The sequence below is a fragment of the Myxocyprinus asiaticus genome, chromosome 12 (genome assembly GCF_019703515.2).
Source record: "Myxocyprinus asiaticus isolate MX2 ecotype Aquarium Trade chromosome 12, UBuf_Myxa_2, whole genome shotgun sequence".
NCBI lineage: Eukaryota > Metazoa > Chordata > Actinopteri > Cypriniformes > Catostomidae > Myxocyprinus > Myxocyprinus asiaticus.
In genome coordinates this window covers 19,819,676-19,880,623 of record NC_059355.1, presented here as the reverse complement: position 1 = coordinate 19,880,623, position 60,948 = coordinate 19,819,676, and the positions used below count along the sequence as shown (strand labels likewise).

At 38.4% G+C, this 60,948-nt stretch overlaps 1 protein-coding gene across 1 annotated transcript; it reads right to left on the bottom strand.

Annotated features, from left to right (window-relative positions):
- Positions 1-1,427: 1,427 nt before the first annotated feature.
- On the bottom strand, positions 1,428-46,700 carry rab11fip4b (RAB11 family interacting protein 4 (class II) b). The gene is made up of 13 exons (XM_051712094.1): positions 46,372-46,700; positions 33,930-34,133; positions 33,590-33,778; positions 31,897-32,025; positions 13,354-13,389; positions 12,113-12,212; positions 10,777-10,880; positions 10,389-10,529; positions 8,766-8,847; positions 6,897-7,034; positions 6,228-6,386; positions 4,418-4,561; positions 1,428-4,258 (listed from the first exon to the last, which is right to left on the bottom strand). Exons 2-13 carry the CDS (start codon positions 34,103-34,105, stop codon positions 4,142-4,144), a joined length of 1,515 nt encoding a protein of 504 aa, XP_051568054.1. The 5' UTR covers positions 34,106-34,133; positions 46,372-46,700; the 3' UTR covers positions 1,428-4,141.
- Positions 46,701-60,948: the final 14,248 nt, after the last annotated feature.

The window sequence follows — 60,948 nt, the reverse complement described above, 5'->3', positions numbered from 1 at the left end:
TTGAAGTCCAGTGTTAAGTTTCCACAGTCTGTGATGATTTGGGGTGCAATGTCATCTGCTGGTGTTGGTCCATTGTGTTTTTTGAAAACCAAAGTCACTGCACCCATTTACCAAGAAATTTTGGAGCACTTCGTGCTTCCTTCTGCTGACCAGCTTTTTAAAGATGCTGATTTCATTTTCCAGCAGGATTTGGCACCTGCCCACACTGCCAAAAGCACCAAAAGTTGGTTAAATGACACCAGTGGTGTTGGTGTGCTTGACTGGCCAGCAAACTCACCAGACCTGAACCCCATAGAAAATCTATGGGGTATTGTCAAGAGGAAAATGAGAAACAAGAGACCAAAAAATGCAGATGAGCTGAAGGCCACTGTCAAAGAAACCTGGGCTTCCATACCACCTCAGCAGTGCCACAAACTGATCACCTCCATGCCACGCCGAATTGAGGCAGTAATTAAAGCAAAAGGAGCCCCTACCAAGTATTGAGTACATATACAGTAAATGAACATACTTTCCAGAAGGCCAACAATTCACTAAAAATGTTTTTTTTATTGGTCTTATGATGTATTCTAATTTTTTGAGATGGTGAATTGGTGGGTTTTTGTTAAATGTGAGCCAAAATCATCACAATTAAAAGAACCAAAGACTTAAACTACTTCAGTCTGTGTGCATTGAATTTATTTAATACACGAGTTTCACAATTTGAGTTGAATTACTGAAATAAATGAACTTTTCCATGACATTCTAATTTATTGAGATGCACCTGTATATATATATATAAGGTTTATTAGGCAGAGTTCTGAGCATTCACTCAGATTAAATCCTGCAGGTGCCCGTTTAGTGGAAAATTAGTGTGAACTCAAAAAAAATTGACAAGTATGAACTGCGCCTGGATACATTATAATTTCCCGTTTAGTCAGTTTTAAAGACAGGATGATTGTCATGCCCACGAGACATGAAATAATAAAAGGTCAGTTGCAAGAAACTCCATTATTTATGAAAACCTTTAGTTATAATGGTAAGTTTATAGTCATTGGGCCTGATATGCCCGCGAGGCCTCCTCATAATTGATTGCCTCTCTTCAGTCTCTCTACAAACGACAAGAAAAGTAACATTTCTTGCCGATTTTAATTTACCATACTAAATATCACACATAACCACGTTTTAGGCGATATTAAAACACCGATATCATTGGATAATCTACCAACAAACAACGAGAGGAAATTAACAATCTACCTCAGGAATAAGGCGGCAGGGAATTCAGGCCCTCAGAAAACTGACTATAGTGTTTAGTGAAGACGAGACGGCCTGATGCTGCTGTTTGAGATGGTTGTGAGATCAGGAATTGTGCTACAAAACCCCTTTGATGTGTCTTCATGCTCTTTATTTAGGCAAATTACTGGTTCGTTCGTGTGATGAAAGCAAGAAAATATCGTTAAATATGAATTTATTATTCCTTCAAAAGGAATAACCACAATTCTGTATAATTGCATTTCTCAGAGATCAATTTAATTTCTCATGTTACAGTTCAGTACACTTAACATGTGAAAGTAAATGCCTGTATGAACAGCTTGACTATAGAGACTCAATACATTTGAATAAAGATCAGAAAAATAAGTTACTTAAAACTCATTATAACCTTAAAAGGAATTGTTCACCCAAAAATGAAAATTATCATCATTTACTCACCCTCATGCCATCCCAGATGTGAATGACTTTCTTTCCTCTGCAAAACACAAACAAATATTTTTAGAAGAATATTTCAGCTCTGTAGGGTCATACAATGCAAATAAATGGTGACCAAAGCTCCAAAAAGCACATAAAGGCAGTACAAAAGAAATCCATAATACTCCAGCGGTTTAACCCATGTCTTCTAAAGCGATCCAATCGGTTTTGGGTTAGAACAGACCAAAATATAAATCATTTTTCACTATAAATCTTGACATTAGTAGTCTCCTTCGAGCTTTAAATCACAATCACCATTACACTTCCTAGCGCCATCTAGCGCTCTGCGCATGCATCAAGTACTAGGAAGTGTAATCAAGCTTAAAAATCATGATTGTGCCTAGATGTGGCAGATGCACAGTGAAAAATGGGTAACATTTTGGCCTATTCTCACAAAATCAATTGGATCGCTTCAGAAGATGGATTAAAACCCTGGAGTCATATGGATTACTTTTATCCTCCTTTTATGTGCTTTTTGGAGGTTCATAGTTTTGGTCACCATTCACTTGTGTTGTATGGACCTACAGAGCAGATATATTCTTCGTTTGTGTTCTGCAGAAGAAAGTCATTCACATCTGGAATGGCATGAGGGTGAGTAAATTATGAGAATTTTCATTTTTGGGTAAACTATCCCTTTAAGTATCAACAAGGTATTACAGACTAATCTGTTATGCATTGTTTTCACAGATCTGCTAAATGAAATGGGGATGCATTTTGTACAACAGTATGTACAAATATCCTTTTTTTTAATGTTCAACTCAGTTACCATCTAATTAAAGCATGTTATGCCATCATGAGCCATTGGCCCAATCTCATAAATAAGCAAAATTGTAATACTGTTTTTGTCTCCATCACCTCCTTTATAAAGAAAAATAAAACAGATAGTAGTCAATATGGTGTTACCTCACCTTTTGGAAGAAGAACAAGGGGAAAAAAAGTATATACAAAAACTTTAAGAGACCATGTAAAAGCAACGAGTGGAACAGAATAAAAAAGTTATTTTTACATCATTTACAATTTGTTAGAAATTGCACACAAACAGGTATAAAGTGTAACATAGCAAAGTGTAATGTACAGGTAGCTCAAGAATTAATGTGTGACCGAACAAAAATAGGTCTACTAGATTTTAACTTATAAGTGATAGACACAAATACCAGAAAGAAATGTGACATAAGAAAATATGTTAACTGATACCCAGTGTTATCACAAACAAAATTTATTGACTTTGGAATAAGAGTTTAATGTAATGTAACAGGGAGGATGCTTGTGGTGAGTAATATAGTATGCTCTAAAAAACAGGGTTGCCATTTCCAAGACTATTTTATCCTTCAAAAAATGTCTGACATTCAAAATATGAAACCCCCTGGGATGTTGCCACAGAGGTTTCTGTGTGTTTTTAGAGCTGCAATTTGTTGCATATAAAATTATTGAAAATGAAATATTGTAGTTTGGAAGAACAAGTGCCATCAAACAGAGTAGAAGTCCCTTTTCCAAAGGGCACGATAAGGCCATTTACAGTGTTTACAATAACACTGCTGATGACCAGACAGGTCTTAAACTATTATGCTAAAGTCTGTAAATAACCTGAAATACTAATTGTTTGGTACATTCACAATGACAGTTACATTCTGCCACCTGCAATTTTATTTATTCAGCCTCTTCGTAGCTCACACATACTGCACAAAATGTCAGAATAAGCATCCCAACATTCCATTGCAAACAGAGACTAGAGTGTGGCCTACTCTAAAACTGATTTCCTTTGACAGCAGGCAGTGTTTTCAAGTTCCACAATTATAACGTGCAGTTACGAAGCCATCTCTTGTATTCTTCTAATTGGTCTCTCCTTACCTCTTTCCATCCAAAACAGAGTAGGAAGATATTCAAAGGAAAACCTTACCTGACCAGAATGTACACCTACAAACACCTCTTTCCTCTGATCTACTCTGTCACAAATCATACACTGCATCTCCGAATGGGACAATTGGCGAAACAGCCAACAGGACAAGCTCCAATGGGCCTCAACTCGTTAATTCTACCTCTTTTTCATCAGTCAGCCTGTTCTTTCTCATCACATCCCAATGCAAACTTTACAAATATCAATACACCCATCCAAATAAAGCAAACAGACTGCATGTGTACCCAGTGTTAAAATATTCACACATTATTTGGTGCAATTCAGCACCCATAATGCCATTCCAGTGACTCCCTCATGTTGCACAGAGCAGCAAAAATGCCCTGTAAAAGTGCATGAAATATTTCACCTTTATATTTCAGATTCCTATAGTATGAGAAAGGTGCACAAACACCAACACACTGTGTTTACTGTCCATTCTGAGGCACAAGGTGTTTGAGCTTTATTGCTACCTCAGGGGGAGCTCTAAGTCCACTTTGACGTTTCTTAACAGCTTATGACAGGCTTTTAGTATTTGATTTCCAGAATAGATGGGTTGTGGTCCAGAATGGATAGTATGACCTTGTCCATATATTGCCTGAGACGGTAGTTTATCTCTTCTTGTTCCTTAAGAGCATCCATTAACTGTGGGAAAACAAAATACTTTTAGGATGATATTGAATGATATTTAGAATGAAATAGGCCAGGATTCTATAGTGTCAATTAATTATGAGCTGCTCTTTTATCAGTAGATCAAGGACATGCTCTCCCTGTTTTTATTCAAAAGTCCTGCACTACTCTTACCTGGTCACGGGAGGCATGATCAATCTCCATAGCCAGAGACTGCGCTTTCGTCTGTGTGGCAAACAGGCTTTTAGCCTCATAGAGGCTTAGACTGAGGAGCTGACCATTTAGGTCTTCATTCTGTTCCCTCAGTTTCTGGTTTTCCTGTAATTAGGTAAAGAAAGATGGTAGTGTTACAGGTTACCCAAAACTGATGGTCGTTACTGGAAGTTGTTACTGTTATTCAGGGTTGGGGAGTAACGGAATGCATGTAACAGGATTACGTATTTAAAATACAAAATATAAGTAACTGTTTTCCACTACAGTTACAATTTAAATCATTGGTAATTACAATACAGTTACATTCAAAAAGTATTTTGATTACTTTTGTCATTTGTTTCATTTAATATTTAGTCCTTTCAGATGGAAAACATTTATACATATAAATGATGCGATCCAAAGTGCATTTGAACAGCGGTGAAACACTTTCTTATGATGTATTACATTCATACGAGCAGACAGAAAGGTGTTTGAAGTAAGTTTGAAGCACAAGAAATAGAAATAAACCTTGTGTAATTTGTCAGCTTTATGCTAAGCTAAAATGCTATTTCTAGCCATTTTACTTGCACGTTACCAGACACGATCATATTTTTTTTTATCAAGAAAATTCATGTTGGATCATAATTTATTTTTCTCTAATAAGACCTTTGATATTAGGGCAAAAATCGTATTCTTGATAATAATTTTGGTATTGTTTTCCTGTAAAAATATCTAAAAATCCTTAAAACAAGATCAATTAGATTTTTCTTGTTTTAGAAACAACACTGCATAAGATATTTATGTTTATCAGAGAATGTATTTTTAACGTGTATTTTGTCTCAGTGTACTGGCAGAGTTTTTATAGTCAAAACAAGTGAAAAAATCTACCAGTGCTGAAGAAGTAATCCAAAGTATTTAGAACACGTTACTGACCTTGAGTAATCTAATGGAATATATTACAAATGACATTTTATAGCATGTATTCTGTAATCTGTAGTGGAATACACTTCAAAAGTAACCTTCCCATCCCTGCTGTTATTTTATTATTTTTTTTTAAATGTAGGCAACAGAAAGCATCTAAATGTAATTTTCTGGATTGAAATGATGAGAAAATGAACGCTGGTTGGAAAAAATGACATCATCTCATACCAGACATACACTAAACAATACTTAATCTTTCTCTTTACAGTAATGCAGTGGTATTAGCTATATTAGTTTATTCACTACTGATGCACCTTTTCTTTTGACACAGTAATATGATGGAACGCATCTACAACCTACACAAACAAATGTGGCTATATTAGATGTTAGGCCAGGAGACACCAGCTTGGCAGATAATCTGATAATGCAGTTGTTATATTAGTGGTTAATGAAAATATTTATTTTTATTACTGTTTACCATCAAGCTTTTACAGAATTGTGCCTGACCAGAGACAAGCTGCTTAAGGTCAGAGGGCATGTCCTTGGAAACGCTCCTCTGTACATACACAATAAGGAGAAAATAAAAAGGGGGAAGGAGTCCATCTCGGTGTTGCTGTTTTCTGGTGCTTTTTTCCTTTTTAAAATAACAGTGCAACACAAAAAAGCAATAACGAGGTCTCCGCGTGCTTGAAGGGAATAACGTTTACAGTCTCTACAAGAGTAGACACTGTTACAAATGAGTTACCGTTACATCACATCCAGGTTCAGTAGGTAAAATGTAAAATATAAAACAAATAAAGACGAATAAAATGAAAATTACATTAAATGTGTTGTAATAGGTGTGTAAACATGTACCTCTTTATCCTCTTACCTGTTTCAGCAGCTTGACTTCCTGCTCCAACTCACTCTCACGTGTTCGAGTGCTGTATTCCGATAGGCTGATGGAAGATCTACGGCCATGGCCCAATCGTTCTGTCTCCATCTTGTACAGTTGGAGCTGCTCCAGCTCACGCCGAAGGTCTTCAATCAGCTGAACAGACAAATAACTAAAAAAATTACACTTTTGAAAATAACTTCAAAGTCCTAAGCTGCTGATCTGAGAGCAATTTTGACTTGAGCTTAAAAATCAGTGGCAGGATTTCTGTACATAGTTTATAGACTAAAGACAAAGATAGTTCTGAACTATATGTAGCTATTAATTCTCCTATTCTTAGTTTTGTGTTTGTGTAACTTTATCTCTGTGGCTGACATGTATTTGCACATGTATTTAGACTATGTTCAATTGTAGACTTTGTTTTAGTATGCTAAAACAAGCATCGAGTACTACCAGACAGGTCAAGGCTGCAGAATTTTAAATGAAGGCACAGTCCAAGCAACCAGAGATTCATCCGAGACTCACAAATACATTTTAGTGCTACAGTCAGAAATCAAATCACTAAAAAAATAAAATGTGGTTACACTGTATACTTGAACCAAAACCTCAAATGGGAGACTTATGCAGATTATTTAAAATATGTTTTATGTTTTAGCACGGTCTTACCTCCTGCGTGGTCTCTCTTTCCTTCTGAAACTCGCTTCTGTTCTGTCGTAGCTTGTCCATCATCTTCTTGTAGAGATCCATCTCATCCTTCAACCGCAAGCTTGTATCCTCCAGTTTATCGGTCATCCGCTGCCTCGCCTTCACATTCATACATACACATTTTATGTAGACAAATCAGATTTGGACAGTTACTAGTCGGTTGTTAGATAAGATCACTATTGAATCATTCACTGTCCTGTAAACCTCTCAGATATTTTAAAAAGTAGTATAATTAATTATATTTTATATTCACACTGTAGTCTATGTATCCATCTGGCAAATCCTTTCTTAAACTCAAAATGGTCCAATTCTAACCAACATGCATACAGACAATATTATGTTTTGATCCTCCACAGCTTAGACCCCCTTAAAACTAAAAGCCAGCTTTCATCCTTTCACAAGATAAAATGGACAAACTCCCAGATGGCTTTGCAAGCCAGAACACGAAACAACTTTGTTGGGGAACACATGTCTGATCACAAGTATTTGTACTAGGTACTAGCATAAATTAGAATATATCTGTACTTTTATTCAGACAAAATTGTGTGCTCTAAAAACCTGCTGCCAATTACTCTGCTAATGAGCGTTATTTATTTGTTTCATCCTTATTTACACTTTAAGTCCGGGGTGGTATTCATGTGCTGAAACAATCAGGAATCAACATTACAGGGTTCCCACTCGTTTCAAGGCAAAATTTTAAGGGTCCTATTTTAAGAGCGCAACATTTTAAGCGCAGCACTATGCGAGTGAGCATGGCCATGAAGTTTTGGTATTTTTGTGCAACCTAAAAAAGTGGTGACTTAATTAAATATATAGTCTGTATATGCTGCAAGCTTCAGAGCACTCTGCTGTCTGTCATACCACACACACACACACACACACACACACACACAGCACATATGATGATCATGATGTGGTGTATTCAGTGTATGAGTGACCAGCTTCACACATTCATTTTGAAGCACGCAGCGTATGCATTTTAAATATTTATTTAATCAAATCGCAGCCTTTAGTGGTTTCATTATCACACTAGGACATATTGTGATTTCTATTTCATTAATTGTGCATTCAAACAATCATTTTTGTCCAAAATGTGTCATATTCCATGATATTCTGCGTTTTATAGCTAATGCCATTTTTATGACTGGATTCAGTGATACCCTCTGTGTTTTCTGCATACTACATGTGGTAACCATGGTATAAGTGGACTCCGATCGTTGAATTATTAAAAATGAATTCACATCCTGAGGTGTAAATTCTGCAACGCTACGCAACCACCTCAGGGTGTGAATACATTTTTATTTTTTAAATCAGCATTCCGACCGTCATCATTGTCTAAAGTTTACAACTTATTTTTGTAGTTATGTTGTAGCAATATTGGAATGGAAAAAAATATATATTTTATGCACTACATTAATACTTAAACTATTTCCTTGGAGCAAAGCAGAGATGACAGTCCTTACAAAATTCAAGAGTTCTGGCAAACTTGCTACAAATTCGGTACTTATGATTTTCACATGCAAATGAGCTTTGCGGCAAACTCATTGTCTCCAAAAGTTTACTATAGGTTCACCACTACCGGTGAAGAGTTGCAAACTTCTGGCAAACATTTGCAACTTGCAATGTGCAAGGTCATTTGCATGTGAAAATAATGAGTGGGAAATTTGTGGCAAGTTTACAGCAAATTTGCTGCAAGTTTGTCAGAACTTTAGATTTTTTGTAAGGGAGCAGATAAGCTGAGAATTTTCCAGATTTTCCAGGATGCGTGGGAACCCTGCATTTGCTCTTAATACTGAAAAATGTATTCATTTTTAAGTAAAAATGCTCCACCTCATCCAATTTCTCTGTCTGAGATTTCAGTCTGTTCAGGTTCACTTCCATCTCTCCATTTTCCTCCTCCAGCTGCTGTACTCTGGGGGGGAATGAAGAAAAGCTGTCCATCAAACTATTGCAATAAACGTCCACTGCTCAAAAGCTCTGAGGATCAAAATCTCTGGTTTCTGGATGAAATTAAATGGTCTCAACAGAGACTCGACTATGAATTAACTGTTCTACTGCCTGACAGCACAAACTAATGTGTTACGGAGATGTGTTGTGGTAAACCTTTATAGCAGTGAATGGGAGACCACAGCAAATATTATTTTTGTGTATATTTGAAACCCCAACTGCAGTAGTGAGTGCATTTACATGCACAACAATACGCTAATAACTACCACAAATCTGCTTATTCCAAAAATCTGACAACAGAAGAAAAACAAGACTTGAAATCATTGTATTATTCTTTGCTTTTGTCATCAAAACATAAACACTTGCGCCTATCACAAGTTGTTTACATGAAATGGGAAAATATCTACACGTGCCGTTCAGTTTTTGCTTAAAATGTTTGACCTTACCCCAGTAAAGGAAAGTTTAAGGTATTTACATGACCACACTTAAGCATAATCGCTGTAAGATCATGCATGTATATGTGCTTACTGATGACTAGTTTTTTCAATTAATACCAGAGTCCTGTAATATAACAGAGAATAATGTTATAAATTTATATTCAATTAAAAGAAAATCAATTATAAAAATGTTCGCTGGATTTACACTGCTAAATTAAGGCGGAACTGTTTCATCACTGGGTGCTTCTTATTTCAAAAATTGTGCATCCTCATTTCCTTTCCTTGCATCCTTGCTCCACTCTCTTAGGAAATGAGGAAATAATGTGAGTGAAGGAAACCAGGATGGAAGAATCGAAGTGAGATGTATTTGTAAAACTAAATGACCTGCTCACTCGAGCATCACTTCAGAGCTATATCTTTGCACGGCTGCATTATATGGGAGTGCTTGCCATTATGTTGTTAAAACGATTTATTAATATATTAATAATAAATCCTAATAATGCAAGATGCAGTGTTGAAATAAGTGATAATTATGGTTTATTTAAACCACAAAGGTTAAACATGAATTATAACTGTAGTGCCAGATGTGAAAGGGGAGGAGAATGTGTGTGTGTGTCAGATGCTTTTACAAAAAAGTCTTTCATAAAAAGATCCACCTGTGCATCCTCGCTCAAGCTTCCTTGGTTAGTTAGTTTCCTCTGTCCTTCGTCCTCACCTGCTTGCGGTGCATTTAGAGATCATTACATCCTTCATGATGCAGAGTTTGATTGGTTTCTGGCTCAAAAGCTGGAGGACTGAAGAGCGAGGAAACGAGGATGCACAATTTAAGAAAAGAGAAGCACCCAGCCACCCACAGTTTGTGAAAAGGGCCCAAACTGCGATAACTCTTTGAAAGATGATGTAAAAAGCTGAAAGGGTCGCACAGTGGGGTGTAAAACGTCTGCCTAGAGTGAATGTGTCAAGTCAAATTGTAGTACTACAAATATTTTTTTTTTTCTTGTATAGGTCTTGATGTCCGCCATAACATTTACATTGTGCTTAGTGCTGCAGTGTTGTTTTGGTCTCTCACCGATTAGTGAGCAGCTGTATCTGTGAGTTTTTGTCTTTCTCCAGTCGGCTGTAGGCCTCTCTGTGTCTCCTCAGCTCCTCTTCCATCATATGCTCTGCTCTTGTCTCCTGATCTTTTAGCTGCTCCTCCAACTCATGAATCCTGTGAAGCACCGATCCCATCATTATAAGTAGGCCTTATCAGCCTTGCTGAGGCCCACTTTACCTTTTTGCATTTAGCAAATACAAGTTTGGCCTATTTTATGTAAAGTTTTATTAGTGGAAAGCATCTGCAGTATCTCTGCTTATACAGAGACAAGTATGCAAATTCATTTGCATATTGCCTAGTTCCAATTAAATTTATTTTGTGTGTGGAGTACGTGGACTTTTGTGTACAAGTAGCAACTTACCTGTGCACCAACTGTGTGTTTTCCTGTTTCAGCTTGGATTTTGCATCCCCATTCATCAGAATCTCATTTTCCAGCTCAGTCACTTTCCTGTCCAATTGACTCACCTGCACAGGTAACAATAAAGAATGTAAATCTCAAAGACTCTCAGAGCAACTGTGTTAAAGGGTTAGTTCACCCAAAAATTTAAATTCTCCCATCATTTACTCACCCTCATGCCATCCCAGGTGTATTCACTTGTAAGTGAATGTTGATCAGACATTTGAAGCTCCAAAAATCATAGACAGTCAGCATAAACACCATCCATATGACTCCAGTGGTTAATATCTTCTAAAGAAACACGATCGCTTTTGATGTGAAAGATATCAATATTTAAGTAATTTTTAACTATAAATCATCACTTCTGGTCAGCAGCAATATGCGTGTGTGACGTAATAATTTTCCCACGAGAACTGACGCATGTGACACCCGAAAGAGCAGCGCTGTTTACAAAGGAGTAGGAGTAACGCTGTACAGAATCTTAGTTCATTTTGGTTTAAATCTGTATTTGTATCTGTTTGTTTCTCACAATGGAGCGTTTGTGTGCTTATCCTGGATGTCTCAAACGAGAGAAGAACGCGAGATTACATCCGTAACATGCCAACGCGAATACGCCACACGAGAGACCATGCTGCAGTTAAAAAGTACTTCAATATTGATCTTTTACGCACCAAAAGCGATCGTGTCGCTTTAGAAGACATTCATTTAATCAAATGGATGATGTTTATGCTGACTGTCTGTGATTTTTGGAGCTTCAAAAAGGTCTGATCACCATTCACTTGCATTTTAAGGACCTACTGAGCTAAAATATTTTTCTTCAAATGTGCTCTGCCGAAGAAAGTCATACACACCTGGGATATCATGAGGGTGAGTAAATGATGAGAGAATTTTCATTTTTGGGTGAAATATCCCTTTAATGAGCTGTTTTTGAATCAGCCTAATCTGAATGACTACAAATGAACACTGAAACATAACCGTTGATCTGCACATTCTGAAGTTTTGCATCAGTAGTGCAGGTTAGAAAACCTGAACCGTGTGCATGTTTGTTTTCATACAGGGGCCAATAAAACTGCAGTGATCTTGACTCAAATCAACAGTAAAGTAGATCCAGACAAAATCCAATTTAAGCCATTTGACTAACTGCATTAAGCTGCTTACACATTTGGAGATAATTTCCTGAGTGCAGGTCAGGACTAAATGTGTGTTTAAAAGGATATTCCAAAGATAGTCGGCATTGAGGATGCAGTTTTTCCAAGGTCTTTGTGCAGGAAGGAGGCGAGCCTGCTTTAGGGGATCTTACCTTCTCAGTAATATCTAGATCACAAGAGTCAATGCTGTCATGGAACAAATCCTCCGTACTGCCGTTACTACTGCTGAGGTTACTGCTGTGGAACAGCTGTCTGTTAGACCCACATGCAAAACAGGACAAGAATATTAAGACATTAAATACTGTCATGCACCACAATCAGACATTACAAGCCTGTTATATTTAGTTTCTTCACACACTGCACCTGTTCATTTTGTGCACCCTCAGTGTTCAAATCCCACGCTGACTACTACATTTTGCAGGAAGGACATCCCACTTACCTCTCTGCTCAGTCCTACTGCAGAAAAATTCTTGCTCACAGAAGGATAAAACTACACTACATTGAAGCATCAATACTTGTTTTAAACTTGGCTACCCATGCTGCATTACTGCAGCAGAACACAAATCCATACTATAAAGCGATGTTCCATGCCTGTACATGTTCAGGAGGACTGCAGTAGCGAGAGAGAGAAGTGACGGACCAGCAGAGGCATTATGAGAGCTGGCGCAGTGTCCAATCTAGTCGACCCACCCACACTGTTCCAAACATTTGTTTTAAAAGACACAATCGCATGCACACATATGCACACTGTTCTCTTGTCTCACTTGCATTAGCCATCTGCATGTACACAAATACACATTCATGCAAGGCTTCTGCAGATTCAGGTCATGGTTGCCACTTTGCTTCATTTCTGTCATTCTCATTAAAGCAATGACTTTACATATGAGAATCCTTTATACAAATGAGATGCATTGGTCTCACTCGCTAGCTCTGCTTCTCTCTCTCCCCTCTATCTCTCTCTCTCTTTTACACAAACACGTAGGTCAGTTGTGGCAGGCCATTTTCATCTTGTCACTGTGATTTAGAGTAGGAGACTGGTTGCCAAAGGGACAAGAAAGGCTACCATTCACCCACATGAATTTTGCCACTCAGCGTTTACACTCCCACACAAAATTTGCTCTGATTCGTATAGTTAAACACAAGGGAACTCTCTACTCACTATAAAGGCAGCTAGATCTGACACTCGTTCATATTCTGCTGTCCCCTCCCTAAAATCATTTTCTCCTAATCATGGTTAAAGATTTACCCTCCCAGCTCTGTATTGATGTCATGAATTCACAACTTCATATAACATTTAATAAACCACAGGAGGTGCTCCCAGTCTACAGTAATGATTAACCACAGAATAGACTAAACAAACATGCCCTGAACAAAGAGATATGGAGTGACCTACCTTCCAAATGCAGTGCTGGAGATCTTTCTGTTAGGGCTGGAAAACAAACAGGAAAAAGAGGGGAAAAGATGATCATTAAACATGGATTGAACAGAAGCGGCAACAACTCAACTTGTTAACACGAACCTATAGTGAAGCTTAAAGGGGATAGTTCACCCAAAAATTTACATTCTAAATTGCCAACCCAGATGTGTATGTCTTCTGTGAAACTCAAAGATTTTTAGAAGAATATCTCAGCTCTGTTGGTCCATACAATGCAAGTGAATGGGGATCAGAACTTTGTAGCTCCAAAAATCACATTAAGGAAACATAGAAGTAATTTATATGACTCCAGTGGTTAAATCCATATATTCAGAAGCAATATAATAGGTGTGGGTGAGAAACAGATCAAAATTAAGTCCTTTTGTTTTTACTCCAAATCTCCACTTTTACTTTCACTTTTACATCTGAAAGTCACATGTGGTGCCTGTTTAGTGCTGAAAGTGAAAATTAAAAAGTAGAGATTTAGAGCAAAAAAGGACTTAAATATTTATCTGTTTCTCACCCACCTATTATATCGCTTCTGAAACGATGGATTTAAACACTGGAGTCATATGAATTACTTCTAGGTTTCCTTTAAGTGATTTGTTGGAGCTACAAAAGGTCTGATCACCATTCACTTGCATTGTATGGACCAACAGAGCTGAGATATTCTTCTTAAAATCTTTGTTTGTGTTCTGCTGAAGAAAGAAAGTTATACATATCTGGGATGGCATGAGGGTGAGTAAATGATAATGGAATTTTCATTTTTGGGTGAACTATCCCTTTAAATGGGTGCTGCAAAGACAAGGACTTGGAATATTGGTATTATATAGTACAACAGCGTTTTTGTAGTAAACAGAATTTATTAAGGAGAAAGAACCAGAAAGACATTCAGGAAATTGTGCAGTCTGAAATGGTAACAAGTGGTCTGCTTTTCTGTTCACTTTGCTTTTCACTTTCATTTTTACATCACTTTGATGTTTACTTACTTTATGATTTCATTCTCATATAATTTTACTGCATTAATCTCATAATGTTATGACTTTATACTAGAAATCTTGCCTTTATTCTCCATATAATATATGTATATATATATACACATACATACATACATACATACAGTTGAAGTAAGAAGCTTACATACACTTAGGTTGAAGTAATTAAAACTAATTTTTTAACCACTCCACAGATTTCAAATTAGCAAACTATAGTTTTGGCAATCTACTTTGTGCATGACATTAGTTATTTTTCCAACAATTGTTTACAGAGAGATTGTTTCACTTTTAATTGACTATATCACAATTCCAGTGGGTCAGAAGTTTACATACACTAAGTTAACTGTGCCTTTAAGCAGCTTGGAAAATTCCAGGAAATGATGTCATGCCTTTGGCAATTAGCCAGTTAGCTTCTGACAGGCAAATTGGCTAATTTGAGTCAATTGGAGGTGTACCTGTGGATGTATTTTAAAGGAATAGTTCACCCAAAAATGAAAATGTTCTGATAATTTACTCACCCTCAGGCCATCCAAGATGTATCCGAGTTTCTTTCTTCATCAAAACAGAATTTAACACTTTTAGGATTTCATTTCAGGCCTCCTCCTTTAAACAATGCAAGTGAATGTCCTCCATTTTTTTTGACGGTCCAAAATGCATATTTAGGGTGCATCAAAATAATCCAAACGACTCCAGTCGACAAATAAAGTTCTTGTGAATGCAAACGACTGATTAATTTTAGAAACAAAACAATATTTATATACTTTTTAACTACAAATGTTCGCTTCCGTACATCTCTGTGACGCGCGCTCATGAGAGGGATGACGTAAGCTCGTTGGTAAGGTCACGCGTCACGTGGAGGAGTCAGGAAGCGTGTCACTGTTTACATTTTTTTTATTATTTGGAAATTATTTATATTAACAATTTTTATTGATTCCATTCAACAAATTACATAAACATCACAGAAAATGTGGAATCAAATTGTACAATTAAACCCTTCCCACCGAAAACCCCCACCCGACACAAACATTCAACCCAGTGGTCATAAATAAAAAAAAAAAACATGCACACACAATAAATAAATAAATAAAGCATATTTTCAAAAAAAAAAAAAAAAAAATCAAATTGCACACACATATTTAAACCTAAAGATCCCTCTCAACTACCACTCCTCGAAAGCCTTCCAAAACACCAAATATCTGCCCCATTTCCTATCAAATAACTACAGGTTTCCCAGCCTTCTATAGATCCCTTCCTCAAAGCCCGCAACCCTCCCCATCTCCGAGCACCACTCATGAAATAAGGGCACTCCAACCGACCCCCAACCCCTTAAAATAACCTGTCTGGCGATCATGACGCTCGTTAGGACCCAACTCTTTATGTGCCGATTCTCAACGTCGATGACCACCCTATCGCCCAAAATACAGAGTCTGGGGCAAAGTGAAAGCCGAGTGCCCAATACATCACATATAAGACTCTGAACTTTCAACCAAAACTCCTGGATCTCAACACACCCCCAAAAAACATGAGTTATGTCTCCAACCTCTGATTGACATTGCCAGCAGGTGGGTGTGTTGAGGCAGTGGTGGCTCAGCGGTTAAGGCTCTAGGTTACTGATTAGAAGGTCGGGGGTTCAAGCCCCAGCACTGCCAAGATGCGACTGTTGGGCCCTCGAGCAAGGCCCTTGACCCTATCTGCTCCAGGGGCGCCGTATCATGGCTGACCCTGCACTCTGACCCCTGAGCTGGGATATGTGAAAAAAAGAATTTCACTGTATATGTGCAAAATGTATAATGTGTGATAAATAAATAAAACTCCCAAAAACAGTGCAGAGTAGGTGGCGCAGCTGTAAATACCTATAAAACTGAGATCTGGGAATGCCAAAATGTTGAACCAAATTTTCAGAAGGTATCAATACCTCATATAGGTCACCAAGTGTATTAACCCCCCTCACAATCCAATCCGACCAACAGAAAGGGGACTTATCAATACATAGTTTAGGGTTCAGCCATATGCTCGAGGCTACGTTTAAATAAATATCAGAATTAAACACTCTGGACACTTTTGTCCATATTGAGTGCAAATGCAAAATAACGGGGTGCGACTTAAACTCTCCGGCTAGTTTAATTGAAAGGCTTTGCAGTGGCGAGATAGGGGCAAGAACTTCCTTTTCAATACATAACCAGGAAGGGGCTATCTCAAGTGGAAGTGACCAATGAGCCAAATGTCTAAGACCGAATGCATAATAATAAAACAAAATCTTGGGTAGACCTAACCCACCTTTATCAATCGGCCTATGTAACTTATTGAAATTTAACCTGGGACGCTTACCATTCCAAATGAAGGACTTTGCTATGCTATCAAATTGCTTGAAATAAGAGAGGGGGACATATATAGGGAGAGACTATAGCAGGACTTTTGGCATACAATTCATTTTAATTAACCTTCCCAATCATAGATATATTTAATGAAGCCCACCTGCCCACATCGCTCGAAAACCGTTTTATTAAGGGGTCAAAATTAACTCCAACTAAATCACACAAATTTGCTGGAAATAAAATACCCAAATACTTAATGCCCTGTTTGGGCCACTGGAAAGCACCCGGCTGGAAAGCCTTGACAGTACGCTGTCAGAGCCAAAGCTTCGGATTTAGACCAGTTGACTCTATATCCTGAAAACTTAGAGAAGGAGTTAATAATTCTGTGGAGGCAAGGCATAGATCTACTGGGGTCAGAGACAAATTATAAAACATAATCTGCGTAAAGCAGAAGCTTATGCGCCACACCTCCCGCCACCACCCCTGGAAAATCATCCTCCTTTCTTATCGCGGCTGCTAATGGTTCCAGGGCAAGACAGAACAACAATGGGGAAAGAGGGCAACCTTGCCGGGTGCCCCTATCCAGAGTAAAATTATCTGAAATTAATCCATTTATTTGTAATGCCGCTACTGGGTGTCTATAAAGTAACTTAAATGTACTCCCGAACCCGTATATATTTCCAAAACCTTAAAAAGATAATCCCATTCTACCATATCAAATGCCTTTTCGGCGTCAAGTGAGATAGCAGCGACTGGAGATTGATCATTCGCTACTAACCACATGATATTGATGAGACGCCTAATGTTATCAGAAGAGCTACGGCCACGAATAAACCCCACCTGATCTATATGTATAAGAGATGTCATAACTTAAATTAATCGATTAGCCAGAATTTTTGAATTTTTTTTTTTACATCTAACTGGATCAGGGAAATTGGACGGTAACTTCGCTTGGATCTTTGTCCTTTTTAAGAATCAGACTGATCCGGGCTTGTGTCATGGTTGGCGGAAGCTTTCCATTCTTTAATGATTCAGTATAAACTTCTAACAAAAGTGGAGCCAGTTCTGTAGCATAAGATTTTAAAAACTCATCAGCAAAGCCATGCCAGTAGATAGGGCCTTAATAACCTCGCCAAGCTCCTCCAAGGTTATCTCAGAATCAAGAGAATTTTTTTGCTCAGTCATCAGTTTAGGGAGATCTAATGGTTCCACAAAGTTTCTAATATCTTCATCAGTAGACGAAGACGTGGAACTATAAAAATCAAGATAGAATTCTTTAAAAGCATTATTAATATCAATGGCCGAGGTAAATATTTCACCACCAGCAGATTTCACTGAGGGAATGGTAGAAAAAGACTCTCTCTGCTTTATATATCTAGCCAAAAGTTTTCCTGCTTTGTCCCCCGACTCAAAGTATGACTGTCTTGCCCCGAATAACCAAAACTCCACTTTCCATGACAAAATAGTAATATATCTGTATTTCAATCAAGTCAATTCTCTGAGGCCATCAGACGACATTCGGCGCTTCAGCTCTGCTTCGGCATTTTTAATATTTCCTTCCAACTCCACGAGTTCTCGTGCTTTGGATTTTTTGATGAATGAGGCGTGCTGTATGATCCAACCCCTAAGACCACCTTAAGTGCCTCCCAAGCCACGCCCACAGTGGATACTGAGGACCAGTTGGTCTCCATATAAACATTGATTTCAGTCTTTAACATTTGTTGGAATTCAGGATTTTGCAAAAGGGACACATTAAGGTGCCAACTATATGATTTCTTTTTCTCTATATGTGGCGACACCTCTAAACTCACCAGGGCATGATCTGAGACTAAGATATTTCCAATTGAGCAAATCAACAACAGATGAAATGAGGGATTTGGATATCAAAAAAAAAATCTATTCTGGAATAAATCTTATGGACTGATGAAAAAAATTTATAGTCCCTACCAGATGGGTTCAAAAGTCTCCAAATATCTATAAGACCCAGATTTTTACACATCCTGTGAAGCGTCAATGTTGCTCTAGGGGGCTTACACACTTTTGCTTCACTGTGATCAAGGACCGAGTCCATCAAAAGATTAAAGTCTCCTCCCAATATTATATCATGAGCGGTGCCAGCTGCTTGCAACATCCCTTCAAGATCTATAAAAAAGCTCTGATCATCAGCGTTAGGTGCGTAAATATTAGCCAAAAATCAACCTTTGCCCCGAATTTCAGCTAAAACAATAATTAGTCTTCCTAATTTTTCTTTAATCTGTTTGAGACATTTGAATTGTAGATATTCATTTACCAATATAATGACTCCCTTGCTCTTACTTGAGCCAACACTAAAAAAAAAAAAAAGTCCACCCCATATCTTCCCAAATTTTTCCGCTTCCTGCGGAGAAAGATGTGTTTCTTGAAGAAACACTATATCATATTTCTTACATTTAAGAAAAGTAATAACCTTCCTTCTTTTTATGGGGTGCCCCAACTCATTTACATTCCATGTGGAGAGAGATAGTTCACTCATATTAACAACTGACATATTGATATGATAAAAAAATAAATAAACTGTGTGTCAAAAAAATTATACAGACCCCATTAGTGAAACAATCAAACCCTGAACTTCCCCCTGAAAAAAAAAAGAAAAAAAAAAAGAAAAAAAAAAAAGAAAAACGTGCACAGTAACCCCGCGCACGAGAGCGCCAACTGGCGACAATCCCATTAAACTCAAAAGGTCCATGAATGCCCACGAGCCCCCACGACAACTTTGTCATCGGATTGCTCAATTTTGCCTCACAAATTTGTGAGGCAAAATTACATAACAGAAAATACTTTGTAAAATAACCCCCAGCCAAAAGGAAGAATGAACACAGAACATGTAGATTAATTCACAGAACTGTTTTAAAGGTGTGATCCTCCACAAAATAAATTTCAGCTGATATAAAACCGTTCAGTTTCACAGATAGACAAATGAATGTTCAGTGAGCCAGCTGTTATGAGTTCAGCGGATGACATAATCATTCCAGTGTCCCGTAAATGGAACAAGCTCCAGCCGCTAGGCGGAGCCAACACAAAAAGAAACAAAACCAACATCCCGTTTCCCCAGTTGGTCAAGTCAATTCACTCGGAGGCCGCATAAAACTACATATACCATGACTTACTCAATCCGTCAACTTTATAAAAGACATCCTTTGTGTGAGCATGTAGATATTTTGCGGTCATCCGTAATGTCCACTCTCAAACTGGCCAGGAACTTCCATGCAAAAGTAATCTTCCGTCAATGCAAAAGCTTCTTTAAGGAAAATGTTATTCACAAAACAAGCTCCAGCCGCTAGGCGGAGCCAACGCAAAAAGAAACCAAAATGTCGCCCAGCTTCCTCAAGAGTAAGTACAGCGAGTCGACCCACTCACATGAGAAACATCCAATGGTTTACTCATCCACTGATTCAATAGAAGACATTGCTGGATTGGGACACGTAAATACTTTGCGACCGCCTTCGTGTCTATTCTCAGTTTGGCTGGAAACATCAGAGCAAACGAGATCTTTCGCTGGTGTAAGAGTTTCTTACATTCCTTGAACTGTTCGCGTTTCTCTCGTCGAACTCGCAAAGTCTGGGAACAAGAAAATATTATGGTTCTTCCAAAAAAGCTTTCCTTTGCTCCTCGCCTGGCGCAACACAAGATCTTTATCAGATGACCTCAGAAATTTGGCCAGAATCGATCGGGGTCTATTTCCCTCAGCAGATCTCCGAGCAGGGGTTCTGTGAGCTCGCTCGATTTCCAGCTTGTGGCCAGTTATGTCGAGCAGACTCGGGAAGAACTCATCTAGGAATTTCACCATATCTCTGCCCTCCTCATGCTCAGGAATTCCAACAATTCTGATGTTATTCCTGTGGCTTCTATTCTCAAGATCTCCAAGCTTTTCAAGATGATGTTCCAAATCAACTTTGGTCACGGGCGGATTAGCGATTAATTCCCTCTCTGAAGACTCCAAATAATCGATTCGTTTCTCAGCATCCGACACTCTTGTAACTAACTCAGAGAATTTTATTTCCATCGGCGTAATCGATCGGCGTATTACAGCGAGATCCTCCAACTCAGCAAGAACCTTCGTCATCATCACCGATATGTTGGACAACTGACACTGGATTACTTCTCCCGCCACGCCATCCAAATCGAGTCCCCGGTCTGTAGGTCTGTCAGGGCTTTCATCCTGAACACGTAAGTGTCTTTTAATATCTCCAGAGTCCGATGATTTTGACTTTTTTGCCATGTTTTACCTCAAAGAGCAAATGTGTAACTGGGTTTATCGAGTTTCACCAGATTATAACATAAGAATAATTAAAAATGTAGCAAAGTGCACAGAACTCGTCGTTCACGCGTCTGCTTCTTGCATGGCGTCACGTGACCTCCAAGGAAATAATTTATTTATTTTATATTGTTTTGAAATTGTTTTGGTTTGTGAACACCACAAGTTTCTCTTGTAAACAATGACGCGCTTCCTGACTCCTCCTCCACGTGACGCGTGACCGTACCAACGAGCTTACATCATCCCTCTCATGAGCGCACGTCACAGAGATGTATGGAAGCGAACACAAGGGTGTGTAAATTATCAGCAAATTTTCATTTTTGGGTGAACTATTCCTTTAAGGCCTACATTCAAACTCAGTGTCTCTTTGTTTGACATCATGGGGAAATAAAAATAAATCAGCCAAGACCTCAGAAAAAAAAAAATTTGTGGACCTCCACAAGTCTGGTTCATCCTTGGGAGCAATTTCCAAATGCCTGAAGGTACAACGTTCATCTGTACAAAAAAATAGTACGCAAGTATAAACACCATGGGATCACACAGCCATCATACTGCTCAGGAAGGAGTCATATTCTGTCTCCTGGAGATTAACGTAGTTTGGGGCGAAAAGTGCAAATCAATCCCAGAACAACAGCAAAGGACCTTATGAAGATGCTGGAGGAAACAGGTAGACAAGTATCAATATCCACAGTAAAACAAGTCCTATATCGAAATAACCTGAAAGGCTGCTCAGCAAGGAAGAAACCACTGCTCCAAAACTGCCATAAAAAAAAGCCAGACTACAGTTTGCAAGTTTACATGGGGACAAAGATCATGCTTTTTGGAGAAATGTTCTGTAGTCAGATGAAATAAAAATGGAACTGTTTGGTCATAATGACCATTGTTATGTTTGGAGGAAAAAGGGTGAGGCTTACAAGCTGAAGAACACCATCCTAACCGTGAAGCATGGGGGTGGCAGCATCATGTTGTGGGGGTGCTTTGCTGCAGGAGGGACTGTGCACTTCACAAAATAGATGGCATCATGAGGAAGCAACATCTCAAGACATCAGCCAGGAAGTTAAAGCTCGGTTGCAAATGGGTCTTCCAAATGGACAATAACCCCAAGCATACCTCCAAAGCTGTGGAAAAATGGCTTAAGGACAACAAAGTCAAGGAATTGGAGAGGCCATCACAAAGCCCTGACCTCAATCCGATAGAAAATGTGTGGGCAGAACTGAAAAAGCATGTGCGAGCAAGGAGGCCTAGAAACTTGACTCAGTTACACCAGTTCTGTCTGGAGGAATGGGCCAAAATTCCAGCAACTTATTGCGAGAAGCTTGTGGAAGGCTACCTAAAACGTTTGATCCAAGTTAAACAATTTAAAGGCAATGCTACCAAATACTAACAAAGTGCATGTAAACTTCTGACCCACTGGGAATGTGATGAAAGAAATAAAAGCTGAAATAAATCACTCTCTACTATTATTCTGACATTTCACATTCTTAAAATAGTGATCCTAACTGACCTAAGACAGGGAATGTTTTTGTTTAAATATTGAGTTTAAATGTATTTGGCTAAGCCAGTGGCGTGCCGTGCATTAAAAGTCTAGGCCTTTAGTGTGATTCATGTCATTAAGAAAACACAGTTTCATAATGAATAAGACACCCTATGCCTTTGGGCATTATACATTATGTCGCAGCTAACTAGTAATAATCAATACCAATTGACATTTTAAAAACACGTCCACACACGAAAGCCAGAACTTGAAAGGACACTTAATGCTCAAGCAAGCCTAATATTAACTGCAGCATGACTGTTTGTGAAATGAACGTCTCCCGAACAGACATTCAAAAATCTACATTTTTCATATGAATCTAATACCTGAAAAAAATCTATCTAATAATATTTGCGATTTAAAATGTTGCTTGCAATAAATTTAGTTTCATCAGGGTACATGTCATGCTGCGTTCCATTCAAGTTGGATGTGGGATATTCCTACTTGATATCTCAGATCTCCGACCATAAATGCATTCCATTCCCTGATATTCGGAAGATGACATTTAAGAAACAAAACTGCAATGCTCCCGTTAGCTTGACAGGGGTTTGACTCTCATTAGAGATGTCTCCTAGCAACCCAACTGATAAACAATGCTGCAGCACTAGCATTTGTGCTACAGGTGTACGATTATCAAAAGAGATTATAATTTACCGTGTTTTATACACCTGTTTCTGCAGGCATTTGTTAAAAAAGCTTTAATGTCATGTAATGTAGAAACAAACTCATTTATCGATATTACTTAATAAAGTGAATGTTTATCACTTGCTTTGTATATCTCCCTGAGTGTCGACATGTTTGTGTGACATCATGCCCCTGCATCTAGGTGAAATCAGAGTTGAGAATTTCTGCACGAGCCTACAAGTTGTATTTCTGACTTAAAGATGCATTCTATTGCACTTTTCCTAGTAGAAAGAAGTTTTAAAATCAGACTTTCCAAGTTGAATGGAACGCAGCACTACTTTTCAAAACTTGGTCTGACACCGAATGCTCAAGCAGTCTAATTTACACTTAGAAAATTCCTGATGTTGCTATAACAATGCAAAAAGCACTTACCAATTAGCTTGAAGTGAAAATCAGTCCTCCTTTCCCGTTTAATAAATTAAGCATTCACACGGTCATGCAGAACATCTCGGGTTTTTAAATCCATAAGGATCTCTTCCTCAATGGCGATAGCGGCAGTAATGACAGTCGACTCGTCAGCAAGATCTCGTGCTTGCTTTCAAATTACATCATTTAAAGCGTGATTGCGTCACTCAAGGCCAGCCAGAAGGCCTCCATTGGGACATATCCTAAAGATCACACCCACCAAAAACAAATAAATCAATCTGATTGGCTGATGAATTGGACAATCTGACTTTAGTTGCCCATTCATTTGCACTGTTGAGGGATACTGTGGAAATTCTGAAGGCCTGAGGGGGTGGAGCTTAGACTCACATGTTAATGAGCTTGGCCTTGGGCATGTGATTTGTGAAACAGTTGTCAGGCTTGGCTTGTAAGCAACAAGGAATAAATTCTGACTGGATAAACTTTTTTCTCTATTTGATTGTAGATTAATTAAGAGTGGAAAGCGATTAAAAATGCATAGGCAAAAAGGTGATTGAGAATGAGAGGATGAAAAATATTGATTTATTTAGTATGTTAGGCCAGCAGAGAAGGCTTTGCTGGCCCTGAGAATTTGCCTCTGGGCTAAGGTGTATGTAAACTTCTGACCCACTGGAATTGTGATATAGTCAATTAAAAATGAAAATCTGTCTGTAAACAATTGCTGGAAAAATTACTCGTGTCATGCACAAAGTAGATGTCCTAAATGACTTGCCAAAACTATAGTTTGCTAATATTAAATCTGTGGAGTGGTTAAAAAATGTGTTTTAATGACTTCAACCTAAGTGTATGTAAACTTCTGACTTCAACGGTATAGATACAGTGCATATATATATTTCATTTTAATGTGGTCCTAAAACGCTGTTGTACTTCACTGATATTACTTGGAAAAAATCTTTGTAGCTATGAAGGCTTTATCCTATTTCTGACATAAACATAAGCGCAGATACAGTACTTCAGAATTTTCCATGCTCACAAAGAGTTTTCGTCGCATAGCTCAGAGATGCAACTGTTTCTTTAATATACACTCACCACTTTATTAGGTACACCAGTACACCTACTTATTCATGCGATTATCTAATCAGCCAATCGTGTGGCTGCAGTGCAAAGCATAAAATCATGCAGATACGGGTCTGGAGCTTCAGTTAATGTCACATCAACCATCAGAATGGGGGGGGGGAAATCTGATCTTAGTGATTTAGACAGTGGCATGATTGTTGGTGCCAGAAGGGCTTGTTTGAGATTTTCTGTAACTGCTGATAACCTGGGATTTTCATGTGCAACAGTCTCTAGAGTGTATAGAGAAGGATGCCAAAAACAAAAAACATCCAGTGAGTGGCAGTTCTGCGGGTGAAAATGGCTTGTTGATTAGAGAGATCAACATAGAATGGACTGACTGGTTTGAGCTGACAGAGAGGCCACGGTAACTCAGATAATGACTCTGTACAATTGTAGTGAGCAGAATAGCATCTCAGAATGCACAACATGTCAAACCTTCAGGCGGATGGGTTACAACAACAGAAAACCATGTCGGGTTCAACTTCTGTCAGCCAAGAACAGAAAGCTGAGGCAGCAGTGGGCCTACTATCTGCATGTCACAGCAGAAATTGAGATTCGTCAGACCAGGCTATGTTTTACCAATTGTCTACCATCCAGTTTTAGTGAGCCTGTGCCCACTGCAGCCTCAGTTTCCTGTTCTTAGCTGACAGTAGTGGTACCCGGAGGGGTCTTCTGCTGTTGTAGCCCATCCGCCTCAATGTTCTATGTGTTGTATGTTCAGAAATGCTTTTCTGCATAGCACTGCTGTAACATGTGGTTATTTGGGTTACAGTTACCTTCCTGTCAGCTTGGACCATTCTGGCCATTCTCCTCTGACCTCTGTCATTAACAAGCCATTTTTGCCCACAGAACTGCTGCTCGCTGGATTTTTTTTTTCACACCATTCTCTATATACGTGCTTTCTGTTGCTGATGCCAAAAAAATTAATTCATGCATTCATGACCTCAAGACTAGATTATTGTAATGCATTACTGGGAGGATGTCCTGCAAGTTCAATAAATAAACTTCAATTGTTTCAAAATGCAGCAGCCAGAGTGCTGACTAGAACCAAGAAATACACTGCGTGCCCAATTATTAGGCAAATTGTATTGCTCAGGATTAATTTTATTGTTGAACAAACACAATGCTCTCAGTCAATCCAAAATGGTATTGAACCTCAAACCTGAATGTTTAACAAAGAAAAAGTGAGTTTTGTCTTTCTCAGGGGAATATATAAGTGTGCATAATTATTAGACAACTAAATAACAAAAATAATTTCTCCCAACTCAATTGTTTATTCTCAATTTTTAGAGTAGGTACAATAAATAACACAAAATGACAATTAAATAACATTTTTGGCCAAAAATATTCAATGGCCTGTATAGCCACCCTTCTTTTCAATAACTGCCATAAGCCTCCCATCCATGGAGTCTGTCAGTTTCTTGATCTGTTCACGATCAACCTTCACTGAAGCAGCAACCACAGCCTCCCAAATGCTGTTCAAAGAGGTGTACTGTCTTCCCTCACTGTAAATCTCACATTTGAGAAGGGCCCACAAGTTCTCACTAGGATTTAAGTCAGGTGAGGAAGGGGGCGAAGTCATTATTTGGGCATCTTTGAGACCCTTGCTGGGTAGCCAAGCAGTGGAGTACTTGGATGCATGTGATGGAGCATTGTCCTGCAGAAAGATCATGGCCTTTCCTGAATGCTGAGGACTTCTTCCTGTACCACTGCTTGAAGAAAGTACTTTCCAGAAACTGGCAGTAGGTTTGAGAGTTGAGTTTCAGTCCATCTTCAATTCGAAAAGGTCCAGCTACCTCATCCTTAATGATAGTAGCCTATACCAGTACCCCTCCTCCACCTTGCTGGCACCTGACATGAAGTGGTGCCCTGTGTCCATTAGTGATCCAGCCACGGGCCCATCTATCTGGTCCATCAAGAGTCACTCTCATTTCATCTGTCCATAAAACCTTTGAAAAATCTGTCTTCATGTATTTCTTTGCCCAATCTTGACGCTTCAACTTGTGAATTTATTCAGTGGTGGTCGTGTTTCAGCCTTCTTGACCTTGGCCATGTCTCCGGAGCACTTGGCACCTTGTACTTCTGGACACTCCAGGTAGGTTGCAGTTCTGGAATATGGTAGCATTGGAGGATAATGGGTTCCTGGTAGCTTCACGTTTAATTCTTCAAGTCTTTTGCAGTTAATTCGCGCCTTTTCTTCTCCATGCGTTTTTTGTGCCCCAGTTGACTATTCGCAACAAAACATTTGATTGTCTGGTGGTCACGCCTCATAGTTTAGCTATTTCAAGAGTGTTGCATCCGTCTGAAAGTCATTTTACAATATTTGACATTTCAGTGTCAGTTAAATCTCTCTTTTGGCCCATTTTACCTGAGGAAATGAAGCTGCCTAATAATTATGCACACCTTGATATAAGGTGTTAGTCACTTTCACCACACCCTCCCTCATTACACAAATACATACCATCTGAAAATGATTGAATCCAATAAGCATTCAAGTTTATATGGTTTGGAGTTGGAAAATGTGCATGGAAATAATGATAAGATCAGAATACTCACTTGCCTAATAATTGGCCACGCAGTGTATGATCATATTAGCCCCATTTTATCGTCGTTACATTGGCTACCTGTTTTAATTTTAAAATTCTATTAATTACATACAAAATTTTGAATGGTCTAGCTCTGCTGAACTTAAGTGACCTTCTACTTTTCCATCACATTCATTACGGTCCCAAATTCTGGCCTGTTAATAGAACCTAGAATATCAAAATACACAAAAGGAGGTAGATCCTTTTTGGCTCCTAAACTATAGAATAGTCTTCCTAACACTGTTCTGGACTCAGACACACTCTCTCAGTTTAAGTCTAGATTAAAGACTCAACTATTTAGCCAGGCATACACCTATTTTATACATCAACTCATAATTAGGCTGCTTTTGTTAGGTCTGTCGGAACTGAAAACACTTCTCATAATCTGTAACTCTTCAATAAATTGAATGGCATCTACGCTAATATTATTCCATTTGTTTCCCTATCTCAACCTCCTATCGCGAGGTTCCCAGAGCCGGCCGGATCTTGCTCCGTTACTGCTTGGTGTCAGACTCCTCTGCTACACGTCGCTGAGTGATGATGACTAACTGCAGCCGGTGCCATCCAGACATCACTTCAAATCTACTACGATGGACTTCGGAGGATGAAATTATGCCAACTCCAACCGTAAGACATGGGATGCTTCAAATGCCACAGCCTAGACAATGCATATATGTGAACTTCTGCAGTTAATCCAGGATGGACTTCAAAAGACATTAGTCATTAATCTTACAGTTCAAACAAAATCTTTGTTTAAACAATGGCCCTTAACACTTACTTCATTTACAAATTTTAAACCATGACTTGCATTACATAAAAAAACAAAAACTAATATTGGTATTTCTTCATGCTGTTTAGCCAGAGGGGAACTGGCTCCCACAGTGAGCCTGGTTTCTCCCAAAGTTATTATTCTCCATTAACCAACATCTTATGGAGTTTTGTGTTCCTTGCCACAGTCGCCTTCGGCTTGCTCACTGGGGTTCTAAATACAATTATTTACTTATTTTTATACACAATTTACAGTCATATTTTAATCAAACTACACAATAATGATGAAGACTTTATAGATATTACAGTTTCATTTTCATCACAAGAATGATTTTTTGTAAAGCTGCTTTGAAACAATGCATGATCTGAAAAGCACTATAAAAATAAAAATGACTTGACTATACACTCTAGAGACTGTTACACATGAAAATCCCAGGAGATCAGCAGTTTCAGTAATATTCAAACCTGTCCATCTGGCACCAACAATCATGCCACTGTCTAAATTGCTGAGATCACATTTTTCCCCATTCTGATGGTTGATGTGAATATTAACTGAAGCTCCTGACCTGTATCTGCTTGATTTTATACATTACACTGCTGCCACATGATTGGATGATTAGATGATTAGTTAATCGCATAAATATGTAGGTGTACAGGTGTACTGAATAAAGTGGTCAGTGAGTTTAAGTGGCAGTTACTCAAGTTACTAGAGAAGAGATGACAAAACAGAAGAAGGGCAGAAAGCAAGTATGTGTGAATTTCTAAGGCTTCCTCTCTCAAAGGCTGTTCAGGCCTTCAGTGTCCAAACTCAGAATTCACCTCATGTGGATCTAAGAGCATTAGGAATTTCTGTGCTAAATCACTTATCAAAACTCATTCACAAAACTCTTTCCTGTTCAAACACATACATATACACACCGAGCTACTGTGGACATGGCATTTTCCAGCTGTGACAGAATGAGGCGTGAACTAATGTATTTCTTGAAGCAGTTTGCTGACAGGGCATTTTGCTTTCATTCCTTCTCCCTGTCGCCCCAACCCATTCTGTCTTTTCTTTCCCCCGCCCCCACCCCCGCCTCTCTCCTCTCCCCACTACATACACACATTCCCTATTTTTCTATCTGGTTTAATCCCAGTTCAATCCTTTATTTTCTCTTTCATTTCATACCATTCTCACACAACCACTAGCTCGTCTTCAGTGCTTATTTTCTTGCACTCCCTTACTCTGCTTTTTCAGTTTAAAAGATGTTTTCTTTTGCCTCCATCTGCTCTTTTCACTCAATGTCGCTCTTTCCTCTGTATTTATGTACGAGACTTGTTATGCTAATTTACAAGTTCTTTGCATCCCTCTCAAAGAGAAAAACGAGCAAGTAAACTCACTTAAAATCTTTAAAATCAGCCTAGAGGAAGAAAGAGCAGATCAGCATCCAAAAAGCCTCAGAAGGGTTCAGTTGTTTATCCATGCGTAGATTTGGACGTGTGTGTGAAAAATGCAGAGAGAAAGACAGATGAATGTGTGTGTCCCATTTTCAGATGTCTTATAAAGCACTAATGGGCTCTAAAGTGGAGGACCGAATGATGTGTGGTAAATGTGGTGCAGAGAGACTGCAGCAAAATATCAAAGCCCAAACCCCTCCACCTCAATTTATCTTTTTATACACACTCAGACTGACTCTACTTCCTTGAAGCCATCCCGGATAGCGCGTTTCATCTGCTGGGCTTCCAATTGTTCAGAGCGGGTTGCGGAATCATCGGGGAAAACGAGAGGCGGTGGAACATGCTTTTACATAAATGAAAGTTGGTGTACAGATGTAACAGCTTTGAAGAAGATGTGCTGTCCTAATTAAGAAAGCGCGCTTCATCAGCTGTAAGCCTTTCTACTCACCATGGGAATTTTCCTCGTTCATTCTGGTGAGTGTTTATATCCTGCCACAAGCATGCGTGAATGCCTACTTTGACTGCACTGATTGGAGTGTTTTTGAAGCTGCAGCCACAGACCTGGACGAGCTCACAGATACTGTGGCATCATATATCAGTTTCTGTGAGGATATGTGCATCCCTACTAGGACATTTATCATTCAATAATGAAAAACCATGGTTTACGGGAAAATTAAGACAGCTTCGTCATGCCAATGAGGATGCTTATAGAAGTGGGGATAAAATATTGTACAACCAGGCCAGAAACACACTGAATAAGGAAATCAGTGTGGCTAAAAGAAGCTACTCTGAAAAGCTGAAAAAACAGTTTTCAGCCAACGATCCTGCATTTGTGTGGAAAGGCCTGAAAAGCATCACCAAGTACAAGACACCTCCCCCTCGCTCTGTAGAGAGTCAACTAATGGCTGATGAACTGAATGTGTTTTACACAGGTTTGAAAAGTCCAGTCTCACACCACTCCCCCACTCTGATCATCACTTCACACACACACCAACACCTCCTGGAACCCCCCTCCTGCTACTCAGTCTGCACTTATGATCTGTGAGGAGGATGTGTGCCGGGTCTTTCGGAAACAAAATGCTAGGAAAGTTTCAGGCCCAAACGGTATTTCACCTGCCTGTCTGAAAGTCTGTGCTGACCAACAGGCCCCCATCTTCACACAGATATTCAATAGATCACTGGAGCAGTGTGAAGTTCCCTGCTGCTTGAAACGCTCCACTGTCATTCCAGTCCCCAAAAAACCCAAGACTTAATGACTACAGACCTGTCAATCTCGCATCTGTGGTCATGAAGTCGTTTGAGAGACTGGTTTTGGACTACCTGAAGGACCTGCTGGACCCCCTTCAGTTTGCTTACCGAGCAAACAAGTCTGTGTATGATGCTGTATATGGGACTGCATTATATCCTGCAACACCTCAACAGACCTGGGACTTATGCAAGGATCCTATTTGTGGACTTCTCTCAACCAAACTGACCCAGCTTTCTGTGCCCACCCCAATCTGTCGACGGATCACCAGTTTTCTGACAGATAGGCAGCAGCTAGTGAGACTGGGTAAACTCACATCCGGGACCCTCACTGTTAGCACTGGTGCCCCTCAGGGATGTGTTCTCTCTCTACTGCTCTTCTCCCAGTACACAAATGACTGCACTGCAAAGGACCCTACAATCAAGCTCCTGAAGTTTGCAGACGACACCACAGTCATCGGCCTCATCGGTCTTGTGCGGTCACAACAACCTTGATCTGAATACACTCAAAAAAGTGGAGATAATAGTGGACTTCAGGAAAAATCCCTTTTTACCCTTAGGTCATTTTCCACATGAACAATTAAACTGCCTCAGGACTCCTCCATAGTGCAATAATGTAAATACATATCTCATATACATATGTAAATTCACATATTTAATTCAATAAGTGTACAAACCCCTACCTTGCACATACATTACCACTTGCACACGTACATATGCCATTCTGTTATATGTCCTATTATTTGTATGTCCATTTATACTCTTACCTTGTTTTATATTCTGTGTCTCACTTTAATGTTCTGTGTGCACTTGTTTCTCCTATCACCAAAAAATAAATAAATCCTTGAGTACATGTGAACACTTGGCAATAAAACTCATTCTGATTCTGATTGATGATCACCCAGCCTCTAACACCCCGTCACTTTAATATTGTAGCCTTCGGGGCAGAAAATGATGAACAAATAACTGCTAATACTGCCAGAGTGCCTCTAATTTGGATCGCACTTATAAAAGCTTATTTTCCAGATGTGGAGAGTCACTACTAAAATTACTGAAAAGAAACCAGGGTCAGAGACCTCCAGCAATGGACTCATTTCAAAGAGCTAACTCTAAGGACAAGCTAAACACACATTAGCCCCTCTGGATGAGAGCTATTGTTCATAAAAAACTGCAACCTGTGTTGTACCTGTTGACTTTGAGGTTTTTTAACCTGTTCTCCAGGTCGTTGAGCAGACTGACCCTCTTACAGCACTGAGAGCAAAACACTTCCATCTGGTCACCAGTATGGCGCATCTTGCGAGGAGTCTGACCAGCACTGGAGGAAAGAAGAAGAGCAAGAAACAAATGCATGCTGAAACAATACCATTCAAACAAAGACAAATGGATCTAAAGACAAACGGAACTGAAAACAAGCAAACAAACTGATAAAATCTCTCCAATTTACATATAACGCTGAAATGGTAGCAGGTAAGTGAAAAAGGGAAGAGCACAGAACTGTAATGTATTGAACTCCATCATGTTGGACGAAACAATGGTGGAAGTGCTGCTGTGTAAAACAGGATAATTTTAAATGCAAACTGTCTGTGCTTGGGGAAATACAGAAGTGTGTGTGTGTGTGTGTGTGTGTGTGCTTGTTACAGCTTCTCTGTGAAATAAGCAGTGTATCTTCACAGCTCTATTGTTGATGTTTGGTCTTTGCAAATCCAACCTTCTGGAGTAGAGGCAGACCGATATATCGGTTTTATCGATTAATTGGTGCCGATAATTGCTTTTTGGAACTATTAGTTATATGCAAAAATCTATGCCGATAGTTGCAGATAGTTTTCGTTTTTTTCCCCTCTATGTTTCTCTTAGGCAGGCGCTGGAGGATTCTACAGTTAAAATGACTTTGTTCTGCAATATAACAGTGTTGAAGTGAAATGTAAACAATCACTGACACCTCGTCGAGATTTGCAGTATCAAAATCATTTATCATTGACAATATTCATCCATATTTTTATCCTCACTACAATGCATATTTTGTTATTTTGATTAGATAATCAAGTGTTTAAATTGAAACATGCAAAGAAAAATGCGACTTTTTGGAAATGTGCCCTGTCAGCACATACATCGTGTCTCCAACTTCATATATTGTGAATAATAATACTTCCTATTTCTCATTTAGCCTCATCTAATAAATAGGCTATAAAAACCTTAATTTAGTAAATACATTAATATAGAGCACAATAACCGGGCCAAGTCTTTTATTTCAGAATAAACACAGAAACACAGAGTCCCCTTTGTGTTTCAGGCTTGTTTATAATTAAAAGTCCCTCATTATGCACTGAAACATATTTTTTTCTGGTTATTATTGGGATTTTGTTTGCACAATAAACTGCGTCTGGGATTTTATTTATTTTGGACTCTTGTAGCATCTATGTTTGTGCATGTCATAGTTAGGAAAGACTTAGAACATTTTTCAAAATTCTTTAAATCAATTTTCAGCCAATTAATCCGTTATCGGCCTTTCCCATCACCTTAGTTTTAGGTATCATAAAAATCCACAATCGGTCTACCTCTATTCTGGAGTCTGGAACATGTGTGTCATGACTAATGTCAAAAGCCCTATATCCCTTGTGAGTAAAACAGTTTCCCAAAGACAATCTGTTCCATCTACTAATGCAATCACCCTTGTATACACATACACATGTTGAAAGAAAGCCTGAGTAATGAAGTCCGATATCTGGGGATATCCGGGATATCAGACCTAATCATAGTTTCATTATAAAGTAAATCCCTCAGAAAACAGACTTAGGGGTGCTCATGACAGATAGTCCGGTTGTAGTTAGACCAAAAATAATAACTTGGGAATACACACAAGCACACAAACACACACATACCTGGAGGAAACAGAGGAGCCCAAATCTGAGTATCCATTAATGCGGATCTCATCATCTAGGCAGGGGTTGCTGGGAGTGTAGTCTCCATCCTTTCCTTCTCCATAGTCTTCAAACTGCTCCTCATTCAAAGAGGCAGAGGAACGTGTAGATTGGTCACAAGTATCTGAGGGATTAAACATCTGAGCGCAACTGCAGTAATGAGAGAAGAAATGAAAGCTTTTTAGCGAATTGCATTTTATTTTGTTCTTATCAGTAAAATAATGTGGAAAAACATGAAAAAAAAAATCACATCAGTTTATTCATAGAATAGTGCATGTGCAGACATGATAATAGCACTGACTTTTCTCCTGGTAGACAAAGCCCATGCTCTTCCTCTTTTTCTCCAAGTCTTCCTCCATCCGATATCTCCGATGACGTTGCACTCTCTACCGCACTGTCTCTGTCCAACTCTTTTTCTACCCCTTTGCCCTCCTCACCCTCAAGCATTGGGCTCTCCAAACACTCCTGCATAGACATGGTGATTGGTAGCCTGGACTTGTCCTCGCTGTATGTTTAAAAAAAAAAAAAATAGAGATTAAACTGTTAGAATAGTAACACAAAAACCAACCTGACTATACAGTGTATATTTTATATATTCTATGTTTCTTCAACATTGGGCAATTTCAAGTCCCAGGGGTTGTTTTTATTAAAACAAACAGATTTCAATATTTTTCTTTTTGTTATATGAAGATCTCATTAAAATTGAATTGGAAACTTTTAGCAGGATTTCATCATTTATTTTTGGTATTTTTAATGCCTTTTATGTACAGATTTGACTGTTTTAGCCCTGTCCTAGACCCAGACTTTCAATATTTAACAGTGAAAATCCATTATAAACACAAATCTATTACAGAGGGAAATAAACAAATCATATAAATATTTATTGTGGAGAAAAAAAAAAAAAGTCAAAAGGTCTTAACCAAGTCAACAAAAGTGTCAGTAAAGAGCATGTTTGAATTGAAATATGAGACAAATGTTGTTTGAAGAAAATATCACAGAGCACAATATTTTTATTGTGTGTCATTTCCAATCAGGCTGCAATGTTACCAAGTTTTGCATAAAGTGTGCAAATATTATTTAATTGTTTTTAGATTGGACACATTGTTCAGTATGTTAGCTTTAAAATGAGCCATAGCAATGGAGTTGCCAACCTCAAGAACATCGAATATACAGTATCTGTCAGACATCACTTCATATAGCATATAGACAATCTAGAATGTGTGGTCACCTTTTCTGAGTGTAGTGGGCTAGGCTCAGTGGAAAAGGAGCAGAGGGTTAAAGACAATAAGGTAACACTTGAACAGGTCAAATACTACATCACAGCTATTGGCTTAAGTACAGAAATGAAATGGGTCAGGCAGACCAGGTTTCCAGTTTGCACACAGCTGTTCAAGAACAATGGATAGAACTGCCAAAGCATAATCTCTTCCCAGATTTTAATCAATGAAACACTGATTCAATGGTTTCCCAAACTGGCTCTACAACTAACAGTCACTTCTGTCAATTGAGTACACAGCAAGGTGGGTGTGCATGTGAGGAAGAAAGAGCTCTTTAGTATTCTGATGTGCTGAACATGAGGGGGTAGGAATACAGAATGCCACTCTGTGTGTGTGGTCAGGCTGCATGAACAGTGAGTGGTCTTACATACACAAGTGGGCTGACAGACATTTTTCCTCTCCCTCTGTCTCACACACACATGCACACACACACACGTATAAATATATCCAAAGCCCTGCAGAAATGTCCTACAAAAAAAGATGCCAAACCATGACCATCCATTCTAGATGCTAGAAAGTCAGTTGTACATCCACACATTGCTCTGAAAGCATTAAAGAGATGTTCTGCCAAAAATACAAATGTTTTCATCATTTACTCACCCTTATGTTGTTCCAAACCTGTATGACTTTCTTCTGTGGAACACAAATGGAAATGTTGTGCATGACAGACAGCAGTCGTCACATTTCTCTTTTATTATATGGAAAAAAGATGCAATAAAAGTGAATGGTGACTGACATTAACATTTTGCCTTTTGTGTTCCATAGAAAAAAGAAAGTCATAAAGGTATTGGAACAGCATATTGGAACAACATGAGGGTTGGTACATTTTTAATTTTGGCTGAACAATCCCTTTGTTTCAAAGCAATGTCTGGATAAACACTTGAATTTCTAGCATCTACAAGGGATGCTCATTGGTGAAAAATCCCTATAATATGCATAGGCGTAACATGCACCAAGTTCTGTGTCTGGCAGTTGTGGTCAATCTTATAACGCCAAAGCTCTGCATTTCACAGCTGGGATCAAATTAAGTACATAGTCCCAAAAAAATATTTTCACATTCAGAGGAAAAAAAAAAAAAAAAAACTGTAAGATGAGTGTGTTTTCTGATAATGAGAACATTGCTCATTTGAATTTCACCATTCCCTAAATCAGACAACAACGCATACATGCGAATGGAAAAGCATACTGTCTGAAAACATATTCTTTGTGAACTTTTGAGTGATATGGCATGAAATGACTGCACACAATTAACAATTAAGTGAACATTAGTTAGTTAGATTCAACTGTTGTTCTGTGGTCATTTAGAAACAGTCTGTAAACAGAGCATGGACTTCAAATGATAAATATCGCCAATAAATTGCTTGTTTGTGTTAGAGGCAGAGTCAAATAACACCTGGGGAACACTAAATATGAATGATCTGGAGTAAGTAAACTCTACATTCACATTGCAGCTTAATATCTGATTTTTTGCCTTACATCTTATTGTATTGTAAGGCTGTTCACATGGTATTTTAAATGAAGCCCCTATCACATACTGGTCTGAACAGCCAAGGCTCTTAAACTGAGTTGCATAAGTATAACACTACCTATAACAAACTTTGGGATGTTTATCATTATAATATGAATAATGAATTAAATTTTAACATTTTATAAAAAATAAAAATAATTAATTTTTTTTTTACATTTGTGTAGTATTACTTAGGAGCGAAATATATGATAAAATCGAAGGACAGCAGGAAAAAAGGCATAGCATACAGTAATTGTAAACTAAGAAGAGTTGTAATCTATAATTTCAGATTTCCATTGACTTGCTTGCATTCACATTTTGATACTGTTTGTGAAATATAGAAACTGTTTATGCTCGAGTGACGAGTAGAGCACTTACATAAATCTATCTCTGTATCTTTTTATGCACATATTTTACTATGTATAGTGTTAACTAATCACTGATCCCAACTGTTGAGCCTATAATTTATTTTATTTCCTTAAAAAAAAGAACTGATTGCATTAACTAGAAAAGATGACTAACCACTAAAAGCAATGCCAGAAATCAAGCGCACAAATTACAAATGTTGAGTTAGTTTGATGTAAAAAAAAAAAAAAAATCACATAAAACTTGACCTCACACTGAAGGCACACTGGGGAAAAAAAAAATCAAATATGTATCAGAATTATTTCCCCATATGAAAGTGGCCCAGATCAGATTTGAAAATGTCAGATTCAGTGTGCTTGTGGCTGTTCGCATGGTCATCCAATTAACAGATTTGATTTGAGCCACATTCAGCTGCAGTGTGAACGTATCTTATGCGCCAGAGAAACTAGCGTGCAGCCATCTTGAAAATGTCGTATCGGAACTTCCGTTCTAGCGGTCGCTATATAGATATCTATGGTGTTGATCTCAAAGTGTAATTAGCCAGCTAAATGGATTTACAGGTTATAGAGTTGTCAAAAGTTATCATGAGTATTTTAAAGTGTTCAGGGGATGTCATGACAACTGGAAGCAGAGTGGGGAGATTTTAATACAAGAGTACTTCATTCATAAATACACAAGATCCTACCTTCAAGCTGTGGATGTACTGATGTGTCTCTGTGCTCATGAAACTCCAAGAGACAACATAAAGTCATTAAAAATATCTCTGTACGACACCTCTAGCTGGCCATATTTTCGTGTCATTCACCCATCGTGTTATTGTTAAGGCGAGTCGATTATTTGAGCGTTAAACCGGGACGGGGGAAGGGTGCAACTATATTCTATATTTATACATACACACAAACAGATGTGAAATGGTATGGTTTATTTTATATTACTTTTACAACTATTTTAATCACATTTAAGCCTCTAAAAAATGTAGGGTGAAAATTTTACAAAAAAGTACAATTGTAATTTTCTTTAATGTTATGAACTTGCATGTGTAATAATACAAGATGTCACTGTTGGAAATTTCATGTCAACTACACATTAAAAAATTATTAAGTTAAAACCTAAAAATTAAGCAGAATTACACGTATAACAATCAAACGCTTGTACAATGTGTCAGCTGTCTGAATGTTATCTGGTGTCAGAAAAAACGAACATTTAGAGTGACAGAAAAAATACCTCACGAGCATTTTCACGTAGTAAAGGGGGTGCTGTATACTCACACCATCAACTCTTGGGAAAAAATACTTTGTGCTCCCACACGTAATCCATTTTGATCGACTCTTTTCAGCAGCTTCAATACAAACAGGAAGTTTCATGACAAAATTCAGAAGAGCGGAGGGCGGAAAAGGGGCGGGGCTGAATAAGGTAAATAGCCTTGAAAAGTAATGTGAATCTTCTCTAAACACAAAGACATATTCTGTTGCTCTCATTGCATGACTTAGCTGTTATTTAACACAAAAACATTGTTGAGGACTGACTGAGAAACTGTGTTGTTTCTGAAATAGTGATGACTGTTTAATCAAAGGACAGACAGGTGCATTAAGCAGTCACAAATATGCCACCTACCACATTATGTATAATGCATTAAATGGGTTTCTGCAAATAGTTCCAAGGCATCTGTGGTAAATGGGGCTTGAAAACGATATGCTTCAAGATGGCGCCGAGTATGGCTGCTGCGCTCTGACCCAATCTGTATATTGTATATTATTAGGTGTATATTGTGTTGTGTAACAAGATGTGTAAACTGTGTTATGTGTAAATCAGATGTTTATTGTAATTGTCATACAGCTATGTTGCTTGGAACCGCACCCAAGACTTTCACCGACTGTTGCACTTGTGTATATTGTTGAGTGGCAATAAAGGGATTTGATTTGAAACAGTGACTAACATTTTGAACATGTAGAGTGAGCTGGATCTGTTTTAGACAGGTCCAGATGTGGTGCCCCTATTATGACATGACCTGAAACTAAAGTAAAATACACCTTTTCAAGTGTGGACTGATCAAAACACACTGATCTGAGAACAGTGAATACTGAATAGAATGAAAAAAGGGCAAAAAAGGGCAAAAAAGGGTAAGCTTACTGTAAACCCAGTTGTGATTACTGGAAAAATGTGCCTTAATTAAACATTACTTGAAACTCAAATATCCAAGTTCCTTGAACTTTTTTTTAATCCATAGGCTTAAGAGTTTAAAGGAATAGTTCACCCAAAAATTTAAATTCTCTCATCATTTACCCTTATGCCATCCCAGATGTGTATGACTTTCTTTCATCTGCAGAAGTCAAAGATTTTTAGAAGAATTTCTCAGCTCTGTTGGTCCATTCAATGCAAGTGAATCCAAAACTCACATTAGTCAGCATATAAGTAATCCATAAGATTCCAGTGGTTAAATAAATATCTTTAGAAGAGATATGATAGGTGTGGGTGAGAAACAGATCACTTTCACATTCTTCTTCTTGTGTTTTTGGTGATTCATATTCTTCATGCCTACTGCCCCCTATTGGGCAGGGAGAAGAATTTCAAGCAAAACATGACTTAAATATTGATCTGTTTCTCACCCACACCTATCATATCACTTCTGAAAATATGGATTAAAACACTGGAGTCGTATGGATTACTTTTATGATGCCTTTGTGCGCTTTTTGGTGCATAAAAATTTTGGCACACATTCACTTGCATTGTATGGAACTACACAGCTGAAATATTCTTCTAAAAATCATCATTTATGTTCTGCAGAAGGAAGAAACTCATATACATCTGGGATGGCATGAGGGTGAGTAAATGTTGAGAGAATTTTAATTTTTGGGTGCACTATCCCTTTAAGTGTTAATAACTCACACTATAGATAACAAAATTGAGGCTACCGGGATTACCCACAATAACTTGTGCTTGAATTATTTCATTGTTTCCTTGGCCCAAGGGAACATATGGGGGCATTTAAATAGCTGTTTTTAAGAATTCATAGAGGCTTGCGCTCTATTGTTGTATTTAGAGGTAGACTGATGTATCAGCTTTAACAATTAATTGGTGCCAATAGTTGCTTTTTGGAATAATCATTATCGGCAAAAATCACAGAGTCATCTGTGTTTCGGGCTTGTTTATACTTAAAAGTCCTGCGTTATGCACCAAATTGTAATTTTTTTTCTGGTTATTTGGGGAATTTTGGTTGCACAAAAAACTGCATCTGGAATTTTATTCATTTAGGATTTTTGTCTGTCCCTGTCATAGTAAGTAAAGAATAAGACATAGTTTTTAAAATTGATTTATAGAATGTAAAAAAACTATCAGCTGATTAATCAGTTTTCGGCCTTTCCCACCACGTTAGTTATTGGTATTGGCAAATTCCACTATCTAGTTGTATTATTAGGGGTTCAGCACAAAGTACTGAAACCCTATTGTAATTGTTAGGATTTGTATTATAATTATTCTGCCCTAAAACTGACTGTGCAGACCAAACCGTAAGGCCTAAAGTTTTGAAACTTTGGGGAATGGTAATACTCCGGCTGGCTACTTACAGTATACGCATGGACTCGGACTATAATAAAGCCAAATGCTTTTTGGGCCATAACTCCTAAACCATAGGAGTCAAGTGCCTTATATCATTGTAATCCTTGGCTCAAGATGAACAAAATGTCTGTCAAAATGATTTAATTTCTGCCATGACAATTTTTCACCATTCTGGATTTTTCACAAACATACTTTTTCGAAGTAGTGCCAGGTCGAGAGGCGATATCACATTTTTCATGCATGCTAATGGTTGTTCATACCACGGTGTTTCACACAGACAAACGTTATTCAGATCATTTGATAGATCTCCTTATTCTGAATAACTTTGCCTATGGATATCCGAAAACATGTCATCTGGGCAGATAAGTGCCATATCTTATGCTGTTGTTTTGACTTATTGGAAACACTGATGTTTTTTTTTTTTTTTTTAATGACATTACAAATGTTAAGCAAAAATTTGTTAACATTAGACACAATGATTGCTAGTCTGGTAAGGTCAAATGTTGTAAAGTTTTTTTTAACTGCAGGATATTCTGGCCAAATAGACCATGATAGTAACTAATTTATAGATTGTCATTGTTACCAACCAGTGGTCAACATGTGTGTGTGTGTGTGTGTGTGTGTGTGTGAGATTACACAACAATACATAAACCATATCAATAAAATATCTTACATGTTAAGTAAGAAAAAAGCCATCTCTGGGTCACTTTTAAATCCTTTCAGATCTCGGAGTTGTCGCCACCTCTGAAAAGCCAAGCGGATGTTGATTCGAGTTTTATTACGGACTCTGTCGCTTTCCCTTTTTGCTTGTAGACTCTGCTCTGTTCGGGGTTTCTTTGTTTTTACAACCAGTGATTCCCTGGAGGTTTGCCGTTTTGAATGATCCATGGTCAATTTTTCTCATTCGTTGTGACAACATACTTTCAGCTTCAGCTACTCCCACACACACACTACAGTAGCCGGATCTTATTTTCTCTGTGTACGGATATGACGTCAACACGCACAGGCGAATGACGTATATATGCAATATCACACAAAATCCGTCCCGACAGCTCTAAAATATAAATCATTATTATAGGTTTATCAAAGTGTGTTTGGGTAAAGACATGGTTTGGAAGATGGATTTTTGTTGCACTCTCTCATTAATAACATTTTGTTATTAAAAAAGTTGTATTTAGTTACATAGTATAGCTTTAATATCTGTTCCATATGTACTTAAAGGTCCTTAAAACGCTTGAACCTTGTTAATTGCTGATTGCAACTATAGTTTACGTAGTTTTTTTTTTTTTTTGCAAATAGTTGTTTTGTGTGATGTGTGTCCCCTTTGGTCAAGTTGGACCCTGTTAACACTATCTCAGTTCTCCTAGTACATAGCCAACTGAAGTACAGGCATATATGTATTTCTGTGGAGAAATAAGTTTATTTGATGATTGACCTGGAATCAGTTATAATCTTCATTTAAGCGGTTTATTACATGACATTTAATTAATTAAAATGGTTAAATTGAAAACATTTAAATAGTAAATCTAAAAAGTCTAACTGCATCAAGATACCTTAGCTTAAATAGTTAAGTTCATTCTATATGAACACCAAGTTAAGTGAACTTAATTACACAAGTTTTGGAGACACCATTGCTCAATTTAATAGAGGGAACGAATTTCCTCAATCAGTTGAGTAGAGCCAGCTTATTAGGGTTTTCAGTGTGCATGATGACAAACCTTTCTCCCTGCTTCGAACATAATTCTTGGAAAAGTCTTAGTTGTATGCAGGCCAAAACACTACTCCCAAAAACAAGAGACTGGTTTGGCCAGGTATTACATGAACAACAACAAATCTGGAGAGGTAAACTTATGCAATATCACTAAGGAGGCATTACAGAAACATTATCAACAAGCTTTCCCCAGATCAGAATGGCTGCACCTTTATGCAACTAAAGAATGACTCTTGGTTGTACACCATGGTCTTCGGGAGCTTCGGGATGCCTCATGTCTGCCCTTGAACTAAAGACAACCCAGAGCCTTGTTCTCATTTCCATCTTAGGCTCCATTTAACTGCTATCTATCTTGAGAATTCATAGAAATTCTCATCATCAGGTTGTTCCACTCACTAAAGACTCATTAGCCTGTATATGAAAGCAAAGTCTCATGTAGTGCTGCATTTCAAAATCACTCTTCAAATCTTCTGTTCACTAGTATACACATTTAGCAGACGTTTAATAATTTTTTTTGTCTGAGGATGTGTATATTATGTGTGTGTGTATATATATATATATATATATATATATATATATATATATATATATATATATATATGTTTGACATGTTTTTTGAGAATTTAATTGAGTAACTTTACTCTAGAAGCAAAAGGTGTAAAAAAGCACATTGCCTCACACTGACCTAGCCTGACATAAAACTGATACTGCATTTGGGCCTTTTTTATTAAAAATAATTTTAAGTTTTTCTTTAGCAAAAATAAATAAACGGGATTGTCACAAGCAGGACAACTTTTTTCCACAACAAATAACTGATGACGTATTACCAAAATTCAATAGATACTGCACTCTGTACATGACTACTAAAACAACAAAACCTGATTGTTCCACGTGGACAAAAACAGGCTCAAGTGTTTTTGTCACATGAAGGGAGGAGAGGTTACAATGAAGGATAATTATGAAATATTCTTATTGGTCAGCTGTTAGCCCAGAAACTCTTTACGCAATATTAAGTGATCTATGGAAGGAAGCATGATGTCATGGCTAAACTGAATGATAAATGTGTCTTATAATAATTGGTTATTCATTAATAGTTATAATATGTGGATTCTAGAGCAAAATTACATAAGAGATTCAGAAAATATTATCTAATTTTTGCTTAATACTTCGATTTTAATGTTCAGTCACCATGACACATTTATAAACCATGTGATGATACAGTAGCTATGTGTGTAAACGTACATTTTTTACATCACTGCTGTCAAATAAATGTGATTCCAGCAAAGTCAGAGATAATAGAACAAATAGGAAGGATAAGGGAGAGGGACAGAAAGAGGCGCACAAGAAATGAGAACAAGGTAGTGCCAAATATCACACAAGGTAGTGATGAGATGCAATATCGTATTTCTTTTTTCTCACTTTTTTCTATAAGTATGGGTGAAGGTGTGAACTTTCAGACCATTGATTCAGGGCCTGCTCAGCTAAAAGTGTACTAATTTTTAAAGAGACAGAACAGAGGCATCTGAGCATTTGCATAACTGGGTGAGAACAGGTGAGCTGAGCTAGTTAGAATTTCTCTCTTCACGTAAAATGACAAACTAGTCCAGGCCTTCTGTTTAGTGCCTAATATTGCTGTATGTACATCTTCGTCCATTTTCATAGCTTTTTCTTAAATACTACCAACTTGGAATCAGCGTAGTCTTTAAAAACCAAAGAGGCAAACAACTTCTCCGTTTCAGCACGATAACAGTAATGAATCATTCTGATTCACATTTCTCACTCAGCTGAAGAGACAGATCCACTCCTACACACACCCAGGAAAAACTAAAAGATTCGTCAAGGCCCAGATAATACACAGGAACCAATGAGTCACCACCCTGAGAGGCACTGCAGATTTTGCAACCCAAAAAATATACAACGTGCCCAAACTAGTACATTCCTCATGGCAAAAACTCCCTGCCAAGACCAGGTTCACTTCCCAAATTCATAATTACCAGACTTAAGTGTGCAATTTAAAGTGAGAAGGGGATCAGCCAAAAAAATCATAATTGTTCATACAGTGCAATATGTCTCTGTGTATATTGTAAAATGTTCTGTGTAGATTGTGTCTGGCTGCTGTTGCACAGCAATTTTTGTGGGGATTAATTGATTGATGAATACTCTAAATTCTCATGACCCATATCCAGTTAACAAACACAGAACCAGCCTCTGTTTAGAAAGAGATATTGTATTACCAGACCAGTGCTCTGCTGCGCAGCGTGTTGCACATCCAAACCTGCGCTGTGAAAACGCGGTAACTCAAGCCGATGGGCTTTGTGTGAGAGGTACCTTGACACAGAGATACAGAAAAGACTTGAGGGATTTTCAAGAGTACTTCTGACAACACAGTTTAATAAAGCTGAATATTCTTGATAAATAATCTCTAGAATAGCTCAGAATTTACACTTACAAAATAAAATGTAGGTGTTCTAAATTCAAAACTTTAAATTCAAATTCAAAAATGGTCTATTACGTTAATGGTTCTCTTTTTTTCAGAGGTTTTTATTTGAGTGTTTTGTGTGTGAGTATTTTTAAATGACAAGGCAAGTGTGTGAAACTCAAGAGGGCACTTAAATTCAACTGTGCCCTGGTCTTGTTCTATTTGTAGTCCACTTCAAATTGAACTAATTGGGATGGCAGAGAAAAAGACAGATGTCTGTGTATTTCTGTAATGGACCCTTTTCACATTGGTAAAATTTTGTGCGCTAAACTTCCATAGCAGTGAAAGGGAGACCATAGCAAATATTATTATTTTCCCATTTGCTCCAAAAGCAAAATAAAAAGTCCATGATTGCATTTGCATAACTTTCCAAAAAAGAAAGTATTAGAGAGATGTGGATTACAGCAGTCAGAGGAGAGAATGATGTGAAATTTACTGTCAGTTCCTCAGCAGCTGTATTTAAAACCCAAATAAAGCAGTCCTGACTTGTTTTATTTTTGTGCCAGGGTAATATAACACAAAGAATAATGAAATGTAGTATAATTGGTATAAAACTGAAGAGTTTTTCAAAAGTTTGTTTGATTTATGCTGCTAAATAAGGCAGAAATGCATCATTATTGTCTGTGAAATGGGTTCATTCTTTCGAATTATGTCTTGTTGAATGCTTATTTCATTGTATTTTTAATTGCTATTATTATTACAATTACTGCCACAATATTTTTAAATTTCCTGTCACTCTGTGTGTGTGTGTGTGTTATTTGGCAATACTGTATGAGAGAAACAGAGACATTGTTTGGGTGAGGAACAGGTGATATACTGTAACAAATGTTGATGTGAAAGTGTTGATGGGATAGCAAGATGACAGACTGAAACAAACACACACACACACACCAATTTATCCCTATTATCCCTATTAATTACTTTAGAGTTCTCTATGACCTTTTTAAAAATTACAGTATTGTTTGTAAATAAACAAAATTGTAAGAAAATATCATTGTTTGTTCACAGGATGCATGTGCGATTGTAAATGTAATAGTGATCTCTAGCTCAACAGTTCCATCTGCTATCATTGACAGTTGTAATGAGAGGTTTCAACATCCTCTCCTTTTATCTGACACAAACTTACTAGACAATTACAGAGGAGAAATTCCACATGCTTTTATGTTTAAAACACTCACTCGAATCATAATACAAACACCAAGCACATGCTTGCTGTAACTTCTTTAACCTAGAACACATTCTCAATGATCCGTCATGACTCAGGGCTGGTCTATTTACCAAGGAAGGTGTGTTCCGACCTACAAGATGTTTCCAAGAGCACCAACAAATTATTGTCAAATATGTGATAAATACAGAAGTACATTTGTGGCTTATGACAAAAAGAACAAACAAGTTCCATTTATTGAGATTTTGATTGATAAATTCTACAAAACTTAGAATTAGTTCTTTTTATATTGGCACTAATAAAAAGTGCCAATATAACCACAAACAAACTCTGCAACAATTAAAACAGAAATATTGGTTATGTTTGCTGCTACTGAGAAAATGCATGATTAACATCCAAGCTGTCAGCTGCCTTCAATTAACAATTAATGAGTGCAGGGTAATCAGACAGTTTAACAATGAGAGAGGGAGACAGGTACACAAACTAGAGACCAACAAATTGTACAAATGGCAGGAAACATAAACTAGACTTAATGTGAAAACTCACAAATGAGAGAAATTAACAAGAAATCATATGCAAGGGGTGGGCTACACATACAATTCAATAATGAAGTCCTTCACTTTCAAGCATTTGATTGAAAGTCCATTCCTCTTGTCAAACACTATAAAAAGAGCTCATCTTACCCTGTCTCTCAAACTCGAGGGATCATGATCTCTTCCACTCCTCACAGTCCACCGCTACTGTTCACTGCTGTCATTCACTCCACCCAGTTTCCACACATCAATTCAAATTCAACAGGTGAGGCCTTGTCCAGTGGAAGACTCTGTATCAACAGTCCTGAAGTACTGTAATCCACAACCAAGAGAGGGAAAGAAAGTCCTTACACTGACTTTTTGAGCTGTTCACTTCTTTAATGCAGCTAGAAGTTTCTTAAACTTGTGGAAACACAGCATAGCCTAACTCAATTCAGGCTTGCATTCAAAAGCCTCCCTCTCCAAACTGAAATAGGCAAAGACACAGAAGCTCTGACAGCAGTTGTGGGTTTCCAGCCACTCCTACTTACCCTTCTCAATCTCTATGGCTGTTGCCAGGCAACCGGCTTCACAGGGGAGGTCTTGTGGGTGGAGCTGAGAGAGCTGCACTCTGCCTCTTGTATGAAGTATTTGCATATTCAGCTAGACTCACCATGAGCAAGTGCGTTGGCTTGTTGAGAGGCTTGGGGACTTGAAGCAATACAAAAGTCCCAAATTAAGTGAAACTTGTTCAGACCCACTTATAAGATTAATAAAAAATCTTAACACTTTAAAATGGCTAAAAAAAAAAGTAAAAATGAGTCTCTTTCAAAGGATTCCTGAGAACAGAAATGGCATTAAAGGGGAAGTTGAAGAAGATGATTGCAACACACGATGACTGCATGCATTTAAAAAAGCCCCAAACCTCACAATTTCACATCCTTTATACCATGAGCATGTTTGTGGTTGATTCATTGTGAAACTGGATTGGTGTGTATGAGTTAGAGATCTGCACGGGCCTTAAAATGAAACCCTACACGGCCCGAATGATACCGTCAGATTTTAAGCCTGATCCCGACCCGAAATTCTCTTACTATCTAATTTCTTCTCCTACTATATAATTTCTTCTGCAAGTACTGTTGCAATAGGCTATATTTTATGTAAGCATATAGGCAACATTCATAACAGTATTCAAACAGTAAACATACACAGCTTTAACAAGGCACGGCAGCCCCTTAGTACACTAGAGCAGAAGGAAAAAAAGCATTGCCTTGCCGTTTATGCACTGAAACTTCACCTGGTGCAGAACAATCTGGAATAAAATGAAACACTGCAACAGTCCCCTCTATGCAGCCTGAACTTGTTTAGAATGTTGAATCTTTGTGACAGCTGCACAGAAAACAATCTAGATACAGCGCAAAGAATGAAACAGAGCGCAGGTTTTGACAATTTGAAGTTCTTTTTAACTTGACATGGTGTTTAAAATATGTCGGTCCTGCGCGATACACTGAAGAAAAAGCGAGACACGATGCAAATGTCCAGCATGTGTTTAAACAATGGGAAAACAGAAAAGACACATGCAAAAACACATTCGGTGTGAACGGCCGCTAACTCGTCCCTTCGCGCGTTTGTGAGTGAGAGCGTGTGCGTGAAACAAGTTCGGTAAGCCTGTTTATTTTTTCATTAATTACAAACCCAACCCGAACCCGAAGTCCTACTTGAAAAACTGACCCAAACCCGGCCCGAAACCCGTCGGGCCCGGGTCGGGTTGTTATTGTCTCTCAGTCTGTTACATGCACTTTAAAAGTTCAATAACAGTCAGACTAAAGCAAAAAATAGTTTTTGATTTTTTTATGTCATGTAAACGCAAGTCCAACTTAAATCATACCAGTATGATTTTTGCTATGTTGGACTAACAGACCTATAGCTATAATGTGACGGTCTGGTTTGTCCAGCAGATATACACGTTATTGGACCACAATTGGCCTAGGCCTGTGCACATTTAAAGGAATAGTTTACCCAAAAATGATAAATCTCTCATCATTTATTCAGCCTTATGTCATCTCAGAATTGTATGACTTTATTTCTTCTACAGTACACAAACAAAGATATTTTGATAATATATGATGTCTGTTTGTCCATACAATTATACAAGATTTAGGAACTTATTCCTCCTTGTAGCAGTTGGCATGTTACATTTATTGTAGTTTCTGACTTATTTTGTTTTTATTTTGTATAATGTACATACTTTTCAAAGTATATTTCGACGAATCCCTATTGCTCTTGACCTGAATATTGATTTCTTCTCTTTTTTATTGACTTGTGTGTTTGAATGTTTTTAAAGTTTTACATTTGACACTTGTGCAAATGAAATTTCCCATTGAGATAAATAATAAAAACTGAACAGAACTGAACAATGCAAGTAAATGGTGACCAAATTTTCAAGCTCTAAAAAAGACAAAGGAAGCATCAGCACATAAGGAGCACATAATCAGCAGTCTCCTTGACGATCATGATTTCAAACTCGATTACACTTCCTCGCACTTGTAGCTCGAATACGCAAAAAACAACAATGCTCCAGCTCAATTATAACTGCTTGTAAATGTAATAGACTGAGATTTATTCTCGGATTGATCTAGAATTGGCTCCTCTTCTCTGGGATGTAAATATATGGATTCTGATTAATTCTGAGATTAGTAAAGAAATTACTCCCATTATTGAAGCATGTGTGGTGCTTTTCAAAAGTTTTGAGCTTGGTACCTAGATTTTTGAGTTGGTACTTCATTTGATTTGGGGAGAGAATTGTTCACTATTTAAAAATACATAGACTCAAAAAAAATATTTTAACATTTATGCATTTTAAATTTCATAACAACATTCTATCAATTTGAATTGAGTAATCTTTAAAAAAAAATAGTAATAAAGGTAATAGTATGTTTGTGTGTGTATATATATATATATATATATATATATATATATATATATATATATATATATATATATATTTTTTTTTTTTTTTTTTTTTTTAATTAATTTAATTTAGTAAAAACTACACAATTCACTTTGATGGAATTTTGATGGAATTTTGTTTTGAAATTTAAATGCATAAATCTTAAAATAGGCTAAAATATTTTTGGAGCGTATATTTTCTTGAACTGTCCTGTCACTCCCCACCCTGATCTTTATAACAACTGACCTGTGACTTCTGAAGCCTTGTGACTACAAGACCCCAGGCAGCATAATCCCTGAGGGCATTTGTTCACAAAGAAAGCCCAGCTTGTAGCCAACACCTGCTGCTCCATACATGCCATGCTGACTCAGTACAGGGTCATAACACTTGTCCCACATTTTCCAGTTCTTCCCATTCTGAAAGATGTCATGTTTTCTTTCTTCTGACCCCTTTCTCTTGCTCACAATCCTTCTACAGAATGTGCCATCATATCATGTTTTCTAACTGTGTGTGTGTTTTGCATAAACTCATGTAAATGGCCTCCAGTCCATCCCCACCTGTCTCAAGTTTCCCACTGCACGTCATATTAATGCAATGACCCACTTGTTCCCTCCACCGTTTGAGATTCACAAAGCCACAGGCAGCTCTTTCAGCCAAATCTCTTGAGGGAGTTTCAAAACAAACATACTATTATCTTTATTTCTCTCGTTTCCTCATTTGGACAGTACTGTAGTATCTTGATTCTTCTGCTATTTGTCTGAGGAACAAGAACAAAAAATGAATGGTGTTAATTTCCCTCTCTCTGACCTTGGATTTTATCTCACACATTTTGCAGCTTAATAGGAGAAATATTTAGTGAAATTTGGTGAACAGGCTTCACTTGCTTCACCGACAAATGATGACAAAGTGCAGTGACTTTTTTGTTCTGCCAAGGTGTTCGTTTGGTGAGATTTCTCCTGTTTGCGTACATCTCTGAAATTCGAAATCAGAATGAAAGCTAATTATCTGGAATGGAATGTTCTCACATGGGCTCTCTCAGAAAGAGTTTGGCCACAGGTCAACCAATGACTGTAGGCTATTTGTTTAAATGCAGTTTGTTGAAGGTTTGTGCCCCTTTCCTTGTGAAGGCTATCAGTGATTCAATTCGGCAGTACCACTGTAAAGATAGTTTGCGGTTTGAAATTCAGACTTCAATTGGCTCTAAATCCGCTATGCGCTGCTGCAGACATGTAACTAATGTTGCATGTGATTCTTCATGATTTCTGAATTCGGATGACATCATCCTCCTCCACTCCGCAATTGGTCATTTAAATTTTACGACTCTTCATTTTCTAATCCAGATAGCTCCAAAAGTTGAAGACCTAGAAGACTGAAATCACTCTCATCTTGACCAGTCTGATTTATGAATTTGTGAGTCGGGAAGGTGAAAAATAAGCACTCTTCAATTTTAATGGCTATTTCCAGTAAACACGCAATCTGGGTTCATGCAAATACACATTTTTAGATAGAGCCTGATTTGTGAAACCTTTCACAACCACATTTGATCGCATTTGATTGCGTCTTACTGCTCTACCCCATTGCCTTGTGTAATAATTACAATATATAGGCTGTGTCAATCGATAAAGGTCTAAGCCATCAGAGAAATCAGCTTATAATTCTAAAAACTGAGCACATAGACAGGTCATATTAGGCTCAAAAAGATCTTCATGATTTGTGAATTTTTTCGCAGATCAGTTTTTGTCTCTTAACCATTTTTTGAGTTCTGTAGTCAACTGTTTACCTGAAAAATCAGTGTTATAGGCTTTGAGAGGTCACATTCTTGAAACACAAGATAATAATGATGGACAAACCCTAGTTTCACACAAAATTTGATTTGTGAAAACATTCACAGATTGATTTGACTCAGTTTGATGGCTTTGGTTTGTTGTTGACAAATAAAATATTGATATGGATGATATGTCAACTAGCTAGTCATTTTGTTTAACCCTTGTTCAGGTCATTTTTGACCAATTTAGATTTTGATTCTTTTTTCTTTTTTTTTCTTTGGATTTTCTCCCCTTTTTCTCCCCAATTTGGCATGCCCAATTCCCAATGCGCTCTAGGTCCTCGTGGTGGCATAGTGACCGTCTCAATCCGGGTGGCGGAGGATGAATCTCAGTTGCCTCAACCCACGCATCTTATCATGTGTCTTATTGAGTGCATTACCGCAGAGACCTAGCACGCGTGCAGGCTTCACGCTATTCTCTGCGGCATCCACGCACAACTCACCACGCACCCCACCGAGAGCGAGAACCACATTATTGCGACCACGATGAGGTTAACCCAACATGACTCTACCCACCCTAGCAACCGGGCCATTTAGTTGCTTAGGAAGCCTGACTGGAGTCACTCAGCACGCTCTGGATTTGAACTTGTAACTTGATTTTGTTTCTTTAATAAAAATGGTTTCATTCAACTCAGTGGGCCAAGGCTTTGTTACTTTTCTTTCATTTGCCATCTGAACTTACAAAAAAATTGGACTGGATTTGATGAGTTTAGCCCGTGTGACAAAGAAGTAACACTCGTGGCGTTCCGGGTCATTTTTGACCCACCAAAGGAAATGAATGGGAAAGACTTAAACACAGAGCAATTATAACACTAACTATAACACTGATTTCTCAGGTAAACTGTTGACTCAAGAACTCAAAAAAGGTTTAAATGACAAAAAATGATCCGTGAAAATATTCACAAATCAGGATGGTCAGTTTAAACCTAGTGTGACCTGTCTAGGTGCTCATTTTGTAGAATTATAAGATGTTTATTGGTTTTATGGCTTATAAAATTTGTATTTCACATTGCCAATATGCATAATGCCATGAAACTGAATAAATTCAATCTGAGAAAGTTTTCACAAATCCAGTTGTGTGTGAAACTACTGTTTTTCTATCATACAGTGCATCCTGAAAGTATTCACAGCGCTTCACTTTTTCCACATTTTGTTATGTTACAGCCTTATTCCAAAATGGATTAAATTCATTATTTTCCTCAAAATTCTACAAACAATACCCCATAATGACAATGTGAAAGAAGTTTGTTTGAAATCTTTGCAAATTTATAAAAAAATAAAAATCACATGTACATAAGTATTCACAGCCTTTGCTCAATACTTTGTTGAAGCACCTTTGGCACCAATTACAGCCTCAAGTATTTTTGGGTATGACGCTACAAGCTTGGCACACCTATTTTTGGGCAGTTTCTCCCATTATTCTTTGCAGGACCTCTCAAGCTCCATCAGGTTGGATGGGGAGCGTCGGTGCACAGCCATTTTCAGATCTCTCCAGAGATGTTCAATCGGGTTCAAGTCTGGGCTCTGGCTAAGCCACTCAAGGACATTCACAGAGTTGTCCCGGAGCCACTCCTTTGTTATCTTGGCTGGCCACTGTGCTCATTGGGACCTTCAATGCTGCAGAAATTTTTCTGTACCCTTCCCCAGATCTGTGCCTCGATATAATCCTGTCTCGGAGGTCTACAGACAATTCCTTGGACTTCATGGCTTGGTTTGTGCTCTGACATGCACTGTTAACTGTGGGACCTTATATAGACAGGTGTGTGCCTTTCCAAATCATGTCCAATCAACTGAATTTACCACAGGTGGAAAGCTAGTAACTCAAAGGCACAGTTTTACAGTTTGCATACAAAAATAAAATAAAAAATAAAAATCATGTTCTACATTCAAAACTGTGGAAAACGCTCATTAACCAAGACATCCCTTTTAAAAAGACCAGCTTAACCAGCGTGCAATTCCCATGCTGGTCTAGGCTGGTTTTTAATGGTTAGTGCTGGTCTAGCTGGTAGACCAGCATAGCAATATACACTGGTCTTTTTAGCAGGTATCTCAACAACATTTCACCATGGAAACAAGATTCTCTTATTTCACATCTCAAGTAGTGAATTCTAAGCAAAATCCAGAATTCTAAATACTCTCTCTCAGGAACAGCTAGATTATCTACAAAGTATAGATTTAAGACTCTAAGCTTTAAAATAGGGGATTACGTAAATAGAATAACAAAAATTAATTATCTCCTCAGCTGGAAGACACTGTGAAAGCTCAATTCCAAAACTGTGAAGATTTTACTGTAAAGCTTTAAGACCAAACAAAGGAAGGAAGAGAGATAATGTGAAAGAATAAACTGCTAAACAGAAGGTGTTTTGGCAGAGTGGCAATAGGTGTTTCAAAAAAAGAGAAACAGAGAGAGAGAGAACTGTAGGTGTTTGGCCTGTGGGTTTGTATGCATACTAATGACAGCTGCAGTATTTGCTGTACTGGCTGGAGAGAGCAGATTCAGCAAAACACACAAAAAATTCCTTCATCCAGCAAGGTAATGATTATCAGAAGAGGACATTCATTAACATAGATAATACTAATACTAAAAAGACACATGCAAACAAGGAAACTGAGAAGAGACATACACAATCATTTACACACAATAAATAAGCAGACACGTTCATGTAGATCTTGGGTAATTCTGGAGTAAAATCTGATAACCAACTGTTTACATTTATCACACAATCCATTTCCTATTCATAAAGAATTCTAGTGATGGGGAAATATCCAGTATCACCATATAAACTGTTTTTCAGAACTGTGTGAATAACACTTCACTCCAGCCATCTTATTCCAGCTGTTCAAACCAGGAATCTGTAATCATAACTGACAAACTTCTAGGTCATCTGTTTGGTCAGTGCCTTTTGATTTCTGAGACTCCCTTCCTCCTGAACATGGAGACCTCCTGCAATTTGCAAACACTACGTCAATCCGAATTCCAGTGGATTAGCTCTCTATGAGTAAATAGTCTTCACATGAGGTCTACACAAATACACAAAAAAGATAAAGCCTCTTCTTCCCAGTACTTAGGAAAGTGATTTAGCATTCTTAAACAAAAACTAAATTCATTCAACTGAATGCAGTTTTAATGAGAGCATAATGTGCAATGCAAAACAATAGATAGAAGCTACAGTATTTGAACAAGTGTACATATGTTAGAATGCTCTATACAAAATACTTAATTGGTTTGAATTGGTGTCTGCTATTCAGTAAATGACAGGTAAGTCACTCCAGTTTTAAGAACATGGAAAAATAACGATATGGCTAGAGAAAAGCTTGCAGAACTGAGCTGCTTACAGAAAGCATTTTAAATCCCCTCAGGACAAAAGCAGCTACATGCTGACTTCGTAGTCACAGGAAAGATAAAGGAATCTATCAGATAAAAAGAGGAAAACAGAACTGCAACTCTGCTAAAAATGTCTCCAAGAGTAAAGTTTAAATCCTAAATAAAACGTTTTTTTCTTTTCAGGTCACAGCAATGACAACAGGTCAGCTCTGTCTGTGTTAAAGTAGGCCACCAGGTCAGTATGCCTTTCTGGGCAACATTGTATTGTTCATAATACAGTATGGATTTCTGATACATGGCTTTGTTGTCTATAGTACAGCTGTGTAAGCGAATATGCATGAGGATGTGCTGCAAATTATTCCATTTTACAGAATCACATCAAATAAACTTCCTTGAGCATACTGCTGACCTGAACTGATCAAATACTTACAGGAGATCTCAACTAAAATGATTTTATTTGAAATGTCAAGTGATGGCAGGAAGGCAGAGAATTTCCTAACTTCCTTTATTTTAAGTCATGACATGGTCGTGACATATGTAGACAAACTTTATGCTTTTTCCAGTAAAGACGTAATGATTCTTTGTTTTAGAAAGTTTTCTCTTGGTGCAGAGCAGGTGAATTGCTGCAATTCAAGTTGGAAACACAGTATCAAGCCAACTTTTGCAGACAATCTGAAGATTTTGATGACAATTCAAAGTCTAGAAGAACTTGATGTAATTACAGAAAATAAAAATACAGTCTACTCTAGCACTCTTGATAGTGTCACCCCCCTTCGATTAATGAAAATTAAAGAAAAAAGCCCCGCACCATGGTACAATGATCACACTCATGCTCTCAAGAGTGCAGCTCGGAAAATGGAGCGCAAGTGGAAGAATACAAAATTAGAGGTATTTCGCAGTGCATGGAAGGATAGTGCCTGTAGCTACAGACAGGCACTAAAAGCTGCCAGGTCAGCATATTTTAGCAAACTCATAGAAAATAACCACAACAGTCCTAGGTGTTTATTCAGTACTGTGGATAAATTAGTTAGGAATGAAGCCTCGACTGAACTAGATATTCCATCGCAACACAATAGTAATGACTTTCTTTACTGATTACTGAACAGAAATTATCAGAAATAAAATTGGATTATGCAATCAACTGTCACAGCACCACAGAAAACAGTGTCTCATAATTTTCCTCACAAGCAACTTCAATCCTTCGCTGTCATAGGTCATGAAGAGCTAACAAAACTTATCAAAAACATACCACAACATACATGTTAGATCCAATACCAACTAAGCTCTTAAAAGAGGTATTCCCTGTAATCTCAGAACCTTTTCTTAATATTATTAACTCTTCGCTATCCTTAGGACATGTCCCAAGAAACTTTAAAATGGCAGTTATCAAACCACTTATTAAGAAGCCATAGCTTGATCCTGACGAACTGGCTAATTATAGACCGATTTCAAATCTCCCATTTATGTCGAAAATACTAGAAAAGGGAGTCACATGACACCATGCGAGGATCAGACATGCGAACGGCGAGCTCTGCGCACCTTGCTAGTTTTAATACTTTTTATGACATAAACCGGTGAGATTCGATACACTCTGTTCCATAACTGTTCTAAGAGGACAATATGTCAAAGAATTCAAAGACATTAAGACATTACAGCTCTGGAGACATTAAAAAATACTTACGTGCTCAAGCTGATGCCCGCGAGCAGGCCGTAAGCCTAGGAGTTGATTTAGTCGGAGAGGCGCGGGAAATGCGGCAAGAGATGCTGAACATGTCGGCAATGCTGACGAAGGTCATTACTGACTTGGAGGATCTTGCTGTGATACGTCGATCGATCACTGCCATGGAGGCAAAGTTCAATGATGTGGTTACCAGCCAGGTCTCCTAAGCAACCAAATTGACCCGGTTGCTAGGGAGGGTAGAGTCACATGGGGTAAACTCCTCGTGGTCACTATAATGTGGTTCATTCTCGGTGGGGCGTGTGGTGAGTTGAGCGTGGTTGCCGCAGTGGATGGCTTGAAGCCTGCACACGCGCTAGGTCTCCGTGGCAACGCGCTCAACAAGCCACGTGATAAGATGCGTGGGTTGATGGTCTCAGACGCGGAGGCAACTGGAATTCATCCTCCGCCACCCGGACTGAGGCGAATCACTACATGACCACGAGGACTTAAAAAAAGCACATTGGGAATTGGGCATTCCAAATTGGGAGAAAAAAAGGGGAAAAATCCAACAAAACAAAAAAAAATGATGTGGTTACAAGAGTGGGGGATGTCGAGAAACGGATCGATTACCTGGAGTCATCAGAGAGGGAATTATCTGCTAATCCACTAGTGACCAAGGTGGATTTAGAGTGTGTCTGGGAGAAGTTGGAGGACATGGAGAACCGTAGCCGGTGGAATAATGTCTATATCATTGGAATCCCTGAGGGAGCAGAGGGACAGGATACGGTGAAATTCCTGGATGGGCTCTTTCCGAATTTGCTCAACATAGCAGGCCATAAGCTGGAAATCGAGCGAGCTCACAGGGTTCCTGCTTGTCGATCCGCAGAGGGAGACAGGCCTCGATCAATTCTGGCCAAATTTTTTAGATCCTCCGATAAAGATCTTGTGTTATGCGAGGCGAGGAGTAAAGGAAGGCTTTCTTGGAAGAACCACAGCATTTTCTTTTTCCCAGACTTTGCGAATTCGACAAGAGAGAAGCATGATTGATTCAAGGAATGCAAGAAACTTTTACACCAACAGAATGTAGCTTTTGCACTGATATTCCCAGCCAAATTGAGAATAGATGCTAAGGATGGCCGTAAAACATTCACATGCCCACAGCAAGCGATGTCCTTCATAAAGTCAATGGAGTGAGCAAGTCATCTTGTTGTACTCACGTTGCAGCCGAGTGGACCGGCTCACTGAACATTCGCTTGGCTGTTCTGCGTGCTTTTTTTGTGCTGGTTCCGCCTAGTGGCTGGAGTCTCTTTGTGCTTATTTCTCCTGTTGGCTGGGGTTTGTTTTGTGGAGTATTTCTTACAAAGACATTGGAGTGATTAAGGCATTTGTTTACAATCATGTTGCAGCCGAGTGGACCGGCTCATTCGTTTGACTGTTTGAATCTGCGTGTTCTTTTTGTGCTGGTTCCACCTAGCAGCTGGAGTTTATTTTGTAGAGTAACACTCTGTGGCATGGGGGGCGTGGTCATGTGTTGGTCTGCAGGAGAGGGAGAGTGGTAAGGCTCGTCACCTGGGTTACAAGTACTCTAACATCTGTCTCTAATTATAGTGATGGCAGAGGGAGACCTGAAAGGGCACGCCAGAGCGTCAGAGTGGGAGAGAGACCAGAGGCTGTTTCTGTGTAGCTATACGACTAATACTGTTGACCCATTTGTGTGTTTTGGCCACTAATAGCCCTTTTTGTTTAAGTTTTGTATGACGCTGAGAGAGTAATAAAATACTCACATTGACTGTTCGTTGTCTCCTGACTCCTCCATTGCCCACAAATTTAGAAACGATCACACACATGTTCAGGACAGTTTTATGGATGAACCTACATGCTCTTTGTGTTTGTTCCTCCTATTGGCTGGAGTTTGTTTTGTGGAGTATTTTTTGTAAAGTCAATGGAGTGAGTGGGTCATCTTTTTGTACTCATGTTGCAGCCGAGTGGACCGGTCGATGAACATTCGCTTGACTGTTTGAGGATTCTGCACACTATTTTTGTGCTGGTTTGTAGAGTGTCACACCTTCAGGAATGTTTTATGGATGAAGCTACATGCTCTTTGTGCTTATTCCATCTATTGGCTGGAGTGTGTTTTACAGAGTATTTTCTGTTATGTAATTTTCTCACAAAATTTGTATAGAAGCACCAGACTTGAGCAATCCGACGACAAAGTTGTCGCGGGGACTCTCGTAGGCGTACATGGACTTTTTGAGTTTAGAGGGATGGACACCGGTTGGCACTGTCGTGCGTGGAGTTAATACGTACTGTGACAGGGCGGAGGGTGGGGCCAGATTGTGATTCCATACACCCGGCCCCTAATTAGTCTCATTAAGCCCGAGAGGGATAAGGCCGATTGGAGACGGCAGTACGACAGAGAGCGAGTTAATGACAACTGTCCGACACCTGTGTGTGTTTGTCTTTTTGGTTAAGTTCATTATTAAACCTTTATTTATATTATCAAGCTGGTTCTGGTCATGGCTGCTGCCAGGGGCAGAGGAGACCCCTACCAGCCGCTGAAATGCGGCGGGGTCTGAGACCGCCAACCGCGTGCGGGGAGGAGCTCATGGCCGACCGCCTCGAGCGGGAGGACCACTGCCAGGGGCGGGGGAGACCCCTTCCGCCCACCGAAAATTTGGCGGGGCATTCCGTCTGCCAGGGGCCAGAGGACTGCCTCTGATCTGCCCGAGGAGGCGTGGCTGTCATCCACTAGAGGGTGGAGGAGTGGCCACGGACCAGGATACAGCGTATCGGAGAACCGGCGAGTAAATGTTTTTTTTTCTCTCTCTCTCCCGCTGCCGCTCCGCATTGGCCTTTCCCTCTCTTTTTAAATATTATTATATTTTAAGTTGGTATCATCACCGTTACGGTGTGTATGTACCGTGTTTTTTGTCATTGTTGTTTCCCTCCCCCTGTCCCCTCCCAGTTCCAGGAAGACGGGGATGGTAAGCATCCTGCAGACAGGACCGGAAGGGCACCCCCCCCCCCCCCCAGGGAAAGAGGGGGCGGGATGTATGTCATGCTGGGGGCTCCCCGGCCTGAGAGAACAAGGGAGGAATGTGGCAGGGCGGAGGGCGGGGCCGGGTCGTGATTCCACACACCCGGCCCCTAATTAGGCTCATTAAGCCCGAGAGGGATAAGGTCGAACGGAGACGGCAGTGTGACAGAGAGAGAGTTACGGACAGCTGTCCGACACCTGTGTGTGTTTGTCTTTTTGGTTAAGTTAATTATTAAACCTTTATTTATATTATCAAGCCGGTTCTCGCCTCCTCCTTTCCATTTACCTTGTTACACGCATGTTTTTCTTTCTTCTGTTTGTTTGGCTCTGGGGGAAGTTCGGGGTTTCATTGTTGCACTAATGGGGAATGTGGTCTTTATAATCTTGTTTTTGGCACACAATCTATGCTTTCTAATATGTCAAAATGTCAAATGTTAATATGAGTGGATTATCTCTCTCCACATGGAATGTGAATGGGTTGGGGCACCCCATAAAAAGAAGGAAGGTTATTTTTTTTCTTAAGCGTAAGAAATATGATATAGTGTTTCTTCAAGAAACACATCTTTCCACACAGGAAGCTGAAAAATTTGGGAAGATATGGGGTGGACATTTTTTCTTTAGTGCTGGCTCAAGTAAGAGCAGGGGAGTCATTACAATGATAAGGTAACATCTACAATTCAAATGTCTCAAACAGATTAAAGATAAATTAGGAAGAGTCATTATTGTTTTAGCAGAAATTCAGGGGCAAAGGTTGATTTTGGCTAATATTTAAGCACCTAATACTGATGATCAGGGCTTTTTTATAGATCTTGAAAAGATGTTGCAAGCCGTTGGCACCCCTCACAATATAATATTGGGAGGAGACTTTAATCTATTGATGGACTCAGTCCTTGATCTTAGTGAAGCAAAAGTGTGTAAGACCCCTAGAGCAACAGTGACGCTTCACAGGATGTGTAAAAATCTTGGTCTTACAGATATTTGGAGACTCTTAGTCTCAGATCATGCCCTGGTGAGTTTAGAGGTGTTGCCACATATGGAGAAAATAAATTTACATAGTTGGCGCTTTAATGTATCCCTTTTGCAAAATCCTGATTTCCAACAAATGTTAAATGTTTATATGGAGACCAACTGGTTCTCATTATCTTCTGTGGGCGTGGCTTGGGAGGCACTTAAGGCGGTTCTTAGGGGTCGGATCATACAGTATGCCTCATTCATCCAAAAATCCAAAGCACGAGAACTCGCGGAGTTGGAAGAGAATATTAAAAGTACCGATACAGAACTGAAGCGCTGAATGTCTTCTGATGGACTCGATTGAACCCGATTGAAATACAGATATAATACTATTTCATCGCGGAAGGTGGTGTTTAAGCTATTCAGGGCAAGATCATATTTTGAGTCAGGGGACAAAGCAGGGAGACTTTTGGCTAGATATATGTAGGGCTTTACTGGTTGTTTAGATCAGTGTTACTATCAGAAATAATTAATAATTATTTCTGTAGTTATTAATCAATATTTAATTAATTGGATCTAACTCATTAAAACCTCATATGGGACTCCAGTAAATGTAGTGTGCTACGTTTAGGAGCAAGTTTGGTTATTAGCAATAATTAATAATTATCAAAGATAATTATTAATTATAAAAATCAATAGAACATTGATGAGAATCAATGTTAGCTTTTTTTAATCCTTTAAAATCAACACTTATCAAAGATAATCGTCAATTGTTAACATCGATGAAACATTAAAATTAACACTAGCTTATTGATCATTCAAATTCAATCAAAGATAATTATCAATTATCAAAAATCAATAGAATATTAATAAGGATTAACATTGACGGGGCACCACCCTGAAATCAGGGACTAATAACCGAATATTAAAACAGTCTCAATATTAGATTGTTTTCTTAGGAAAATCGACATCCGAAGAATATCGATTTTCGGGGAAAAAA

What these genes read in the sequence shown, in the direction of transcription:
- rab11fip4b (XM_051712094.1), bottom strand. Translation starts at nt 34,105, where the DNA reads ATGTCTATGCAGGAGTGTTTGGAGAGCCCAATGCTTGAGGGTGAGGAG. An exon ending in AAAAACCTCAAAGTCAACAG is followed by an intron (nt 13,390 to 31,896) that starts GTACAACACAGG and finishes TTTGTTTTCCAG; the next exon opens with CCCTAACAGAAAGATCTCCA. An exon ending in AAGTCAAGCTGCTGAAACAG is followed by an intron (nt 4,562 to 6,227) that starts GTAAGAGGATAA and finishes ACCTAATTACAG; the next exon opens with GAAAACCAGAAACTGAGGGA.